This window comes from Adiantum capillus-veneris, chromosome 2 (assembly GCF_014529385.1).
Source record: "Adiantum capillus-veneris isolate H3 chromosome 2, ASM1452938v2, whole genome shotgun sequence".
In the NCBI taxonomy this organism is placed as follows: Eukaryota; Viridiplantae; Streptophyta; class Polypodiopsida; order Polypodiales; family Pteridaceae; genus Adiantum; species Adiantum capillus-veneris.
The window spans coordinates 82,394,875-82,466,963 of record NC_140932.1 but is presented as its reverse complement, the minus strand read 5'-3'; the positions used below and the strand labels follow the sequence as shown (position 1 = coordinate 82,466,963).

Here is a 72,089-nt window from a genome sequence, read left to right as displayed (position 1 = left end):
AAATAGACCAACCTTCTCCTTTTTTTCTAGGGATAGATGTTTGACATTAGTTAGTGTATATATACATATGTGTGTGTGTGTGTGTGTGTGTGTGAAAATTTATAGATTTTTTAGGGTGGCACAAGGTTTAACTCTCAAAAATCAAAAGAATCAAACTGATAAAAGGCCCGTCAATTGGGAATCTCTCTCCCCATTTGAGATGCCAATGTTAGGGTTGGTTTTTTGTTAGACATTTGACCCATTTTAAGGCATTTTTCATGTTTTGTGTGAGAAAAAATGTTAGCTACTCTTTTAAAAGTACATGATAATATTAAGAGAATAACAATTTCTTGGAAATTTGAAAGGCAAGGGTGTCTTTGCTTAGTAGGAGTCCCCATGAGCTCAATCATAAAATCTCTCTCTCTCTCTCTCTCTCTCTCTCTCTCTCTCTCTCTCTCTCTCTCTCATGGCCAATGACATGTAAAACAACCTATCATTTGCATGCATGTCCCCAAAGCGATACAAAATGAAGTCGACGCACAAACAGTCAAACCTTCTCCTTTTTTTTTAGGGATAGATGTTTGACATTAGTTAGTGTGTGTATGTGTGTGTGTGTGTGTGTGTGTGTGTGTCCATCATAATATAGAAATTTTATAGATTTTTTAGGGTGGCACATGGTTTAACTCTCAAAAATAAAAAGGATTCAATAACTCTAACTTGATAAAAGTCCCGCCAATTGGGAAATATCTCTCCCCATTTGAGATGCCAATGTTAGGGTTGTTTTTTTTCAAACATTTTACCCATTTCAAGACATTTTTCTTGTTTTATATGGAAAAAATATTAGCTACTCTTTTGAAAATACATGATAATATGAAGAAAATAACAATGTCTTAAGGACAAGGGTGTCCCTAGTGAGTAGGAGGCCCCATGAGCTCAATCGTAAAATCTCTCTCTCTCTCTCTCTCTCTCTCTCTCTCTCTCTCTCTCTCTATAATGTAGATAAAAATCCCTACCTTTGAATGGATGCCCTCAAAGTGAGACCGACCTAAATTGATGCGCGGACATGCGAACCTTCTCCTTTTCCTCAACCGCTCTTAAAAATAAAAACTTACACAAATTTATAAAAGGTATCAATATTGGTATTGAAAAAAGCCCCTTGATAAAACAAAGCCAAATATATCATTAAAAATCAAATTTTTATTAAATAACAAAATCTCCACCAAAATTATGTTTACTTGCCTAGGTGGAGTGAAACTAAATTTATACATTTATTCTAAGTATACTTGAAAGTCTTTTGGTCTTTACATTGTACATTTTGAAAGGCTTTTCATTTCCCTATGCATGTCAAATCTGACCCTTCACTTTTGCATTTTACATTAGATGTTTGGTCTAAACTTTTGTGAAGTGAACCATGCATGACAGGTGGATGTCTTCTTCTTGCTTGAAATTTTTAAGCTGCATAAGTATAGTATAGATATGTCAATGCAAGTCCATAGAATGACAATGGAAACAATATATTTCCTACTTTGAGGCTCTCTTAAAAGGTTCATGTTATCACATAAGCTTGTTGCACAAGCCATGGCTATCGACCACTATAGAAGAAAAGTAGCATGCACCTTGAGTACATGACCAATTATATATATAGTGCCTACAAATGCACACATGCACAACTATGCACAATGGTCTCATCATGAAAGATGCACAATAGGGGCACCACCTAACTTGGGATGTGGCTATGATGTAGACACAGACGGCCAAGATGATAGAAATGACACACCGTCTAGCTAAGACAATGAGAAAATACTTTAGGATACATGGAGTAGGAGTACACTTAACACAGTGATATGTGCGGCACATGTGAGAAGTGAGATGTGCTAGGAGGACCCAGGAGTAGAACGGAGTCTTTTTCCATTTCCTTGGAGTGCTCATAGTGCCTTCAAGCTCTTGCCTACTACCTTAGTGCATGTTTTTTGTGTGCATGCATATGGCATGTGTGGTCATGAATCTCACTATGTTCCATGCTTCCTCTTTGGCGTCTCATGTCATGCATCATGTCATTGCAGTGGTGTGTTATTTGGCGATGTCTCTCTCTCAAAGTGGTAGTGTGATGATGATGTTGTGTATTTGATAATCTCATGATGGTGATTGTGTCCTTGAGAGTGACCTCTAACCCTCCTTAAGTAGGTGGAGAGAAAGAATCTTCCACTACTTTTAATGCCAGACAAAGAGGGCCCTAGCACATGGCTCAACCCCCCTAGGAAGACCATTGCCCTGACGTTATTTAGGGATTATAATGCAAGCTAGATTCTCTCTAGTTGGTGGGTGGCCATTGCTAGAGAGAGAAGGAGAATATATGTAATGAATTTGGGTTTTCTAAACTTACAGGAAAAAGATAAGGGTGATGATAGGTAAAGTAAAAAAGAGAAATTTACAAGTGGTCGTGCCATCAAAGACAATGCCAATGCCTCTGCAAGAGGGTTGTAATGTGCCTGTTGATGCTCAATTTGGTGATGTGAAGTTTGTCCGAGTATGCCTCTAGCATTGCCATGTTGTCTGTAGCAATCGCGTGCTTTAGTTGTTATCATCATAGTCCCCGTCGTTCTTATTGAGACCCTCATTGGGGAGTGTGTATGCATGCAAGTGTGTGCAAGTATACAAATGAGGTATGGCTGAAAATATGTTTTTCCTTACTCATGGGTTGACCCGCCAACATTGCCAAAGAGGGAGAGGAAAATAGATGTTAAAGTTTCATTATACAAGCATTTAACCACCAACAACGAGATCATAGTTGAAATTTGATGCATTTGCACGAGTAGAATTTTGACAATTTTCTTCAAGTTAGCTTTTGATACAACCAAGATTTTGAATTTTATTTGGTTACAAATACAATGGTTTATTTGTCGGGAATTGTGCCCAATAGGGAAGGAAAATAGATGTTAAAGTTTCACTAAACAGGCATTTAACCACCACCAATTGAACCGGCATCGTAAGTCCAAGAAAAATCTGATCAAGAGTTAAATATGGGAAAAATTACCAAAATATCCCTCTAATTTGTGGAAATTGTTGGGGTTAAGGCCTATGTGCCTTGACCGGTCGCCCAGATCATGGGCGCCTGCCCACTGTTACCCTATACTTATAGTGAGTATACTGTATAGGGGGAGCTGCCACTTCACTGGCTCCCCGCCCATATCTGTGTGTCGTGTGTCTCCTTCTCTCTCTCTCTCACTCTTCGTCTGTGGTGCTCCCCGATCCCCTTCAATTGGTATCAGAGCGTAGGTGCGGAGGGAGCGCGTGTGTGCACAGTCACGACGACAGCGGAGAGCCAGTTTCATTCCCGAAATCGCGTCCACGCGCGCGCGCTTTCAAGAGTGCAAACAGGGTTTCGACTTCGGCATCGGCAAATTCAGCTTTTCGAGAGCGTTTCCATCAGGTGCTCTACCGTTTCACCCCCCTTTCGAAGCCATTCGAGCCATCAGAAACCTCATTCGAGCTACGGTTGAGGAGCAGCATTTTCAGCCCTCTTTTGGCAGTTTATGCTGCGTTTTTGGGTCGAAACAAAGGTTTTTGACATAGCTTTCACACCCGGACTGAGATACATGTGATCCAGGAGTCTACCTTGGGGTTTTGGCACGCTCCGGACGCACTCGTCATATCAGAATTTTAAAATTTTGAACGCTGAATTTTCTGCAGCAGCAGTTGTTTATTGTGTGTCGAGGATTCCACACATGGTTTGCTCTCAGATGTGAGAGTGATATTTGCTGCAAGTTTCCTCACAGGTGGGAGGATACAATGTATGCCTTATGTGGCTTGATGCTCAGGGAGACTAATGTGATTGCATTTTGAGCTCAGAAATGTATGCCTCGAGCATGTTTTTTGGCAGTCACAGGTAGAGAAGATATTTGTGTACTAGATTTGCAAGTGTTTGCAATGATGTATGCAAAGTGTGGAGATTGGTGCATGCATTTGGAGTGCGGTTTGATGCGCTTTGGTTGCTCTTTGACAGTTTAGTGGTTGAGTTTACTCCCACTTTGACAGGTGATTTTCAGTCATCATTTGGTTGGAGTTTGGAGTCACTTGTGTGCCGTATTTCGCATTGCGCATAGCGACAGATCTTGCAAGGTTTTGCGAAATGTTGCTATAGTTATCTGGCAGACATTTGGTCATCGATTGAAAGGTATTTTGGCAGCAATCATCACTCACATGTATGTCATTTGAGGTGCCCTTGAGTGGTACTCCGGCAAGAGCGGGTATGCTCATATGTATGACTTTGTGAGGTGATTCCGGTCGAGTTTATTCCCGGATTGGCCATCGTGGCATATATTATTGTCTCTTTGAGGTTTACTGTTGAGATTTTGCTCCAGTTACAAAGGAGACTCTGCCAAAATTTTGTCAGATATTTATGCGGATTCGAGTCATATTGGCTTGTGATTTTGTGCAAGGTTTTGCACGGTTATTGGTGCAACTTTGCATCAGATTTAACAGCCATATTTGTAGACTTTTGTTGATGCGATTCGAGCCAGTTTAGAGCTGACTTGTATTGACATTGTGGGAGCTCTATTTTGGAGTGTGTCTCACAGGTTTTACATTGTGTTTCTGGCCATATTGGTATACAGTTTTCAGGTGTTGTTGGTGAGGTGATTTTGCTTTCTAGTTTGCTACATTGTGCTCATGGCAGAGACAGGTGATCGATCAAATTGTGACCTCTCACAGATGCGCATGTTTGATGGGTCAGACTTTGCGGCATGGAGAGAGTGTATGCTTGATGCATTGACACAGCGAGGGGGGCATCGACATCGACCATTGAGTGGTGATGTAGGTTGACCTTCAAACATGTCTGACGATCAGTGGCAGGAGCTAGAGGAGATGGCACTATCTACGCTCTCTTTGCACCTTGCGGAATCTGTATATGCTCTTGTTATGTATGAGACTACTTCGAGAGCACTTTGGCACAGATTACATGATATGTATGATAGATCTGAGTCATCACGGACTCGTGTGAGACATGTACATTCACGAGCACGCCGACAGGTGACATGTTGGTATTGTGGTCATTCTGGACACGTTAGACGGCGTTGTTTTCGTCGTATGCGACATCGTAGGAGACATGGCAGTCTCAGAGATGTATGTAGTGATGCCATGGACTCAGTTGCTTTGACAGTTGAGGCACATGTAGTGTCGGAGTATACTAGTGATGGGGATGTCACTTTTACCTCGAGCTATGCACGAGATGCTATACATGTGGATAGTGCACTCCCTTCGCAGTGGTTGCTAGACGCAGATGCTATGTTTCATGTCACGTCGCATCGTGAATGGTTTTGTAGCTATTCTAGCGGGATGCTTGGCAGTGTACGTTTGACCGATGGATCGGTGCATGCGATAGCAGGTGCAGGAGATGTGAGACTGTCATTACCGAGTCGTGCATCTTACTTGTTACGACATGTGCGTTATGTGCCAGATCTGAGACGGGATTTGATCTCAGTCAGACAGTTACGAGATAGTGGATGTCAGATTTCGCTACGAGAGCGAGATTTTGTGATGCATTTGGGTTCGCTAGTCATTACGAGAGGTGCCATGAGTGGTACAAGTTACCCATTGCATGTGGATCACGGGAGAGACGGTGTTGTCTCTGTGATCATGCAGCCAGGTAGAGAGCGAGAGAGCAGGCGAGTCTCTTTTGCTTGTGGGTTGCAGGATGCTTTGCATGGAGTGCAGAGCACTGACCTTGTTGTGCAGGTTGCGTCTACGGATGCACAGGTAGAGCGGGACAGCTCTAGTGAGTCACAGCAGGATGAGTCATCAGAGGTGATGACAGAGATGACTCACATGGATACTGAGATGTCGGCTATTGTGGAGTCATTTCTTGATATGCTTATGCCAGAGCTTGATGCAGATTCAGGACATATGGATACACTTGGTACACATGTGATATGTGGTGGGCACGAGGAGTCAGTCCAGAGCTCGGAGTCAGAGTGCCATGGTCTCTATGATAGGGGACAGTATTGCCATGAGTTGAGTTCTGAGTTGGAGGTGGCAGAGGTTGCCAGGGTTACATCAACGTTCGGTGTCCTCATGTACGAGATGTTGATCTCGAGGCCCGACATAGCAGCTGCAGTGGGAGCATTTGCAGCAGGGTTGATTAGTTGTTCGATGACTGATCTCGGCATAGAGCATAGGGGAGGTTTGCAGGTATTGGACCGATACTTGCAGGAGTGCATGAGCTCTTGTAGACTATTTGCAGAGCTTGGAGCTAGCTCTATGTGGCTTCCGCAGCAGCGGGATGTTTGTTTATCAGTAGAGCCGGATGCACCAGCTCATCGAGAGTCAGTGGGCATAAGTTGAGAGAATATCTCACCTTCTATTAGTTGTGCACTAGTAGATCTTCCTTAAAGGCACATTGGCCTTTAAGTGGGAGGTTGTTGGGGTTAAGGCCTATGTGCCTTGACCAGTCGCCCAGATCATGGGCGTCCGCCCACTGTTACCCTATACTTATAGTGAGTATACTGTATAGGGGGAGCTGCCACTTCACTGGCTCCCCACCCATATCTGTGTGTCGTGTGTCTCCTTCTCTCTCTCTCTCTCTCACTCTCCGTCTGTGGTGCTCCCCGATCCCCTTCAGAAATTTCCAAAATACCCCTCAAATTTAAAAAATTCCTAGAATACCCCCAATATTTTGTCATAAATTTCCCAAATGGCCTTCAAATTTTTCAAAATTCCCAAAATACCCCTGGTTGTGAGATTAATTTTTTCCAAAAATAAAAAAAATTGTAGCTTTTCATAAGCACACTGATTGTCTATCAATACAAGATGTTAAAACTAGAATTTGAGTTGGTTATGTAGGCTTCAAAGATGAATTGCTTCATTATTTTAGACATAGTTGTCTTTTTTTGCAAGGTAATTTGTGACAAATTACATGCTAAGCACTGATCTCGATTGTAAAAAAGAAATAAATATTAGAAAAGCTTGAGCAATCCAACCAAAATAGATACAAGGGTATTTTGGGAATTTCCACAAATTAGAGGGGTATTTTGGTAATTTTTCCTTAAATATGTGATTTCTCAAGTACCAAACCATCCTTACATTTGTAGTGGACCAGTGATTTAGTAGAGGTAAATTGACGTAATTAATTTGAAGGTTTTTACACTAAATTTCCTTAAATTTTGTACTTTCCTAATTTATACGTGGGATTACACAAATTCTAATCTTTTTTCGAGCACTGTCGTGCATCCGCAGCGACCTTCAGTCTCCATCGCCGGCCCAATTTAAGCAGTATCTCCCTCAGGCGCCATGCTTCTTCTCCTCCAGCTATCATCGGCGATATCAAAGGTAGCTCGGTGCTGGCTATATTCTCCTGGTGCCCATTCCCCGCTGCCTCTTCCATCGTCGGCATCGTCATGGCCCAGCTCGAATCATCTGCTTCTTGGGTGCTACGGTTGCGCAGATCGATTGCTCTTCCAGACCCTTGTCGTGTCTGATCTGTACTTGATTGAACGACAGAGCTCGCAGACGTTCGTCTCTGGCAATCTGCTTTAATTTCCAAATACTGTGCCTCTGTCATTTCGATGGCCTTTAAAACTCTCAAAGTTGCTTCCCTTTCCTCGTCGAGAACAGTATTTGGATCATCTGCTGAAGTAGACATCTCTCTCAAAAGTGAGTTTCTATCTAGCACTTTCTTGCAGCACCTGGCAGTGCAGACTGCTGCGAATAGGCAAAGAGATGACGTTATGGCTGCAGTGACGACACGGAATTGCGATTTGTATTTGGATCTGCCAGAAAGTAGATAGACAACCCTCAGATGCTCATTCTCGACGAAAAGATCGCCGGAGCCAAGATCCCATGTGGAGAAAGGTCTCTCTCTGTCTAGCTCACTCAACACGGATTGTAATGCTGGCAGGAAGGAGCTGCAAAAGCCTATCGCCACATTGAAGATCAATGGGAGGAATGAAACTCTGATCACTTGGATCCAATAGAATATACCATTGCAGCTTGGGGCATGCTCGAGGTATTTGTGGCAAAATTTTCTCAGGAGAAACTTGGTGATGGTGTGGAGTACACTAGGCAAGCCAAGGAACACTGAGATGACTATGGCTGTGAATAAAACAAGGATGAGTTTGAAGTCTGTTGGGGTCCCTCGGTCCATGGTAAAAGCTATATTGTGCTCTGTCAAAAAGCTCCTGAGAGCAGCTCTAGCGCGGATTTGTAAGAGATTGAGAAAGAAGGATTGACCGGATATCGACAGCTTCGGGACAATTCTGATGCAGGGGCTTATGCCTCCTGCTCCTATATTCATGTTGTGGGGAGCCTCATTGAAGTCTCTGGTGTTGTGACCCTTTGAAGACATCCAGTTGCTTTTTGGGCTAATTGTGTACCAGGCATGCCTCCCGTGCATGTTTATTTTTTGGTAAACTTGAACAGATGCTTTGCACTGAACTTTTTGTAGAGAAGAATCAGAGAGTATGCAAGCAACATTAAGAAACTCTCCCGGAGAAGGTTTAGCTTTCACTGGCTGGTCTGTATCTGCATCTTTTCAAGCGTTTGATAATCTGACAATGAGTCGCAGAAACCCTAGGTGCTGAATATAGACAAAACGCCGACCCTGCTCATTCTCAACGTATGCTGTGCAGTTGACGGTAGAAAGATCACCTTCTACACAGATTCCCTCATAGCAGAGTACTATATTCTCTGGTGCCACATCAGCGACAGAGTGCTTAAGCACCGCCTCCTTAGAGCAATCTTTGATCGGCTTCCTCTCCCAGTAGCCACTTGTCATGTTCAGTGCATGAAGAAGCCTCTCAGCGGTGTGCAGAAGAGAGTCGTCGGCATTTGTTGCAGTAACATTATTTGGAGGCAGATTTAGGTTGATGAGAAGTGTGAAATCAGCGAGAAAACCAGCTATTTGTGTCGATGGCGGCCTGAAGAGGATGCAGCTGAATCCTGGTGTAAGGCCATAAGAGGCATCAAGAAGAGACCTGTAGCTAAGTATGGCAGCCGGAGGACACAGAGGGAGATTGTCGTGGATGTTGATGGCAATTGACAGATACGAGTCAGCATCTATGGTGGTTGCTGCTGCAGGGATGCGCTGCTGGGATATCTTTGCACTTTCAAGCAGGGAGGATGGAAGGGCATTGACAAGCAGGGTGGGGTTGAGGGGGAGCCAAACAGTGTGATACGCAAAGCGTTCTTCTTTGTCTTCATTGACATCAGCAGGCTGCGGTGACACCGGCTCACCAACAGGCAATAAATTACTAGCTTCGACATGAGCACTCGCTGCGTGGGTTAGGATAAGGGGAACCATGTATCCTTCATTGCAGCTGCTGTCTGTCCTAGCTATAGCACTAGCTATAGTACAGCGGAAGAAGATTGTCCACATTGATGCTTTGATCTTGCCAGTTCCCTTGACTGATTCACTCATCCAATGATGTGATATGGCGAGCCTCTGAAGCAAATCTGTGAGGTCAATTGGCCAGGTCACATTCTTGATCCTTGATGCCACCCAGGATTGGTCGACGCTATTTCCGCTGCTTGATGCGAGTTTGTCCATCTCCTCTGCCCCCAGAGGCCCTGCTTTGAAATATCTCAGCAAGGCCGAGTCATGCCAGTCAGCATTTGCAAGCATCCACCATGCCTGCTGATCTTGGCCTTGGCTGAGCTTGGCAACTGCCTTCAGGTCTGCTGCCTCGGGGGTGAGTGTCCCTTTTTCGATGTTGTATCCATCGACCATGAGGTCTCCGCCAACCAGTCTGAAGACACCATTTTGGGCTAATATGAAGAGGATGAGACGCACTGGTAGTGCACTCAGTGTCCTGTGTGTGTTTGTGAGATTTTCAATAAAACAAGGGATAAAATCACGAGGCCTGCCCATTAGAGCTAGTAATGCTAGGATTAAGAGCCAGTAATGCTAGGCTCTATATTTATACTTTTATATTATACTATATATATCTATCTATATGTATTCTGTAATAGCAGCAAGAGTGCCCTTTACACGTGTCAAGAGCTACGAGCTGAAGGCCAAAGTCTAAAACGAGCCTCTGTGCACGATAAAGACGGAGAGAGAAAGAGAGAGAGAGAGGCCACCGAAGGCGGCCGGCCGTACTAGTATATATTATGGAGCTTAAAATTGAATCGCCCTTCCGGAGCTTGAAATTGTCAAGGAAGGAGAGATCAGCCTCCACGTGTCATTCATTTGGTCACTTAAAAGGAAACCTTACAAAAGAAACCTTACAAAACATCTAATCTAAAATGTGAAGTGAAGGGTGAAATTGTTGTAAATAACAGCTTTCTAAAACAATAAAAAAGTGATAAAATTTTTAGGTTGAATTTAACTAGAAATTTCAGTGTTCTGGAAAGGATTGCCTCAGGTTAGCCTTGAACCGATTGAAAACAAGACTAGCTAATTGCAAACCATGCTAAAGGGAAGAAAAACGAGTGAAATATGTGAGAAAATAGTTCAAAATTCCTTCAAATTTCAAAATTTTTGCTAGTATTTACGGTTTCCTTCATTGCGAGGAGGAAACTCAGCCGCCAGTGTTCAGGAAAGGTGTGCCTCAGCTTAGCCTTGAGCCGGTTGAAAATCGAGATTAGTCGGTTACAAGCAATAGTAAAGGAGAAAATTTCTATAAAATATACGAGAAAATAGTTGAAAATCTTGCAAATTTTGACATTTCTACTAGTAGTTCCGGTTTGTATCCTTACATGCAAGAGACTCGACCATTTAGAAAAAGACTTTTTCGAACATTGTCGGTCACTTGATAAAAGAGACTTTCTCGAACAATGACTTGAATTAAGCTATAGAATGCAAGAAAAGTCAAGTCATGTGAGACTGTGAAATGAAAGGTGAAATATAAAGAACTCATTAATATGCGTGCGTGTGTGTGTGTGTGTGTAGAATTATCTAGAATTAAGCAAGGTCAAGCTTCAATTTGGCATTTTAAACAAGAGAATGCACGAACAGTCCATACATGTCAAGGATGTGAAAGGAAAGGTGAAATAAAAGATCCATTTTAAAACCCAAATAACATCTATCTATCTATATCTATACTTCTATATCTATACTATACATAATGCAGCTTAAAAATTTCAAGCAAGAAGAAGGCATCCACATGTCATGCATTGGTTCACTTCACAAACGTTTAGACCAAACATCTAATGTAAAATGCAAAAGTGAAAGGTAAGATTTGACATACAGATGCAGATGCAGAGGAAAATGAAAAGCCTTTCAAAATGTAAAATGAAAGACCAAAGACTTTCAACTATACATAGAATAAATGTATAAATTTAGTTTCACTCCACCTAAGCAAGTAAAGATAATTTTGGTGGAGATTTTGTTATTTAATAAAAATTTGATTTTTAATGATATATTTGGCTTTGTTTTATCAAGGGGCTTTTTTCAAAACCAAATACCTTTTATAAATTTGTGTAAATTTTTAACTTTAAAAGCGGTTGAGAAAAAGGAGAAGGTTCACATGTCCATGCATCAATTTAAGTCGGTCTCGCTTTGAGGATATGCATTCAAAGGAAGGGGTTGTTATCTACATTATTGATAGAGAGAGAGAGAGAGAGAGAGAGAGAGAGAGAGAGAGAGAGAGAGACATAATGCATCTTAAAAATTTCAAGCAAGAAGAAGGCATCCATGTGTCATGCATTGGTTCACTTCACAAAAGTCTAGACCAAACATCTAATGGGGACTCCTACTCACCAAAGACACCCTTGCCATTCTCTTAATACTAGCTCGCGCGCCCCGCCTACCGGTGGGCCTCGCTCGCTCTTACCACCTCACTCTGTAAACAAAACAAATAAAAATAAAAAATAATTAAATTGAAATAATATTTAATCAAAACATTTTGTATCAGTTTGGTCTCATAGGTCATTTTGGCCTTTTAAAGACGTTAATAGCATTTCATTTCTTTCTCTCTCTCTCTTGTACTTTTATGAATGAGTTTTCGCCATAACATTAATTTAACAAAACAGCTCATTTCATTCACAATTTTGAAACAATTTGGTCACATAGGTTTTCATTAACCTAATTTATCTAAGTTTGGGTCAATTATAATCTCTCTCTCTCTCTCTCTCTCTCTCTCTCTCTCTCTCTTTGATTGCATTTCATTCCATTTCACAATTTTGAAACAATTTGGTCGCATAGGTGACTTTGGCCTTTTAAAGACATTATTACAACATTACATTTCATTTCATTAACCTAATTTACCTAAGTTTGGGTCAATTGTAATCTCTCTCTCTCTCTCTCTCATTGCATTTCATTCTATTTCACAATTTTGAAACAATTTGGTCGCATAAGTGACTTTGGCCTTTTAAAGACGTTATTATAACATTATAACATTTCATTTCATTCTATAATTTTGGTCATTTTTGTCATTTTTGTAAGAGTTTGGTCGCATAGGTCCATTTCATTTATTTGTCTCTATCTTGAATTTACCTAGCATTAATTTAACAAATCATTTCATTTCATAGGTGACTTTGGCCTTTTAAAGACGTTATTATAACATTACATTTCATTTCATTTCATTCTGTCATTTTTGTAAGAGTTTGGTCTCATAGGTCCATTTCATTTATTTCTCTCTATTTACCTAGCATTAATTTAACAAATCGTTTCATTTCATTAACCTCAACCTAATTTACCTCATAACATTAACCTATTTTAACTCAAAACATTCACAATCATTTTGGTCTTTTAAATTCATTTCATTTCATAACCTAGTTATATTTTATTTCACTTCATTTCATTAACCAAAGCATCTCTCTCTCTCTCTCTCTCTCTCTCTCTCTCTCTCTCTCTCTCTCTTTCTTTGAGTGAAAAAAAATGATAATAAATCAAAAATTAACCAAAAATAAATAAAACTAGACCAAAATATTTACCTGTTGAGCGACCTCGTTGAGCTTCACGCCTCGCCTCCGCTTGCACACTCTGTTGTCTCTACAATAAAAAAGAGAGCGTTAACCTTGCCTATCTCTACAATTTAAAAAAAAGCATAAGAGAGCAGGGGTGGGCACACTCAATTGAATACAACAATGCAGAGAACACACTGCGGCCAATGGAGGTAATGGTAGTCTAAAATTTTAGGTGAGTGGTGTGGGCATTGAACGCCCAATGGATCTCGAAAACCCTAATGAAAGTGTCATTTCTATATGTTCTTCTTTTCTGTATGGTTTAACTTGCAGACTTGAGCATTCTATGCTTCGTACAGCTGCGTCATCTTGGACGCATTGTTGTACCCTAGCATTGGCAACGGAAGGTGAGGGGTTGTGTCTCGAAAACATGGGTTTAATGCAGATAAGGCATGCGATGAATGTTGAAAGCATTAGCGGGCAAGAAACTTAGTTGCAAGAAAGCTTTAGATACTAAAGATGTGTAAACCAACTATACAGAAAGTTACATTCCTAAATTTTTGGAGATCAGAGAATGCATGGAGCTCATCGCATATTTACTGTGCAATTTAGTGTTTTGATCATGTGCTAATGCAAGCAACAGAGGGCATGCTAGAGCACTCTGTAAACCCTAAATGTGAAACCCTAAACTTTAAACCCCATTGCAGTTGGCCGAACTGTGCTACATAGTGTAGAGCATCAGCAAGTTAAACAGTTACAAAGACACAATTGGGCTTTTCTTACCAGCCTTTCTGTCTTGGAGTTGTTGGCAGAAAGTTGAATGCACCCTATATTTTTAAAGTTTGAATGATTTGTTTTGATGCTACTCAGGATGCGTTCAACTCCTATTGTATGCTCATCAAGCGGCATGCTCTCTCTCTCTCTCTCTCTCTCTCTCTCTCTCTCTCTCTCTCTCTCTCTCTCTCTCTCTCTCTCTCTCTGTACGCCTCGTCTCCACAAGGGATGTCTATTTTTCCTTTTTTTTGTTGTAAATACATAAATCGCAACTCCGCTATTTTATTCCATCCATTAGGCATAATTTTCTTAGATTCCGTTTTTTCAACCTCTATCCATGCCAATCAAAAACTCAAATGCTAAAGTCCGAAACGAGCCTCTATGCACGATAGAGAGAGAGAGAGAGAGAGAGAGAGAGAGAGAGAGGCCGCTGAAGGCGGCCGGCTGCACTAGTATATATTATGGAGCTTAAAATTGAATCGCCCTTCCGGAGCTTGAAATTGTCAAGGAAGGAGAGATCAGCCTCCACGTGTCATTCATTTGGTCACTTAAAAGGAAACCTTACAAAGGAAACCTTACAAAACATCTAATCTAAAATGTGAAGTGAAGGGTGAAATTGTTGTAAATAACAGCTTTCTAAAACAATAAAAAAGTTATAAAATTTTTAGGTTGAATTTAACTAGAAATTTCAGTGTTCGGGAAAGGATTGCCTCAGGTTAGCCTTGAACCGATTGAAAATAAGACTAGCTAGTTGCAAACCATGCTAAAGGAAAGAAAAACTAGTGAAATATGTGAGAAAATAGTTCAAAAATCCTTCACATTTCATAATTTTTGCTAGTATTTACGGTTTCCTTCATTGCGAGGAGGAAACTCAGCCGCCAGTGTTCAAGAAAGTTGTGCCTCAGCTTAGCCTTGAGCCGGTTGAATATCGAGATTAGTCGGTTACAAGCAATAGTAAACGGGAAAAAATCGATAAAATATACGAGAAAATAGTTGAAAATCTTGCAAATTTTAACATTTCTACTAGTAGTTCCGGTTTGTATCCTTACATGCAAGAGACTTGACCATTTAGAAAAAAGACTTTTTCGAACATTGTCGGTCACTTGATAAAAGAGACTTTCTCGAACAATGACTTGAATTAAGCTATAGAATGCAAGAAATTCAAGTCATGTGAGATTGTGAAATGAAAGGTGAAATATAAAGAACTCATTAATATGCGCTTGTGTGTGTGTGTGTCTTGGAATTAACTAGAATTAAGCAAGGTCAAGCTTCAATTTGGCATTCTAAAACAAGAGAATGCAAGAACAGTCCATACATGTTAAGGATGTGAAAGGAAGGGTGAAATAAAAGATCCATTTTAAAACCGAAATAACATCTATCTATCTATATCTATACTATACATAATGCGGCTTAAAAATTTCAAGCAAGAAGAAAGCATCCACTTGTCATGCATTGGTTCACTTCACAAAAGTCTAAACCAAACATCTAATGTAAAATGCAAAAGTGAAGGGTGAGATTTGAAATCCAGAGCGAAATGAAAAGCCTTTCAAAATGTATAATGTAAAGACCAAAGACTTTCAACTATACAAAGAATAAATGTATAAATTTAGTTTCACTCACACATGCAAGTAAAGATAATTTTGGTGGAGATTTTGTTATTTAATAAAAATTTGATTTTTAATGATATATTTGGCTTTGTTTTATCAAGAGATTTTTTTAAAGACCAATATTGATACCTTTTATAAATTTGTGTAAGTTTTTATCTTTAAAAGCGGTTGAGAAAAAGGAGAAGGTTCACATGTCCGTGCATCAATTTAAGTCGGTCTCGCTTTGAAGACATGCATTCAAAGGAAGGGGTTGTTATCTACATTATTGATATATATATATATATATATATATATATATATATATATATATATATATATAGAGAGAGAGAGAGAGAGAGAGAGAGAGACATAATGCAGCTTATAAATTTCAAGCAAGAAGAAGGCATACACGTGTCATGCATTGGTTCACTTCACAAAAGTCTAGACCAAACATCTAATGTAAAATGCCAAAGTGAAGGGTGAGATTTGACATGCAGATGCAAGATGCAAGATGCAGAGGAAAATGAAAATCCTTTCAAAATGTAAAATGTAAAGACCAAAGACTTTCAACTATACATAGAATAAATGTATAAATTTAGTTTCACTTACACATGCAAGTAAAGATAATTTTGGTGGAGATTTTGTTATTTAATAAAAATTTGATTTTTAATTATATATTTGGCTTTGTTTTATCAAGGGGTTTTTTTCAACACCAATATTGATACCTTTTATAAATTTGTGTAAGTTTTTATCTTTAAAAGCGGTTGAGAAAAAGAAGAAGGTTCACATCTCCGTACATCAATTTAAGTCGGTTTCGCTTTGAGAATATGCATTCAAAGGAAGGGGTTGTTATCTACATTATTGAGAGAGAGAGAGAGAGAGACATAATGCATCTTAAAAATTTCAAGCAAGAAGAAGGCATCCAAGTATCATGCATTGGTTCACTTCACAAAAGTCTAGACCAACCATCTAATGGGGACTCCTACTCACCAAAGACACCCTTGCCATTCTCTTAATATTATCATGTGCTTTTAAAAGAGTAGCTACCATGTTTTCCCACACAAAACAAGAAAAATGCCTTAAAATGGGTCAAATGTCTAACAAAAAACCAACCCTAACATTGGCATCTCAAATGGGGAGAGAGATTCCCAATTGACGGACCTTTTATAAGTTGAGAGTTATTTGATCCTTTTTATTTTTGAGATTTAAATCATGTGTCACCCTAAAAATCTATAAATTTTCACACACACACACACACACACACACACATATACACTAACTAATGTCAAACATCTATCCCTAGAAAAAAAAAGGAGAAGGTTGGTTTGTTTGTGAGTCGACTTCATTCTGTATTGCTTTGGGGACATGCATGCAAATGATGGGGTTGTTACACATGTCATTGGTCATGAGAGAGAGAGAGAGAGAGAGAGAGAGAGAGAGAGAGAGAGAGATTGTTCCATCAAGCTCATGGGGACTCCTACTCACCAAGGGCACCCTTGCCAATTTCTAAGCAGTTTAAAAATTTCAAGCAAGAAGAAAGCATCCATATGTCATGCATTGGTTCACTTCACAAAAGTCTAACCAAACATCTAATGTAAAATGCAAAAGTGAAGGGTGAGATTTGATACGCACACGGAAATGAAAAGCCTTTCAAAATGTATAATATAAAGACCAAAGACTTTCAACTATACATAGAATAAATGTATAAATTTAGTTTCACTCAACACATGCAAGTAAAGATAATTTTGGTGGAGATTTTGTTATGTAATAAAAATTTGATTTTTAATGATATATTTGGCTTTGTTTTATCAAGGGGTTTTTTTCAAGACCAATATTGATACCTTTTATAAATTTGTGTAAGTTTTTCATCTTTAAAAGCAGTTGAAAAAAAGGAGAAGATTCACATGTCCGTGCATCAATTTAGGTCGGTCTCGCTTTGACGACATGCATTCAAAGGAAGGGGTTGTTATCTATATTATTGATAGAGAGAGAGAGAGAGAGAGAGAGAGAGAGAGAGATAATGCAGCTTAAAAATTTCAAGCAAGAAGAAGGCATCCACTTGGCATGCATTGGTTCACTTCACAAAAGTCTAAACCAAACATCTAATGTAAAATGCAAAAGTGAAGGGTGAGATTTGACATGCAGAGGGAAATGAAAAGCCTTTCAAAATGTAAAATGTAAAGATCAAAGACTTTCAACTATACATAGAATAAATGTATAAATTTAGTTTCACTCCAACTAAGCAAGTAAATATAATTTTGGTGAAGATTTTGTTATTTAATAAAAATTTGATTTTTAATGATATATTTGGCTTTGTTTTATCAAGGGGCTTTTTTCAAGACCACTAGTGATACCTTTTATAAATTTGTGTAAGTTTTATAAAAGCGATTGAAAAAAAAGAGAAGGTTCGCATGTCCACGCATCAATTTAGGTCGGCCCTCGCTTTGAGTGCATCCGTTCAAAGGAAGGGGCTGTTATCTACATTATTGATAGAGAGAGAGAGAGAGAGAGAGAGAGAGAGAGAGAGAGAGAGAGAGAGAAATTTTATGATTGAGCTCATGGGAACTCCTACTCACTAGGGACACCCTTGCCCTTCAAATTTACAAGATATTGTTATTTTCTTAATATTATCATGTATTTTCAAAAGAGTAGCTAATATTTTTTCCATATAAAATAAAAAAAATGTCTTGAAATTGGTAAAATGTTTGAAAAAAAAACAACCCTAACATTGGCATCTCAAATGAGGAGAGATATTTCCCAATTGGCGGGCCTTTTATCAAGTCACAGTTATTAAATCCTTTTTATTTTTGAAAGTTAAACCATGTGCCACCCTAAAAAATCTATAAATTTTCTATATTATGATGGACACACACACACACATATATATATACACACTAACTAATGTAGACTTCATTTTGTATCACTTTGGAGACATGCATGCAAATGATGGGGTTGTTTTACATATCATTGGCCATGAGAGAGAGAGAGAGAGAGATTTTATGATTGAGCTGATGGAAACTCCTACTCACCAAAGACACCCTTGCCTTTCAAATTTCCAAGAAATTGTTATTCTTTAATATTATCATGTACTTTTAAAAGAGTAGCTAACATTTTTTCCCACACAAAACAAGAAAAATGCCTTAAAATGGGTCAAGTGTCTAACAAAAAACCAACCCTAACATTGGCATCTCAAATGGGGAGAGAGATTCCCAATTGATGGGCCTTTTATCAGTTGATAGTTATTTGATCCTTTTTATTTTTGAGAGTTAAACAATGTGCCAACCTAAAAATCTATAAATTTTCACACACACACACACACACACATGTATATATATATATATATATATATATATATATATATATATATATATATATATATATACACACACTAACTAATGTCAAACATCTATCCCTAGAAAAAAAAAGGAGAAGGTTGGTTTGTTTGTGAGTCGACTTCGTTCTGTATTGCTTTGGGGACATGCATGCAAATGATGGGGTTGTTACACATGTCATTGGTCATGAGAGAGAGAGAGAGAGAGAGAGAGAGAGAGAGAGAGAGAGAGATTTTTCCATCAAGCTCATGGGGACTCCTACTCACCAAGGGCACCCTTGCCAATTTCTAAGAAATTATTATTTTCTTGGAATTATAGTGTATTTTTTAGAGAGTGGCTAACATTTTCTCCCACAGAAAACAAAAAATTACCTTAAAATGGGTAAAATGTACGAAAAAAATCAGCCCTAACACTAGCATCCCAAATGAGAAGAGAGATTGCCCAACTGACAGGCCTTTTATCCTATTCTAATATATTTTATCCCCTTCTATTTTTAGGAGTTAAACTATGTGCCACCCTTTAAAATTCATAAATTCTCTCAATTACGACGAGCCTAAGTATATATATATATATATATAAGAGAGAGAGAGAGAGAGAGAGAGAGAGAGAGAGAGAGAGCCTCACTACCCGATGCCAACTTCTAAAGTTCTGAATTATTGTGTGTGTGTGTGTGTGTGTGTGTGTGTGAGAGAGAGAGAGAGAGAGAGAGAGAGAGAGCTCTACAAAAATTGACGCGAGAAGGATCGTGTGTGGGTGTATTTTCATCCTTCGAGCCAGCAGGAGTGTTTACGATAGAGAGAGAGAGAGAGAGAGAGAGAGAGAGAGAGAGAGAGAATAAGAGGTTGATTCCAAGACGAGGGGTGGAGGAAAGCGTTGAAGGCAAGAAAAATCAAAGCGGAAGACAAGCGAAGCCAAGGTGGGGTGTGCCAATCCGAAGAATCCAAAGCTGGGGTGTACCAAACCCACGTCGGTGTGCACAAATCCGAAGTGGAACAAGCAAATCCGAGGTAGCAAAGGCGGAACGAGGAGAAAAATCTTGATGATATTTGAAGGTTTTTACCTTGAATTTCTCTAGGATTTGTGCTAAGCTTAGGTTTTTTTCTCGCCTTCCAGGTATAATTTATGGATAAGTTTCAAAATTGATTGGTAGGATTACACTAAACCTAAGTTTACTTTGAGCATTCGTATACAATACAATGCTTTTTTCACAAAAGTTTAAAAACCACATATAGGAAAATTTGCGATAAATCAGACAAGCAAAATCAATGTGAAAGACAAGTGTTTTTGCAAGGGAACCCAAGGCGGCATGCACGAATCCGACGTGATGAGAAAATTTGAGATGGCAAAAATGGGGAGCGAACCCAAGGCAGCATGCACGAATCTGAAGTGGCACGAGCAAAACTGAGGTGGCAAAGGCAAGAGACAGACAAAATTTACACTAAATTTCCTTAGGTTTTATGTTAAACTTGGTTTTTTTTCTTGCCTTCAAGTTAGAATGTTTTTGCTAAATCTATATTAGCTTCAAAAGAATACAATCCCGTCACGTTAATATAAATTCTCTTACTCACAATTGTGAGTATAGCCAAAAAAAAAAAAGAGAATTTATGGCTAAATCTCAAAATTTATAGGTAAACCTAAGTTTACTTTGAGCATTTGCACACAATCCAATGTTTTTTCAAAAAAGTTTGAAAACTTATTGAAAATTAAAGGCAATATTGCTATGTTTCATCAATGATTTTTCCCTAAAATTTGTAGGTTTTCTCATCTTCAAAACTAGAATTTAGAGGTGGATTTCAATTTTTCATATGTGAGAATACACAAAACTTGTGTTTTTCTTTCAAGCAATCTGATAGCCACTCATATACACAATGCTTCTGCTGAGACACTTGGTAAACATGCATATGAAAAATTTTAGGCGCAATCTACTTCTACTATATGAGCATTAAAAGCTTTGTATTTGAAAACAAATCCGAGGTTTAACATTGAACACAAGCAAAACTGAGGCACAAGGTGAGTGAACCCAAGGCGGTGTGCTCGGGGGTTCACTATGTGTAAAACTACCATATCACGTGCGTTCAAGACATGTTTGTAAAACCCCTTATCTGTGAATTTTGTTAAGAATATAATGTACCCTTTTCTTTTAAAATATGTTAGTTTTTTTCAAATTTGAAAAAATAATTCCCTTATATATATATATATATATATATTTCTGTAAGTTTTAAGAACTTTAAATACCCTTCTGTTGAATTCACGTGATAGGTTACATTTTTATTGGGTGACCTCCCTGGGGCGGTGTGACTGAATCCAAAGCAGCACGAGGAATCCGAGGTGGGAGGGCAGATTTAGATGTGAATCTCAAAATTTATATGTGGAATTCTGGTAAAATCAGGATTTCTTCTCACCTTCAATTAGCATTTAGAGGTAAATCTCAGAATTTGTACCCACTCTCTTTCTTTCTTTGCCTTCGTCTCCAACTCCTAGCCCCCCTCCGAGCCATTTTCTTATGTCACATAGTAGGGGCCTCCAATGTGCCTTAGATATAGTTGATAAAATTTGTAGGTGGGGGCTACACTAAATCTAGGTTTTTCTCGAGCACTCGGGTACACAATATTTTTATGCTATTATTCAAAAGTCCATCATCTATACTGTTTATAATGGAGTTGGAAAACCAGAGGAAGGAGAGGCATCGCCTTTTGGTTGATTTGCATGGCGTGTTTGATCAACGTCAAAATTGAGCTACTAAGTCCCTGCTGGTCATCCTCTTTGCCATAGATACATTAAAGAACTTTCCAAAATTGCATAAAGTAGTTTAGATTCTATGCAACTCCATCATTTTGCAATAGTCAAAATCGAACGTCAAACAACCTGTGTGGGTATGTGTGTGTGTGTGTGTGTGTGTGTGTGTGTGTGTGTGTGAGAGAGAGAGAGAGAGAGAGAGAGAGAGAGAGAGAGCCCCACAGATTGTGCAAATCAAACCTTTTCCAACAACGTGAAAATGATCATGAGATATTTATCTACATGTTATGGTGGTGATGTAGCAATTGAAGTGAAAAGTCAAAATGGGTCTTTTCTTGCAATGGTGAATCAAGAAGACCTTAATTGGGGATCCAAGAATGCAGTGTCCTAGCATTGGATACATCTGGGCTTCTTCGATGGATAGCATTGTTGTTTTATCTTCTGGGAGCCACTACCTCTGACTACTTGAGCTACACATATTTGGAAAAGATGAGATGCTTTGCATCCATCCCAAGGCGTGTGTGTGTGTGTGTGTGTGTGTGTGTGTGTGTGTGTGTCTGAGAGAGAGAGAGAGAGAGAGAGAGAGAGAGAGAGAGAGAGAACATAATTTTTAACAACATAGGAACAATCAAAAGGGACATTGAAAATTTAGCAAGAAAGTCTTGAACTCAAGACTTGGTATGAGAGAGAGAGAGAGAGAGAGAGAGTATGCTTATGGAGTCATTTTGAGGTATACAAAATATATTGAACTTATATATATATATATATATATATATATATATATATAGAGAGAGAGAGAGAGAGAGAGAGAGAGAGAGAGAGAGAGAGAGAGAGTCTTTCCTTGGCAACCTGGTAGCCCTCCAAAAGTGACTCCGGCCACCAACAAGTCTTTAACTCAAAAGAATCAAGAAAGGGGGAAAAGAAAGTGAAAAAAGAGATAGGGAAGAAAGATAGAGAGAAGGTATACCTAACCTATATATGACTTTGTGTGTGTGTGTGTGTGTGTGTGTGTGTGTGTGTGTGTGTGTGTGTGTGAGAGAGAGAGAGATCCAATTTCCATGCTTTTTTTGGCCGCAGCAATGCGCGGGTCACATACTAGTTTAAGGTAAGTCTCAATCGTCACTTAAAACATTGAAAGTATGCCTAACTATACTCTCCTCTAGGCTTCTTTTAAGGTGATTATGCAAAATAATAATGTGTGTGCGTGTGTAGGTGGTGTGTGGCTGTGTGCCATGTGTATGGATGATATATCTTTACACCCCAACCAATAGATCATTTTAATTTTTCACCACATGGGGGGAAGGGAACCGACAGTGGCAGTGAACACAGGCACCTCTCTCTCTCTCTCTCTCTCTCTCTCTCTCTCTCTCTCTCTCTCTCTCTCTCGTGCGTGTCATGTGTGTCCCAGTGTCATCAGGCTATAGAGCTCACTGGCAAGAGCAATTAGCTTGCGACACATGGTAGGTGGGGATGGGGGTGGCGGACAGAATCCCTTCCCTTTTTATATATCCTATAGATATAGATAAGGGCTGAAGGTTTTTACACTAAATTTCTCTCCATGATGTAGGTTTTCTCACATTCAAATTTAAAACTTAGAGATAAATCTCAAACTTTCTAGGTGGGATTATATTAAACCACGTTTTTTTTTCAAGCCCTGTATCGACTCAAAAAAATGCATCTAAAGTTCTCTTTCCCCCTTTATTTGCCTACTTCTCTATTGATGATGGATCTGTAGAACAATGCATCAATTCCTCCTCCTAGTTAAACTTGAGTTGTCTCTGTGTTTTATTGGCTGCAACAGCAATGAAGCCACCTCTACCTCTCTCTCTCTCTCTCTCTCTCTCTCTCTCTCTCTCTCTCTCTCTCTCATGCCGATTTAAAGTTTTCCATTTCCTTCTTTTTACTCATCAATCGTTTTCTTTGTCGCTTCCCTTGCCAATCTCCGTCCCACTATAGTCTGCTCTCTTCAACCCAAGTATATATTCTCTGTACAAAATTAGGCACCTTCCTTCTTCACTTGTTCAAACCCTCAAATCTTGTCGTGTTCTTGCCTCCAAAACTCTCTCACAACATACATACATTGCATTTCGCATGCAACCCCCCCCCCCCCCCCCCCCCTCTCTCTCTCTCTCTCTCTCTCTCTCTTCTCTCTCTCTCTCTCTCTCAAGATTGGTATGGAGCACAAAGTTCTTCTTCTACTCTCTCATATATGAGACTTGCCATCAGTGTTCGGGAAAAATGTCTCACCTTAATATCGTGTCGTTTTCAATTTCAAAAATGATGGTTGAGGGCGAGGGGAAGAGGTGAAATTCCACTCTGAAATACAGAAAAATAGTGCAAAAACCCGAAAAAATAACATAATTTTCTATAATTTTTCTCTTTGGGAATTCAAGGAAAGGAATTTTGTATGGAAAAATGATTTTTTTGAACTTTGCTTGCGATACAGGGAGTGTGCACTGCGTAAAAAATGCATTTAATAGGAATCGCCAACTCTGATGCGGTCCAAATCTTGGCCTCCCATTGGGGCATGCAACACAACGGGTTTCTACGCACATGTGCGTGCACGTGCGCACACACACACACAAAGTGAGAGAGAGAGAGAGAGAGAGAGAGAGAGAGAGACGCTAAGAGTTTATTTAGCTGGTTAAAGGGTGTTTCAGATCTCGAGTGTGTATCAGCTTCTGGAATGGCCATAGCATGCAGAGAGACTCAAGCCAACACCCCCCCTTATCTCTCTCTCTCTCTCTCTCTCTCTCTCTCTCTCTCTCTCTCTCAGTCCCCTCCATACGTTACCGGTGATTATGAAGTCTTCTGAGACACACAATGTGTGCATGCATGTGATGTCTTGAGTAATAGAAACCTACATAGGCTGATTTGGGTAATCTTTTGAAACTTTTGTCAAACAAATTTTCTTGCAGAATGGGATGACCCTCTTTGCAACTTCAACTGCACGAAATTGAAAACAATTGGCCGTCTCAACCACCCATTGTCTCCTTCAGCCATCTACAAAAGCTTCTTTGAATGTGCCGCTGCATGTTTCAAGTCTTGCATATTTATGCTTCTCTACGGCCCATTGTGCAACTCCTATCGGCCCATTGTCAATTATCCAACGACATGGCATCATGAAAGCTCAGCAAGTTCTTGCCGCTGTTCAACACCCCTGGTGGCATCGTTGAGAGAGAGAGAGAGAGAGAGAGAGAGGGAGAGAGAGAGATTCTCTTGTTGCACTGCTAGACATGGTGCAATGAAGAACCCACAGTACTAAGATCAGGGATGTGACTCTCTCTCTCTCTCTCTCTCTCTCTCTCTCTCTCTCTCTCTCTCTGCAATGAAGAACCCACAGTACTAAGATCAAGGATGTGACACTCTCTCTCTCTCTCTCTCTCAAAACTCTCTCTCTCTCTCTCAAAAATTCCAATTATAGCTTACCCCTTTGAGAAAGGTTGGTTCTAGCCTTGGCACTCACTTGTGAGTCATACCCATGTAAACCAAAATTTCAATAGTCATTCGACATTCAAACTCCACAACTAACTATCCTATCCTGAGATATAAAAAAATCTGAACGCTTGATAAGAGGTAAGTCCACTTATACCTTCTGTGCGGTGCCTCGGAACGCTCTTCACACGCTCAGACGGAATGCTTGTGTGCGGTGTGTCGGAAAGCTCCGCACACGCTCAGACGGACTGCTTGTGTGCGGTGTGTCGGAAAGCTCTGCAGGTGCTACATAGAGAGAGAGAGAGAGAGAGGGTCATGTGCGACATCCACAAAGTATTCTTGTCAGTCCAAAGGAGGCCAACTCTTCAAACAGAAAGGGGTGACACACCCAGAGAAAGGGGTGATTCCATAAGCCTTGGTATGCAGGTATGTTCGGACGGTCTTGCGGTCACTGGATGGGGATGGCAGTATGTTACAGTCTCAGGAGCTTGTCTCATGCTCTGGTTCGGATGTCCATATGCCTGAAGGGCCCCTTTCATAAGTATGCACAGTGATGAAAAGAGGCTAGAGAGACGGAATGTGGGGGCTATATGTACTTTGAGTGGAATAACTTCTGCAAGAGAAATTAGCCAGTGCTCTGTTATAATTAGAGCTTGTCACCTTGAGAGAGAGAGAGAGAGAGAGAGAGTCCTGATATTTTGCAGAATTGCTGCATGCGCACCATGATCATGCAGCTCAGCAGAGGTGATCATGTAGCACAACAAGGATGAAATCTGGCATGAGCTTGGACGTGGTTCAGTACTGTTGCCACATGACAAAGCTGGCATGAGCTTGGTGGTTCAGCGCTGCCCGCACATGACAGCTTCTTGCAGTAGATATATTGCGATTCGAGGATCAGCGTGCATGCACGCTTCTGTTGCGGTTGCTACATCTACAGAGAGAGAAGCTTGTAGCTTGTGAGAATATTCTGCAGTGGTACTGCATCGCTGGGATTAGCTGCATTGAAGCAGAACTCGACAGTTACATAGCCTCAGCAAGCTTCGACGTTTAGTACAATACACTGCACAAATCCTCGTCCTGACTCTGCATGATGGTGCAACTGCCATCAGTAAGCTCGCTAAAAGAGACGGATCGCTACTGCATGACTCACGACTACCTTAAAAAACATGCAAATGAAATTATGGAGTATACGCACCGACCCTGAGCCATGCTCGAAAAACGTTCAAAAAAATGCAGGTACTCAGAAGGTGTGAGGATGTCGACGCGGAGGACCTCTGCGTATATGCACCTGGGGAAATGTTGCGGCTTCCTTTGAGTGTTGTTTATGTCGCTATGGAGAGCTCTTCGAAGGTGGAAAATGCCTCAACTGTTCACCTCTCAAGAAGTCTCTCTCTCTCTCGTACCCACGACTTGAAGGGAGTCGCATCATACAATTCTCAGTTTTCTCTCTCCCTCTCTCTCTCTCTCTCTCTCAACTGTTCACCTCTCAAGAAGTCTCTCTCTCTCGTACCCACGACTTGAAGGGAGTCGCATCATACAATTCTCAGTTCTCTCTCTCTCTCTCTCTCTCTCTCTCTCACCCTCAAGACTAAGTAACACCCATATTTAAGAGGACTAAGTAACACCCATATTTAAGAGGGGGAGGCGATGGGATCAAAGGCGGAGAACCTTACGTGTGAAAGTCGAGAAGATCGCAATCCCAAAAATCAAATCAAAAACTAAATCTGAACACGCACTAAACCTGAACAGCATGGGAAATGCATTTTATTTTATAATATAATGTTGTAAAAAGGGTTGTGAGTACATAATGCGTGCGCCGGTGAGGTGGTTAGCCTTTGAGACCCTAAACTCGAACGGCCAGGTCTTCGGTTCAAATCGCCCCGTCGTGCCTCGTTTTTGCCACTGACCATGTTTAATGCGCCTCGCTTTTTTGACGACGCGCTTCATTTTTCTCGGCCAGGTGTAGTGCGTCTCGAGATTTCGCCCCATAGCCCCGATCAACGATCCCATTACTCCACTCCGCATTTAATATGGGTGTCACTTAGTCCCAAGGCACACCCTCAGGACTCACCACTTAAAGCAAGCCTCGTGCGAACTAAAGAAGGTAGGGAGTTTCAGTCCTCTCACCAAATGATTGGACGTTAAGTCTCTCTCTCCCACACCCGATGCACAATGTCTTTTAGCCGGCATTACCTAAGCGCTCTCTCTCTCTCTCTCTTTCTCCTTCTTTTCTCAAAGGGAAAATTACCAAAATACCCCTCAAATTTCAAAAATTCCCAAAACACCCCCAATATTTTGTCTCAAATTCCCAAAATCCCCTTCAATTTTTCCAAAATTCCCAAAGTACCCTTGGTAGTGAGATTAAATTTCTTGAAAGTGAGATTAAATTTCTTGAAAGACTAAAAAATTTGTAGCTTTTCATAAGAAGATTGATTGTCTATCAGTACAAGATGCTAAAACTAGAATTTGGGTAGATAGATAGATGGTATTTTTAACTTTTAAAAAATAGAGAAAGCATCCCATGATTGAGGGGCATCCCATGCCCTCACGACAGAGAGAGAGAGAGAGAGAGAGAGAGAGAGCGTGCTTCGTAGTTTTCTTTCATCAGACGCATGATCAAAGCAACGAGAAACATAGCTTGTGCAAATGAACACTCACAAAGCAACCAAGGGAAGTAGCACTACTAAGAGCACGAGTATGAAAACCGCAAGGAGTATAATGCACACACAGAAGTGGAACGCAAGCTGTTAAACACAAGCGCCATACACAAGAAGATTTAAAAATTTTCTCATGTAGGAAAATGGAGTCTTTTCCAAATTTTTTCATACAATGAATAACATCATGAGCTTCTCCTCCAGAGGCACCGCATACCTAACTAGGTATGATTGGGAGCAAGGGACCACCGGCCCCCCCACCGGGCCGGCGGTCCCCTGCCCCCAATCGTACCTAGCTAGGTATGCGGTGCCTCCCTCATAGAAGCTCATGATAGTGAGGTAAGTCACAATGTGGGAATTATTGTGAGAATTTGTGTAAAACTTCTTGTGATAGCGGTGAGGTTGACACAGGAATCAAGTCGATGTAGTCCGGCAAATGAGTACCTACCTGCTCTCAACATAGTAACAGAAGGGCTTTGTGAACATCAGAGAGACAGAGAGATTGGCTTGGTCAACAGATTTGACATGCCTTTCTTTCACAATTCTGGTCGAGTATTTGGGATCTAGGTATCAGCATACACATTTCATACTTCATGTGGATGCTAGCCATGAGGGACTACCTGTTCAAATGTGGCCATGACCCGACTTGTCAATGATGTACATTACGGACTGTTGGAATGCTCGTGACATTGCTATTGTGTATGCACGCCTACTCATTTTGTTTGGCAATGCGTTTGCATGCTTTTATGTTGTGCTAGTTTGCAGGATGGCTTGTTTGTGACTTGGGGTGATATCACTTGCCTGAGGGATTTTCTAGGGTCGCACTTGTTGTATGAGAGGGCAACAACAGATCCCCTTTGTCATAATAATCAATATCTAATTCTCCTAAATGATTTTCTCATGTTAAACTGATCATTTAATATGGGGAAGTGCCAGGGGAGAAAAAGCTAGAATATTGGTTAAGCTAGCAGACCGGCCACAGTAGGGATCCAAAGGAGGGAAAATAGGGATCCAAAGGGGGGGCCATATGCAAAAGAGCAATATGCAACAATGGGCTTAAAAGACCCTAAGGTTTAAAAGACCCTAAGGTTCAGCCCATTAAGACTTCCAAAATACTAAGGTTCCGAGATGAAAGAGAAGTTCACACACACACACACACACACACACACACACACACAAGATCCCTATACACAAGGGGAATGAGGGACACAAGTCCCAGATGCCCATAAGGTGTACTCAATTCCTATTGAATGGCCTTGGAGGTGGACCAATGAGAATTAAGCTAGAGTAAATCTAGTTTAATTAATTTTAAAATAGTTAATAAAAGAACCAATAAGAATTAAGCTCTCTAGAAGACCATTGGACAGTCTCCCAAGGGGTCCAATGAGCATTCAGCAGCCCAATGGCTTGCATGATTCCTATTGGCCAGGAGGCAAAGGGTCCAACGAGAGTTTTGGAATTAAATAATTACTAAAAGCTTTCACAAAAGGGGAAAGGGGGACACATCTCAGAAGGCTATCACTTATGCAGCTTAATTTCCATTGGCTAAGCCTGGGGAGCCTCCAATAGGGCTGTAGCATGAGCATTTAGCAAGGGGGTCGACCAAGAGAGGGGGGGGGGACTGATTTTTGCAAGGCATTATCACACACACACACCCACACAATCTCATGTGTGAAGCAAAGAAGACTCTCTCTCCTTCTCAAGCTTTAATGGAAAGCTTACCACCTACTCCAAGCTTGTGAGAAGGGAGGCCTACACCAACAACTCTTGGCTTTGTGATGCAAATCCAACCAAGAGCCAAGCTTCAATGCATGCTCATCTCCTCTGCCATGCTAATTACTAAGCTAAACTATGCTAACATGAGTGATTATGTGAGGAGATGTACATCTTTCTCGTAAGAATACACTTTCTTCCTCTCAATCTACTCTCATACCCCATTAGCTCTCACCATCTTTGAAGGTGTGTGAGGTCTTGGGTCTAAGACCGTGAGGGAATTGATGTTGTGTTTGATAAGTGTTTTGCTTAGTGCATGAAGTTTCCATCTCCATTGCACTAGCTAGTATTGAAGGAACACAAAGAATTGTATTGTAAAATGTCTCTCTTGATGGGAGAAACCATAATACAAAGCCTTTTGGAGGGGGGACCGGCTCCATGCAAATCCGGTCCTCAAAAGTTGTCAATTGCTTAATTTCTCTCTCTTTTGAAGTATTGTTTATGCTATCTAACTAGGTGTTATGACTTTTGTTGCTCTCTCCACCCAAGCACTCTTGTTATTCTCATTAGGAATCTATTCTAATGAAATGCTCATTATGTTCATGCTATTTTCCGCTACACACAAGTTACTAGGCCATTAAATGTTACACCCTTCCTCAAATCTGACACATTGGTTGAGGTATGGTTGACACTTCTGCACACTTTTTGCGCTTCTAGGATACATCAATTGGCTCTTCTAGAGTATAGCAGGAGAGATCCACAGAGTTTTTTTGAGGCAGTGAGTCATTTTACATTCTTCGTACATGCCACTGTGATGTACAGATAGTTTGTGCACAATGGCTTCTTTCACAACAGTATACTTTCTTCGAACGATAGGCTGACGAGAGAGAGAGAGAGAGAGAGAGAGAGAGAGAGAGAGAGAGAGAGAGAGAGGAAATGAAATGATATATTAGCGTCTTCAAAAAGGCCAAAATGACCTATGAGACCAAACCGTTACAAATTGGTGAATCTGATACCAAGTCTGGGTACAAAAGTTTATCCTCATATGCACTCTAGATGTCGAGGTAGTATGGCTCGAATCCTCTGCTATAACTTGTCGATGTTGAGAAGCTCCTCTTCTCAATCGTGGGCGTCTCCATCTCCCTAGCTTCGATGCTCAATCGATGAGAGTCTTGCGACTGTGGGTCTAAGCTGAGCTTTGCACTCACGTCTATCCCTCTGATTGTACAGTGTTTGGTGTGAAGAAATCAGTAATCTGTCTCTGGGATTGTCTCTCTCCATATCTCCTCAGTAGATTGTCTCTATACATGTGTTACTAAGTAGATATAGTCCAAGACATCTCTGGTACTGATATCTCATGACTCTAGAGAAAGGTCCGAAGTCTTCTGAATAGATAGTGGAAGTGACCCCGTATCTCGTAGTACAATGTACGCTGACATATATAATGCATCTCTGTCTTTGCCTCTATATGGCATAGGAGGCATATCCTATTGGCTGCTGGTATTCCTCTGAGTCTACCAATCTCAATCTCAAGCTGGTGAGAGGATGTCTGTATCTAACCAACGGCACACCGTAATTGTCACGAGGACATGGCAACTGCTAACCTTAGTTGTTGGTTTCTTTCCAATGATTTTTGTTTAATTTTTGAGACCCTCGTTTTGAAGTTGCAAATGGTCGGACATTGTATGGCCAATGTGAACGGTAGTTTCACCCACAGACGGGAAGTTGGTCACCACTAACTCGTAAAGTAAAAGGATGTCTAGGCTCAGTTTAAGATCATGTAGGTCCCCCCGCCGCACTTAGCAAGTTGGTGGATCCTAGGAAGCGAACTCAATAAAGGTACAATGTCAAGGTGGGGTCACCAAAGGAAAGTACCCGAGAACTCGGCTCATTGCATTTTTGGATGCGGTCCCAGTGGGCATTGATGGTCAGATGACAAATGGAAGCCCAACAGAACAATTTCCTAAAATTTAGGGAACTGCTATTTTGGGCCATGAAATCTGTTCGCGTCATTAGCTTCAAAATGACAAGCGGAACGTTTTATTACTCTGCTACAAAGTCAAGTGGGCCCAATGCGGGAAAATTGCATGTATGAGTGCCAAGTGGCAACTTTTAGCCAATTTACCAAGTCTGGGAGAACAGAACTCGTAACTGACTTTTTGGAGCAGTTTGGGAGGCTGATAACTCTGATTTTCAACCATTTCTCTCCATTTTTGAGCTTCCCATATCTTTAGCTAGGTCCAAGGAGCTCATTTTCAGCATTGGAAGGCATCGGATGCGTGTTTACAAGACTGTTTTGTTGTGTTTTTAGCAATACGTAGGTTTTGGCAGCCATGGAAATCTTTCCCTTTTGCATCTATTTGTTCACAGATGCATTACAGGTCAAGTGCAGAAGAGGGGGACGCTCGATCTATGCTGGGGGGATGCCAGTGGAATTGGGTTTCAGCAGGGGAATTGGTTTCGCGCAAGTTTCGGGGCTGTTATGTTGCCGAAATTTGGCAAAACTAGGTGGTATCTAGCGGGATATAGGTAAAGGATTCCCAGAACTCTACTTTGTAATTTACCCTCTCAAAGAATAAAGAAATACCAAAAGGGGCGCCAATTTTGGGGCCTACAGGTTGTTGGCGTCTGCACGGAGCATTCTACCTTCTGAGCCGTCTGTGTGCTTAAGTGTTAATTCCCGCCGCAAGTTCCCTTTGCAAAGTTCTATGTGTGTGTGTGTGTCTAAAGTAAAGAATTTTGGGTGAAAGCCAACGCCTACCGCCCTACGGGCCAGTTTCAAGGTTCCATTGCCGGGACATCAATCACTTTTTCTTCAAGAAGTGAGCCTCGGTTGTTTTAAGTGAAGACAAAGAGTACAGGAACGCGGGATTACACTATGACCGACAAAGGGAAGGGCATTATGGAAGAGGGTTCCTCTTCACTAGACAAACAGGAAATTCCGCAAGTTCGCCCTGCCAAAAAGTGGTCAAATTAGGGGTGATTTTCTTCTGCGTTTTTAAGGTTTGCAAGTATGAAACAAGATGAGATAGTGAGAGGTCTCACGGTGGTAGATTGGCCCTAGATCTACTGCGAGAGTGATATGGGTCTGCCAGGTCGCGGGTTTTCTGAGGCGATTGCTTGAATTCTTTGACGCATTGGTAAATCATCTTGAAATTTGAGCTTACTTGGTCGTGGGTAGTATGCTAGAGTGTTGTGGAATTATGATCGTTTGCAGAGGCAAGAGCCTCTTGCATAAGTAAAAAGTTAAGGGACAGGTTGCAAGTTGCTATGTGGTGAAGTTCAAGAACTATCTACCTATGGATGGAAAGTGGATGGAAGAGCATGAACTGTCAGAGTCACCAAATGTATTGCAACTTTACCTTGAGGTCCTTGGGTTATAGCCTACTTATGCCCCAACCCAACGTGTGCACAGGAGGGACAATGATAGAGCTAGCACATCATATGTACATATGAATTCAATGTAATAGATGGAAATGACAAAAGTGTGAAGGTCTCATTAAGTCATTTGTTTCTATGTGTTACGACCTTTCTTGCGGATACATGCGATGATAAAAGAGTGCTAACAACACAAGATTATTAGTGGCATGTATTTATGGTATGCAATCGAGGACGTTTGCGATTTCAAGAGGGGGGTATGTCACGAGGACGCGGAAACTGCTAACCTTAGTTGTTGGTTTCTTTCCGATGATATTTGTTTAATTTTCGAGACCCTCTTTTTGAAGTTGCAAATGGTCGGACATTGTATGGCCAATGTGAACGGTAGTTTCACCCGTAGAGACGGGAAGTTGGTCGCCACTAACTCATAAAGTAAAAGGATGTCTAGGCTCAGTTCAAGATCATGTAGGTCCCCCTGACGCACTTAGCAAGTTGGTGGATACTACGAAGTGAACTCAATAAAGGTACAATGTCAAGGTGGGGTCACCAAAGGAAAGTACCCGACAACTCAGCTACATTGCATTTTTGGATGCAGTTCTAGTGGGCATTGATGGTCAGATGACCAATGGGAGCCCAACGAAAGCATCTCCTAAAATTTAGGGAACTGCTATTTTGGGTCATGAAATTTGTTCGCGTCATTAGCTTCAGAATGACAAGGGGAACATTTTATTACTCTGTTGCAAAGTCAACTGATGCACCAGTTAAGAGTTTTTTATGCAGGAAGCCCAATGCGGGGAAATTGTATGTATGAGTGCTAAGTGGCACTTTTTGGCCAATTTACCAAGTCTGGGAGAATAGAACTCGAAATTGACTTTTTGGAGCAATTTTGCAGGCTGATAACTCTGATTTTCAGCCATTTCTCTCCATTTTTTGAGCTTCCATAACTTTACCTAGGTCCAACGAGCTCATTTTCAGCATTGGAAGGCATCAGATGCATGTTTACATGGCTATTTTGCTGGGTTTTTAGCGATACGCAGGTTTTGGGAGCCATGAAAATCTTCCCCTTTTGCATCTATTTGTTCACAGATGCATTACAGGTCAAGCGCAGAAGAGGGGGACGCTCGATTTATGCTGGGGGGATGCTTCATTGAGAACCTGCACAGGTTAAGAGCTATGGAGTGCTTTCTTTCCCTCTCATGTACAGTGTGGTGCTAGGAGCGATGCCCTCCATACTACACATTGCTCTCTCTCTCCCCTACGTGCAATGATGTGATGCCCCACAAGAGGGCTCTTCATTTGACTGATGTACAGCTGTGTCGTTTCATGCTTTTGTGTTGAGGCAACAGCCTCCTTGAGTAGGAACACGGGTAGCTAATTGCTACTCCAAAGCAGGCACCGGTGAGGGTCATAACCTCACCGTACAGGTGAGTTTTCAGCATTGTGTATGCGCTGTAAATTGACTGTTTTTCAGCCATACGGACGCCAGAACCATTGGGAATAGTACCCCACTGGCAAAGGACAGTTAGGGGACTGTTTGGGACTGAAAACAGGGCAAAGACCAGTAAATACAGCGTGTTGAATTTACTAATTTTGGGCAGAAATCAGAGGGTATATGCCAGTGGAAGTGAGTTTCAGTAGGGGAATTGGTTTTACGCAAGTTTCAGGGCTGTTATGCTGCCGAAATTTGTCCAAAATAGGTGTATCTAGCGGGATACAAGTAAAGGATTCCCAGGACTCTACTTTGTAATTTACCCTCTCAAAGAATAAAGAAATACCGAAAGGGACGTCAATTTTGGGGCCTACAGGTTCTCGACGTCTGCACGGAGCATTCTAGCTTCCGAGCCGTGTGTGTGCTTAAGTGTTAATTCATGTCGCAAGTTCCCTTTGCAAAGTGCTTTGTGTGTGTCTAAAGTAAAGATTTTCGGCGCCTACCGCCCTACGGGCCGGTTTCAAGGTTCCATTGCCGGGACATCAATCACTTTTTCCTTGAGAAGTGAGCCTCGGTTGTTTTGGGTATAGACACAGAGTACAGGAACGCGGGATTACACTATGATCGACAAAGCGAAGGGCATTATGGAAGGAGTATGGAAGAGGGATATATTTCACTGGACAGTCAGGAAATTCCGCAAGTTCGTCCTGCCAAAAAGTGATCAAATTAAGGCTTATTTTTTGCTACGTTTTTAGGGTTTGCAAGTATGAACCAAGATGAGATAGGGAGAGGTCTCGCGGTGGTAGATAGGCCACTAGATCTCCTGCGGGAGTGATATAGGTCTGCCAGGTGGCACGCTGCTCGTTGATTCCCTGAGGCGATTGCTTGGATTCTTTGACGCATTGGTAAATCATCTTGAAATTTGAGCTTGCTTGGTCGTGGGTAGTACGCTAGAGTGTTGTGGAATTATGCTCGTTTGCAGAGGCAAGAGCCTCTTGCACAAGTAAAAAGTTAAGGGACAGGTTGCAAGATGCTATGTGGTGAAGTTCAAGAACTATCCACCTATGGATGGAAAGTGGATGGAAGAGCATGAACTGTCAGAGTCACCAAATGTATTGCAACTTTACCTTGAGGTCCTTGGGTTACAACCTACTTATGCCCCAACCCAACGTGTGCAAAGGAGGGATAATGATAGAGCTAGCAAATCATATGTACATATGAATTCAGTGTAATAGGTGGAAATGACAAAAGTATGAAGGTCTCATTAAGTCATTTGTATCTATGTGTTACGACCTTTCTTGCGGATACATGCGATGATAAAAGAGTGCTAACAACACAAGATCATCAGTGGCATGTATTTATGGTATGCAATCAAGTACGTTTGCGATTTCAAGAGGGGGGTATGTCACGAGGACATGGCATCTGCTAACCTTAGTTGTTGGTTTCTTTCCAATGATTTTTGTTTAATTTTCGAGACCCTCTTTTTCAAGTTGCAAATGGTCGGATATTGTATGGCCAATGTGAACGGTAGTTTCACCCGTAGAGACGGGAAGTTGGTCGCCACTAACTCGTAAAGTAAAAGGATGTCTAGGCTCAGTTCAAGATCATGTAGGTCCCCCTGGCGCACTTAGCAAGTTGGTGGATACTACGAAGTGAACTCAATAAAGGTACAATGTCAAGGTGGGGTCACCAAAGGAAAGTACCCGACAACTCGGCTACATTGCATTTTTGGATGCGGTCCAGTGGGCATTAATGGTCAGATGACCAATGGGAGCCCAACGGAAGCATCTCCTAAAATTTAGGGAATTGCTATTTTGGGCCATGAAATCTATTCGTGTCATTAGCTTCACAATGACAAGGGGAACATTTTATTACTCTGCTGCAAAGTCAATTGATGCACCAAGAGATTTTTAAGCAGGAAGCCCAATGCGGGAAAATTGCATGTATGAGTGCCAAGTAGCACTTTTTGGCCAATTTACCGAGTCTCGGTGAACAGAACTCGTAACTGACTTTTTGGAGCAGTTTTGAGGACTGATAACTCTGACTTTCATTTATTTCTCTCCATTTTTTAGCTTCCCATGACTTTACCTAGGTCCAAGGAGATCATTTTCAGCATTGGAAGGCATCAGATGCGTGTTTACAAGGCTATTTTGCTGCGTTTTTAGCGATACGCAAGTTTTGGCAGCCATGGAAATCTTTCCCTTTTGCATCTATTTGTTCATAGATGCATTACAGCTCAAGTGCAAAAGAGGGGGACGCTCGATTTATGCTGGGGGGGATGCTTCATTGAGAACCTGTCACACAGGTCAAGAGCTATGGAGTGCTTTCTTTTCCTATCATGTACAGTGTGGTGCTAGGAGTGATGCCCTGCGCACTACACACTGCTCACTCTCTCCCCTACGTGCAATTATGTGATATCCCACAAGAGGGCTCTTCATTTGACTGATGTACAGTTGTGCGGTTTCATGCTTTTGTGTTGAGGCAAGAGCCTCCTTGAGCAGGAACAGGGGTAGCTAATTGCTACTCCAAAGCAGGCAGCAGTGAGGATCATAACCTCACCGTACATGTGCGTTTTCAGCGTTGTGTATGTGCTGTAAATTGATTGTTTTTCAGCCATACGGACGCCATAACCATTGGGAATAGTGCCCCACTGGCAGAGGACAGCTAGGGGATTGTTTGGGGCTGAAAACAGGGAAAAATCAGTAAATACAACGTGTTGGAATTAGAGGGTATATGCTAGTGGAAGTGAGTTCCAGTAGGGGAATTGGTTTTGCGCAAGTTTCGGGACTGTTATGCTGCCGAAATTTGGCCAAAACAGGTGGTATCTAGCGGGATACAGGTAAAGGATTCCCAAGTCTCTACTTTGTAATTTACCCTCTCAAAGAATAAGAAATACCGAAAGGGGCGCCAATTTTGGGACCTACAGGTTGTCGGCGTCTGCATGGAGCATTCTAGCTTTCGAGCCGTGTGTGTGCTTAAATGTTAATTCCCGTCGCAAGTTCCCTTTGCAAAGTGCTCTGTATGTGTGTCTAAAGTAAATAATTTCAGGTGAAAGCCAACGCCTACCGCCCTACGGGCTGGTTTCAGTAACCCATGAGATAGATGTGTATCTATATAGCTGGGCCAAATCATAAACCCATATTCTGTGAGTTGGAGAAGATGCTCTTTATAGAAATCCATCTTCGTGCCTAACTCCTATGTCGGCTCTATCTATATCCTCCTGGTGTCCAACTGGGTTTGGCGAATGAGTCTAGTAATCTCCATCTGTGTACGAGACAACGATGGTCCATCAAGGGAATACTGAAAAGGAGATAACATGTCCATGTTGAAGCCATGTATCTCGAACCATAAGGACATTTGTGCTAATGTATAGAGGACTCAAGGGCCAATCTGGCATATTTGTCTCTGGTAGTATCCCATAAGCTATGCAGAAGGAAACTGATATGTAAGCGCCTCTATCTCCACAGGGCGGGCTGCTAACTTCGCTTTAATGACTTCGTTTAGCACGAAGGCCTCAGCCCTAATCTCTCCACCCATCCCGACTCACCAAGGGTCCCCAAACATGAACCCCATAGAGCATAGCTAAAGCTACCAAGGTATCAAAAATCTAGAGCTTTGTTCGGGGTTCCTAGAATTGAACCTGCGAACACATCCTCTCAAATCCTCCGAAGACTGCATGTGCTCTACTCATGAGTCTCTACTGCTCTCTTCAAAGAAAACCTTGGCCCGACGAAGACTACCCCAAGATAAGTCTGCATTTGTATAGTCCACAGTCTCCTGGCCATAAGTGAATGTAGGTATTGATCTCCTGATCCACAGCGGTGTGGTGTTAAACACCATGACCTTGGTTTTACCAAGGTTCATAGACAATCCACTATCATCTGCAAAGCTATGTAGTGCATCCATATGTTGTTGCATATTGTACGGTGAATCAAAGATCAATACAATATCATCAACATATAACAACAATGAAATCCATGTCCTTGTCAATTGATCGCCTACGTCACCCTCTCTGTCAACGTAAACAGAAACCTCATCTATATACATACCAAATAGGGTAGGAGACAATGGACAGCCTTGTTTCACTCCAATAGTGGAGTGAACTAAATCAGATATCCCCTCTAAAGTGCGTACATGTCCCACCACTGATCTACATAGAGCCAAGATCCCCCAAATCAACTCATTGGGTGCTCCCATCTTGCACATCAATTTGGCTCTAGGCACCATGTCAAATGCTTTGTAGAAATCCATAAAGCTACAAGAAATCTGTCTCTTATGTGCCATACCCTCCTCAATGATGGCTCCGAGTGTCAAAATATGGTCAAGTGTGGAGAAGCCTCTATAAGAACTAGGGAACTAGACCTTAGGATCCTCCTCCCAACCTCCCATTATATAGGCGGGATCCTATCCTCTTGCCCTAGACGGATCCCCTGTCCACATTGTCTAGCCCGGCCGCTTGGCCGTAGTCCGTGACCACCCTAGTCCTTAGGTTTGGGCCATGCCCCTTAGGTTTGTGACCCCCTGGCCTTATCCCTACGGGACCCTTGTCCTGACATTACTCTCCCCTTAAGAAAGAGTTTTTGTCCTCGAAAACAAAAGTGGGAAACTTCTTCTTAAGAGCACTAATTTTTTCCCAAGTGGCTCCTTCCTCGTGTCGAATTTTCACTTGATTATAGCTTATCCACGTTCATGATGACGCGTACGCAGATCATGATAGTCAAAATCCACTCAGGTTCATGCGGTGGGGTAGGAGGTTCAACGAAATCGCCCAAAATCTGTTGGTCAATGACATTGTCGTCCCCATGTAATTGCTTACGTAAACGGCTTACATGAAATACCTGGGTAACGATAGTTTGTAGGCATGATCACCAACTCGCTTGAGTATTTTGAAAGGCCCACAATATCGTGGAGATAATTTAGGTGTTGGCCTAGTCTTTAGACTTTCTGAATGCTATGGCACACGCAAAAATACTTCGTCCCCTTCCTCAAAGGTAACTTGCCGACATTTCTCATCAGTGTACTTCTTATCCCGATCCTGTGCTTGTCGGACATTCTGACGAGCGAGTTTCAGCATATCCATATGGTCTTGGAGAAATTTCTTAACCTGCTTGAGTTTTTCGATTGCCAAGCCCACCGTAACGGGTGATTTAGGATGAAAACCATAAATGAGTATGAAAGGACTAAATCCAGTCGTGACATGTTTAGCATTGTTGTAAGCAAACTCAAGAAGAGGTAGATACTCTTCCCATTCTGTTTGTTTCTTGCTAACGTATGCGCGTAGCATATCCTCTAGCAATTGGTTAATTCGTTCACTCTGACCATCCGTTTTTTGATGATCGGCTATACTGAGGTTGAGTTGTGTACCCAATTATTTAAACACAGCCCTCCAAAAATAACTATTAAACTTAGGATCGCGATCACTTACAATGTTACTTAGCAAGCCATATAACTTATACAGATTGTCCACAAATAACTTAGTTAATTCTAGAGTCTTAATCGTCGACTTGGTTGGAATAAACTTGCATAGTTTAGTCAACCGATCTACGACCGGGAATCTCCAAAGGATGTAAGAGTCCTCCTGCCTTCAGGCGCTCTACTTTGTTAACTTGACATTTTTGACAATGCAGACATAATCTTAAACAAAGCCATGTAAACCTGGCCAGTAAAACTGTCGTCATACGAGAGCATAAGTCTTTTTAATACCCGGGTGCCCTGCACTTGGACTATCATGACATTCATAAAGAATTTGGCGTTGAATGTCCGTGTCCGTCGGTACACAAACTCTCCCCTTGTGGAGTAGGTACCCATGGTCGATGGAAAAATTCTTCCATCGCTGAAGTTGATCACTCGACAAAGGAGAACTGTGTGGAGGTTAACGACACACTACCATCATTGAAGTGAGAAGGATCCCTCATTTGCACATGGCTCCACACTTTGATATACGCATCATCATGATCATATTTGCCCTTCAAAGAGTCCAAAAATTCATTGCGAAGTTCCGTGAACAAAAGGGAATTGATCGCAGGCATACGACTAAGAGCATGACCCACCACATTGAATCGTCCTTTACGATACCAGAGCTTTTCGTCATACTCCTAAAGGATCTCAATCCACCTGACTTTTAGACCCTTCAAGTCGGTTTGTTGTGTAAACCATTTAATGCTTTCATGGTCAAACACAATCTCAAACTGAGCTCCATACAAATAATGTCTCCATGTCTTCAAGGCAGACACTATTGCATAGAGTTTGCGTTCATAAGCAAAATAATAGTGATGTGCTCAATCAAGCTTTTTGCTTTCAAATGCAATTGGCCTCCCTTCTTGTAGAAGAACTGCTCCAATAGCACGGTTACTGGCATCAATTTCCAAAACAAATGGTTTCAAAGGATCTACAATAGTGAGAATAGGAGTTGTAGCTAATGCATCCTTGAGTGTATCAAAACTATGCTGTTGAGCGGGCCCCCACCGGAAGGTCTTGCTTTTGCCTTTCAGTTGGTTCGTCATGGGAACATCAATATTAGCATAGTTTTTAACAAAGCTTCGATAAAAACCTGCAAATCCCAAGAAAATCTGTAACTCTTCTAGAAAAAGACCACCTCTGAATGGCATCCACTTTGGATGGAACCATATGCAGCCCAGTAGCTGAGACAACATGCCCAAGGTAGTGAATTTTCTCCTTGAGAAAATCACATTTAGATGCTTTGGCGTATAATTGATTTGTTCGTAACAATTTAAATACCTATCTCAGATGTTGTAAGTGTTCTTCCTTAGAAGCACTGTATACAAGAATGCCATCGAGAAAACCGATAACAAATTTGTCCAAGTACTGTCTCAAGACACTATCCATGAGTGTCATGAATGTTGCGGACGCATTGGTTAACCCAAAGGACATAACCAAAAGCTCGTAATGTCCAAACCTTATTCGGAATGCAGTTTTGGGTATATCAGCAAGTCGAATACGTACTTGGTGATAACCCGATCGCAAGTCTATCTTCGTAAAAATACAAGCATAAGTGAGCTTGTCGAACAACTCATCCACGTGTGGCAATTGGTAATTATTCTTAACAATAACCGCATTCAATCCATGGTAGTCTACGCACATGCGCATACTACTATCCTTTTTCTTCACTAATAGGATAGGAGAAGCCCATGGTGAAGAACTGGGTTGAATAAACCCTCTGCTAAGATAGTCAGCAAGCTGACGTTCCACCTCAGCAGCTTCAAAATAACTCATTCTGTAGGATGGTTTACTGATTGGTTTACTGCCTGCAACCACGTCGATGCCATGTTGCACAGATCGTGTCGACAGTAATCCTGATGGCAAATCACTAGAAAAAACATCGTGAAATTTCTTTAATAATTTTTTTAATTCACGAGCAACCTTTGCTTGTTAAGAAGTAGTCATTGGTAGAAGAGATAAGAGAGAAGCATGCGGCGTTTAGGAATATTCAACAGATTCAACATTGAAAAGAAAATGACACAATGAGTAACACAAGAAAACTTCATCTATTTTATTATCAGAAACAAACTTCATAAGCTCTGTTGTACATATCAATGGTGAGGAAGGTACATCTTTCTCTCCTAGCAACAACACATGTGCACCATGGGACTCAAGCATTAGGTTGTTGTGCTCATAGCTACGCTTCAGTGATGGTACTACGCTATGCAATCACTCCCTACCAAGTACCACATCTGTCCTCTCCATATTCATCACTTTGAAATCCAAGGATGTGGAATAGCCTTGTATTTTCGATGGTATAGCTCTGACTTGAGTATCCCATATTTCGGCATCGTAACCATTCATCATTGCTACCTTGTAGCGATAGGAACTCGGAGTTTGGAGCAATTTTTCACTAATCCATAGTTAATGAAATTGTGAGTAGCACCGTTATCTACCAAGATGCGCACCTTGTGCCCTTGAAGAGATCCGTACATACGCACTAACTCATGTGGACCGAAGGCCTGTTGCCACATGGAAGCTGTGATACAACATTCATGCACCACCTCGGTGTGTGTTACTTCCATCGTAGAGAATCGTAAGGAAGACTCAAGAGGCAGCAGTTGCATCATGTGCATAACTTTCTCCTTGCCCTGAGCAACAGATATCCCCTTGGGACAATCCTTCTTGCCATGGCCGCTTCCCAAGCATTGAAAGCATTACTTCTCTTTTTTAGCCTTCTCAAATTCCTCAAGAGAGAGAGGACCACGAGACCCCTTGGGTTTTTTAGCTGCTTCAAAATTGGTTACTATAAATTTTCTTTTATTGTGCCCATATTGTGTGCGTGTACTACCATGTGTATTAGTAGGCACGTGATTATTATGTGATTTCTTTTCATCTGGATCATCATGAATGTGTGCTTTCACTATGGTCTCCTCAAGTGTTTTAGGGTCCTGAGTCTTGCCGTGCTTCTTAAGCTCGAGCGTCAGACCACACATAAACCGACGTACTTGCTGAAAGGTGTCTAGCCCTTTCAACTTGAGAATAACATCCCGATAGTGAGATATATATTCAAGCAATGATGGGTGTTGACGCAAGCCATCCAATTTCGATCTGCCTCATTCGTAGGCAAAAATTCTTTTCGAAACATAGCCTCAAAGGCTACCCAACTCTGTGGTATAATATTCTTCTCCTTGAGAAACATTCACCATTTGTAGACCTTGCCTTCCAAAGTCAGACTTGTCTGTAGTGCTTTGACTACATCCGGAGTACGCCGTAAGGCGTGAATTCCATCCCACTTGCTGAGAAAGATATTCAGTGCATCCTTATTGCGATCTCGATCCTCTCCCTTAAAAGTTGATGGCTTGGTGTTTTTCAACAACTCGTCCACCTCCTTTGCAGTGAGAGAGTACAGAGAATCCGGAGATGGACCTTGTCCATGACCAGAAGGGCCTTGCGCCTGATCGGCAACGTGCTCATCCATGTGTATGTCAACAGGGCCCTTGGCCTGCTGCTGCATAAATTTTATCACTAAAGTGGATAATTTAATGACATTTTCATTTAGGGATGCAAAATTTGTTTCCATTACTGAGATGCGTGTTTGAAGTACTCGAAATTCCTGGATATCGAGCAATTCATAAGCGTCATCTCCTCCCGTAGCGTCGCGGACACCCTCCGTGAGAGTATGCGGCCGCGAGCCATCATGGGAAGGATCAGGCATATTATGCTCAAAATTAGAGGTCATATTGACATCTGAATCCATGGCAACATCGTGCAGTGTAAGAAAGAGAAAGAAGAATACCTTGATTCGAAAAACAATCTCGTAGCCGTAGTATGCACCGTAAACGGTGAGAATTAGCCGTGCTAATTACTTTGTTCGTCAAAGCTTGGTCAGCCCGTAAGTCCACCCGTTCACTTACACCGCTTGAGCACGTCACAGTCGATTCGATTTTCCGAAGAAACAAGTGGTGTTGGATACTTGTTTGAAAACCTTAAAGCCATCATAAATTAACCTTGACACATTGCTGCAATTTTTGCAATTTTGGAGAATTTGCAAGAAATCGACGGCCTGTCGAAGAGTTTCTCGATCCTTGTCGGCGAGGTTATGTTGCACTTGGCCGACTACAAAGTTAATGTTCGATCCGGAGGTATTGCCGTACATTAGTTTCGTGCAAAACTATGCAACTTCAATTACTAATGGATGGTCCAAATATACACCAAGAAGCAAGGCTTGCCCAGCTTTGTATGTCGAGAGTGCTTGTTTGGCTTGTATGGGGTGTATGCCGGGATGGGCATGCACCCAACTTTAGACAATTTGCCCAAGGCTGTTAGCCTTAGGGCACTGCATGTGAAAAGAAAAGCAAATCGGGCGATGGCATGTACTGCAGAGCCGTCGAGAGAGAGAAAGACAACCCTCCTCGCATGCGTTGCTCGGGATTGCCCATCGTAGTGACGGATTGTGTGCAACCTAGCCTCGCACACTGTTCAAGCCCGCAATCAACCACTTTCGTGCAAGTGATGATGCGGCCTTCCCTCCTCACAAGCGGGATTGCCCACACAGTGGTCGCAACGAGTTTCTCCGTGTAGAGCGGCTTTACGCCTCACCTTCACCCCTCATGCAACATGCAAAGCTAAAAATGGTTGGCTCTGATACCAGTATAAGAACTAGGGAACTAGACCTTAGGATCCTCCTCCCAACCTCCCATTATATAAGCGAGCTCCTTGCCTCTTGCCCTAGACGGATCCCTGTCCACACTGTCTAGCCCGGCCGCCTAGCCGTAGTCCGTGACCGCCCTAGTCCTTAGATTTGGCCCGTGCCCCTTAGGTCCGTGACCCGTGACCTTGCCCCTACGGGACCCTTGTCGTAACAACCTCTCTTGAAACCGGCATGTCTCGCTGCCCATATGCCTTCACTCTTTGCCCATCTACTCAACTACTGCTCAAGGATAGATGGATACAACCGTACCAATGTGTGTCCAATCATAGTACGGTAGTTTCCAGGCTCCATAGGATCACCTACCTTGAAGATAGGCACAATAGTAAAGAGTCTCCAAGTCTCAGGTAGATCCTCACACATGACACGATTGAACAGAACTGCAACGACCTCTGCAAGCATATCTCTAGCATGTATAAAGTGCTCTGCCACTAACCATCATGATATGCTCTCCTGGTCCTCATCTTGTCAATGGCCATCTTTACCATCTCAGTGGTAAAGAAGGTACTCATAGATGGGCATGGCTCAAGAGGATCTGGAAGGCGTGTCTATCCAAGGACCGTATATGAGAGAAATGAGATGGGGAGAGAGAGAGAGAGAGAACGTAATAGGCCCCGTCATCTGGCTGCAAAGTGGCCCTAAAGAATGGGTGCATACTGGCAACACTAATATTTATAAGAGTTCAAAACTCGGGCAATGTACAAGTTGGGGATTAATTACATATCCAATTCCAGATATCTTACAATATTCAGGATCCATAAAATTCTTCGACTTGTAAAACCTCCTCGTATTCAACCTGTGCATAAACAATTTTGTTTTAAAAACCAAAAGCTCTCATTCAATGCTAAGCCATTGCATCAATCATTCTGATTACAGCACTCACCCACATGAGTAACCACCTGTATGGGTTGTGTCAACTTCACTAGATTCTCATTAGATAGCTTAACCTGATGTGGCTCAGAAGGCATATCTTCTCTCAAAATTGGCTTACAGATCAACATGCTGCCTCTTATTGCCTTCAGCCTCATCATCCGAATCTCGTACCACCGTTTTTCTACCCCTCTTCTCCATGGGTCTTCTAAATCTGATAGAAGGAGCTTCCTCTTCCTCATCCTCATCTTGCACATTGACATCACCTTGTGAGCCATTCTGCTCTTCTTCCGACTCCTGCTCCTCTCGCGAGCCTTCTCTCTCGGAGTCTTCAGCCGCTGCATCCGGTTCGGCAGCTTCCTCTCTCATGTTCTCATTGGCAGCTGGCTGCTTACACTTCTTCCCATTGTCAAGGATCTTGAAGTCTCGAGCCGTGCTGCGTTTGGCATGCCTCAGAAAGTTCACTTTTGTAAGCCTGCTAAGCTGTATCAGGTAGCGCTCGTAATCTTCCACATGAAAGACAAGGTTTGGTATTGTTCGGACTTCCCGTTTTATCTTGTTCACAGCTCCTTTTGTCTGGCAGTTTTCTTGTTGATCCTGAAAATGGAAGAGACAAAGCAAGTAATGGCTCTTTCTGGGTGATGTAATCTAGCTTTATTATAGCCCCTTATCCATTAGAGAACAATTTTGAGAGCATTCAAAATATGATTTGTACCCTTTGCATGACAGCCATGAAATTGTAGAGAGGAGCTGTAAGCTTCTTGCATGTTACTTCTGCAAGCATCTGGAATTTGTCACTAGGGACGGTTTGCTTATATCCTTTGGGAGCTATGCAGAGTTTTGTCGTTGCCGCTAAGCATTTGTAAAGCCTTACAGATACTCTTAGGAATTGCTCAGCCACAGCCCCTGCAATAATCAAGAAAAGCAGATGAAGCAGTTAGGAGAACCACGCGCCATAATGTTAAGCACTTCAACAAGAAAGTGCTTACCAGTTAAATTCATTTGTACAAAATTTGAAAGCACAAGGACCAGAATTTCCAGTCTTTTGTGCAGGGCTACTTCTGACTCCATTCGTGAAACTTCAAAGTGAGGTTGGGTGAGCAAGTCAGTTGAGAGATCTGACTTCGCTGATGGTGGCAGTTTGAGCTTGCTGATGAGCCAATCAGCATTAGTCAAGATTGATTCTACATGCTGCAATAATGATCCAGCAATACAGTTTTTTGTCGATGCATTTATGACATGATATGTTCCTGAAATTTCAATTGGTTCTTGCTCATCAGTCCCAATAACTTTCAAGAGTTCTTGACTCAATGCGTGAGCTAAAACTAAATCATCTGGAGGAGGCAGCAGGCAAACTGCTATTTTCATCAAAGCTTTCACAGCCCCATTGAATGTCAGTTTCAGCGTCTTACAGTTTGCTTCTGCCCACAATCCAAATGCTTTCATCTGAAGCGAATGTAATCTACTTCCAAGACCTAAGGTTATTCCTGAGAGAACCTGAAAGCATTTGAAAGATGTCTCCATCATATATACAAAAAAATAAGAACCTTTCCTAGTCTCTCTCTCTCTCTCTCTCTCTCTCTCTCTCTCTCTCTCTCTCTCTCTCTAGGGAGATCCACCCCAGATTGCGGAGGACTACTGTCACAAACGGGAGCGCATAGAAATATAAAATACATTCAGATAAATAGGATTTATCACTTATTACTGAAGCCAAAGGATATAGAGAGAAATAGATAGAGAGAGAGAGAGAGAGAGAGAGAGAGAGAGAGAGAGAGAGAGAGAGAGAGATCGACACAATACTGGGCACCAGAAGATGGGCTGGTCCCCCCCGTAATAGTATCTTTATTACTGAGGAGAAGTCTATACGAGCACTTGAACCGATCGTATTACCACGTTCGTTCTAGAATAAGACTTGATGGTTCCCGGAAGCCTCGGCTTCCTATTCCTAGGGCAAAACCCTATTCCAAGGAACTTCCGTTCCTTATTCTAAATCCTCGAGAATCGAGGTTCTCGCCTTTGGATATCACCTTCCAAACTCAAGGCATGGCATCCCTGCAACTCTTTTTGACTCTATTTCCAAAGTCCTCTTCTCGCAGAACAACTGTGCTTTCCCGGACATGAAGTCCTTCCCTTGGGAATTTCAACTTCCGGATCACATCTTGAGAGTGTACCACTCTCGGATCCGTGGATCTACTTCCCAAACTCGGGTACAAAACCCTTGAGCTGATCCGGCTCTAGTTTCTCAGAGCGCTTTTATCTTGCAGAGGCTCATGCCTTCCTCTGCTCCTACTCCCTCACTAAGAAGAAGTACACCTGCAAACAAATACTTAGAGATCATAACATGAAAATCGTTACTTTCAAAGTCTCGACGCTCGAAACGCAACTCGGTTCTCGAAAAGCAATTCCCCGGAAGAGATCTCTACATAGAAAATCCTCTCTTCCAATCCTACACACAAAAGAGGTGTGTTCTCGCGTTCCTTCTCGTAAATCAGCCTCTCTACGATGTTTATGGGCTGAAAACAGAGAAAAACAACAGCTTGTCGCGATGGAAACACGCTCCGTACGCACTTCTTCGTGAGGGAACTCGCGCACTAGGTCCTGGCGACATCGGGTACACTTGGGGCAGCCAGGGGCATCACCGGCAAACGTCTTCTTTGCGGCTGCAACAGCATCTCCTCATTGCGAAAATTGATCTCTTCCTTTTAGTGAGGGCATATGATGCTTTATAGCTCCTGGCCACGGGCACGAATAGCTAAGCGCAAGCTGCTCGCGTAGAGATCGCGGCCGTTTTTTTTCCCTCTTTTTTTTTTTGCGCTATTCTGTTAGAAAAAGAGAGAGAAAACGTTGGCTGATCTGTTGCCTTATTTATCAGATGGCTGCCCACTTATTAAGTGGGCGGCCGGCGTATTTTAAAATAGTCTGAATCTGCCCAAAAACTCAATAAAACCTTATAAGTTAAAAACAATGCTTTCACAGCACTTCCCAAGCGTCCCTGGATGCAATCGCACGCACAGTTGCAATGCAGAATAGACTTCTTCGCAGGAAAGCATCTACTTTCCCGACAAGCAATCCCGCTTTCTTAGAAAGCATCTGTTTTTCCTCAAAGTTTCCTCCAAACCCATCTTCATTCAAGTGCTTGCTTTTCCTTGTGCACAATTCTAACACAGTTTGGAATTTCGTCCTGACTATGGATATTCCCTTTCCGATGCACCCGTCACCCACTTGTGACGCATCAAGAATACTCATCACCTAGTCCTTTCTTACCAAACGTACAGTACAATCTCCTTCACAATGCTCTATGTCACCCATCCTATGACGCATCAGAAATGTCCGTTCCCGGATGATTCGGATACCTCTTTACGATGCTCCCTGTCACCCATCCGATGTGACACATCAGAAGTACCCATTCCTAGTGGCTTTACAAATATTCCCTTTCACAGTGCTCCTGTCATTACTTTGAATGACGCACTAGAAATACTCTGTACTCGGATGTCTCCAGTGAGAAAAACCCTCACTTAAAATTCCAATAATTCATTTAGAATCATTTTTCTTGGTGTTCCAAGCGAGAAAACCCTCTTACTTATAAATCCAATAATTCATTTAGAATTATTTTCCTATCAGATAAAGCCAATTTAGCAATATCCCTCTCACTTATGAACAGTTGTCCTCAACTGTAAAGATTCAACTGAACTGCTGGGGAGAAATCGGAAAGATTCCAAATCTTGCTCAATGGTGAGTTGAGCTAGTCCTTTCTCAAAAGAGAACTTAAAAATTAAATTAAACAAAAATTCAAAAATTTAATAATTCAATACTTACCTTACCAATTCATGTCCTTCCTCTAGTACCTTGAGGATATCCTTCACCAATTATCAAACTTACGAGCCATGTAAGAACTTGTCATTTGCGTCTTTCCAACAGATCGGAAATTTTCTCATCCGAGATTCTGTTCACTCGATTCTGTCTTCTTAAAATTCGAGAAGAATAATCTTCCGAGAAATCAATCTAGGTATCTGTCCTTGCGCATTATCCTATGTTGTTAGTCTAGAGGGTATTGAACCTCTTGTGTCCTCCCACATAGGGAATGCCCAAGTCATAGAGCATTAATCTCGATGTCTTTCTTTCACAAATAGAGTCTGCAGTCACCTTGAAGAAGGTTCTTGTTCTGGGCCATCGCTCAACGTAGGCGGACGGTTCCAATCCGAAGATTCCTCATGCATGGCGGCATTTCCTTCCAATCTTTTTCTCCTGCGAGTTATTACCACCAGTAGTGTTTTCCCAACGACCATTAGCGTCTCTTCCTTGCAAAATTGTTAAAAATGATTCACCTTGCAAGCATCAATGACGACTTGCAAAATCTCACGCAAATAGGATTCTAGCCATAGCATTTTCTGAACGTACGTTCAAACCCGGTTCACAATAGAGTAAACTTACTTTGGATCTCAGGGTTGTTCCCCCATATGTGGTTGAGGTAATTCTTACCATTTTGAAACGGTTGGCGAATTATACTCTTACGAACATAATTGTTCGAATTTATTCTAGCAACATGTAAATGCTACTTGATCTGCTCATGGAAAAACCTATACTGCAACCAAAAGTTGCTACTGTAATGATAAAAGCACAGAGCGTACTCAATGATCAACGACCATCAGAAAACCTCTTCTCCATAGAGAGACTCAAATTCCTTCTAACAAACACATCTCAAAATAGAGATTCTCGTGTCTGAATATCCTTGCGCGCAAAAAGGCGCTCAAGAGAGTATAACAAACTCCCGTCCACTTCCTGAAAAGGAAGTTTGTTTATCTGATTCCGTTCAGCAGAAAAAAAATTCGACTGGTAGATGACTCACCTTGGCATGGGTTTGCATCTTCGTGTGTTATCCATGTACCCAAAGGTGTACATAATTCTTAAGTTGTGTTAGAGTTTTAGTGAACCTGGGAAATTACCTTCCCTTCATAAGATCCTTAGAGCGAAGACGCTCACCTGACGATCCCTTGGCTCAATCTTAGAGTAAAACCTGATCATCAAATAAACTAGGATTTCAATCCTTGGAGTCCTCAAGCACAGGCCGTAGTCGTCAGTTGTTCCTTCCCTCGTAAAGAGAGTTTTCATTCACTTGTGCGAAAAGCACTACCATAGCTTCCATTAATTGGTTTAGGCCTCAAGCTTAGCGAAAACTTTTACTCTGCTTGAAATCTCATAATGGTTCCTTCCTTTCTGTCGTCCTACCCGCAATAGCAAGTAATTTGTTGGAAGACTACCCGATACCAGATCAATAGTTGACCTTCCGACTAATTGAGCAAACCAATTCATCTCAGAAAACAATGTTTCAATTTGATCCTGCTCTCAGAAACACTCAAGACTGAGTAGTCCCGGTTAGACATAACCATACCTCGTGCAAAAGAGCAAACAAGCACAATGCACTTTATGATTTCCTCAAAAGATGTAACTTTGATCAAAAACCTGCCCTCTCACTTAAAGTTCGAGGGTCTTTTGTTCAAAATCCCAGGAGTTAGATTGAATTCCCTTACTCCAAACTTTCTCCGGATAGCAATGTATCCTTCGAGGGGAGGTAACAAAAATTCATTGTTTTTGTGTTCGATGGTTCTCGTCCCACTGCGGGGATTAGATTCTATGTACACTAAGGTGTACGCTTTCAACTTGTATTGCTGACTCCACCATCTGCTGCAAAGTATCGTGCAGATGCATCTACAAAATTCGGACAAAAGTCCTTCGTTGAATTTCTTCATATTTCCTTCTTCAAAGAGGATCAAGGGTGGAGCTACCTTGGCAAGAGTAAACCACTACTCGCTTTGACTCGCTCGTGTTCCTATCGGACAAACCGATCCCAATCTTCTTGGATGCCTTCCTCAAAGCGTAGAGGAAAGAAAAATTATTGGAAAATTCAGCCTTGAATTGAATCTAAGTCTTGTTGTAAGTTCCTTGCAGAGCTTTGGTATACCACCAAGTACTTGCAATCCCCTTAAGGTGTTTGGTCACATGCCTCACCTTCGACGCTTCTAAGAAATTGCCGTTTGCAAAGGCAACTTCAAACTGTCGAATGAAAGCGGTAGCTTTCGGAACATCTTCCCATCCGTCAAAAGTATGAAACTTGACCGGAGTGTTCTGAGGTCTAAAGACCTTCATATCCTTCCCGAAAAGACGAGTTTTCTAGGCTATGGTTTTAAATTGATATTCATGGATATTTTCTAGGTTCTAAAGTATCTTACTATCTTGAGCATTCCGCTCCTCGGATTCTCTAGGTTCTTGAGCATCATGCTCTTGTCGCCTTCTTAGAGAATCCCAAGTCTTGTGTCGACTTCTTGCAGAGTGAAAAATTTTACCAACTCTGCGAGCTTTTTCCTACAAGACTTAGTGTTTCACCTACTTACTTCTCTCTTGGCTTCTCATGGCTTCTTCTCGTATCTTCCCAGAGTCGTCCTCCTTTACAGAGAAAGAGAGGAGACCATGCTCTGATACCATTGTCACAAACGGGAGCGTATAGCAATATAAAATACATTCGGATAAATAGGATTTTTTCACTTATTACTGAAGCCAGAGGGTATAGAGAGAAATAGATAGAGACAGAGAGAGATAGAGAGTGAGAGGATCGACACAGTACTGGGGACCAAAAGATGGGCTGGTCCCCCCCCCCCCCCCCCCCCCCCCCCCCCGAATAGTATCTTTATTACTGAGGAGAAGTCTATACAAGCACTTGAACCGAGCGTATTACCACGTTCGTTCTAGAATAAGACTTGATGGTTCCCGGAAGCCTCGGCTTCCTATTCCTAGGGCAAAACCCTATTCTAAGGAACTTCCGTTCCTTATTCCAAATCCTCGAGAATCGAGGTTCTCGCCTTTGGATATCACCTTCCAGACACAAGGCATGGCTTTCCTGTAGCTCTTTTCTGACTCCATTTCCAGAGTCCTCTTCTCGCAGAACAACTCTCCTTTCCCGGACATGAAGTCCTTCCCTTGGGAATTTCAACTTCCGGATCACATCTTGAGAGTGTACCACTCTCGGATCCGTGGATCTACTTCCCAAACTCGGGTACGAAACCCTTGAGCTGATCCGGCTCTAGTTTCTCAGAGCGCTTTTATCTTGCAGAGGCTCATGCCTTCCTCTGCTCCTACTCCCTCACTAAGAGGAAGTACACCTGCAAACAAATACTTAGAGATCATAACATGAAAATCATTACTTTCAAAGTCTCGACGCTCGAAACGCAACTCGGTTCTCGAAAAGCAATTCCCCGGAAGAGATCTCTACATAAAAAATCCTCTCTTCCAATCCTACACACAAAAGAGGTGTGTTCTCGCGTTCCTTCTCGTAAATCAGCCTCTCTACGATGTTTATGGGCTGAAAACAGAGAAAAACAACAGCTTGTCGCGATGGAAACACGCTCCGTACGCACTTCTTCGTGAGGGAACTCGCGCACTACGTCCTAGCGACATCGGGTACACTTGGGGCAGCCATGGGCATCACCGGCAAACGTCTTCTTTGCGGCTGAAATCTGCAGCAGCATCTCCTCCTTGCGAAAACTGATCTCTTCCTTTGAGTGAGGGCATGTGATGCTTTTATAACTCCTAGCCACGGGCACAAATAGCTAAGTGTAGGCTACTCATGTAGAGATCGCGGCCGTTTTTTTTTTCCCCTTCTTTTTCCTTTTTTTTTGCGTTGTTCTGCCAAAAAAAGAAAGAGAAAACGTTGGCTGATCTGGCATATTTTAAAATAGTCTGAATCTGCCCAAAAACTCAATAAAACCTTATAAGTTAAAAACAATGCTTTCACAGCACTTCCCAGGCGTCCCTGGATGCAATCACATGCACAGTTGCAATGCAGACATAGACTTCCTCGTGGGAAAGCATCTGCTTTCCCCACAAGCAATCCCGCTTTCTTAGAAAGCATCTCTTTTTCCTCAAAGTTTCCTCCGAACCCATCTTCATTCAAGTGCTTGCTTTTCCTAGTGCACAATTCTAACACAGTTTGGAATTTCCTCCTGACTATGGATATTCCCTTTCCAATGCACCCACTGTCACCCACCTTGTGACGCATCAAGAATACCCATCACCTAGTCCTTTCCTACCGAACTTACAGTACAATCTCCTTCACGATGTTCTATGTCACCTATCCTATGACGCATCAAAGATGTCCGTTCCCGGATGGTCAGATACCTCTTCCCGATGCTCCCTGTCACCCATCCGATGTGACGCATCAGAAGTACCCGTTCCTAGTGGCCTTACAGATATTCACTTTCACACTACTCCCGTCGTTACTCTGAATGATGCACTAGAAATACTTTGTACTCGGATGTCTCCAGTGAGAAAAACCCTCACTTAAAATTCCAATAATTCATTTAGAATCATTTTTCTTGGTGTTCCAAGCGAGAAAACCCTCTTACTTATAAATCCAATAATTCATTTAGAATTATTTTCCTGTCAGATAGCCAATTTAGCAACAACTACAGAGCATTGAAGGAAGCTGTATCAAAGGTTTCGAATCACTTTGGCACGACATGCACGACGCCCAGTCAGACTACTGATCATGGAGGAGATTGATGAGATCCGCCAACGACCGATGCTAGATCTCGTGTGATTTAACTCTTTCTGAGGATACACCCACATTGTGTTGTATTAGCTCCCCATTTGCTTCACACATCCCCCCCTCCCCCCCCCCCCCCCCCCCCCTGCCCCCTCTCATATCCTACACAATCCCAGCTAGCTGCTTAGTTCACATCTAGCAGCTTAGGATTCCATAGTATTTTTTATTTTGTTACTCAAACTATGTATCAAATTACCACATTGTAACTTTCTGGTCTCATAGGTAACTTTGGCTTGTTGAAGACGTTAATATGACATTTCATTTCGTTTCATTTCTCTCTGTAACACCTGCCCTTGCGTAATGTTGTGTTGCGTTGATCTCTTCATAACACCTGCCCTTATGTAACGCTGTGTTGCGCCTTAGCCTTATAGTCACCTTAGCATTAATTTGCTGACATGGATTAGTGCGGCAATGTGCGCTTTGTCAGGTGTTTCAAATTAACAGCGTGCTTACTGTCAGTGGCCTGCAAGCACATATTCGTGCCTTGTGCCCTACACAATTCGTTGTTGCAACCCTATGCAACCAACCCCTGTGTTTGCCGTGGTTGATAGCATGTCCCATTGCCGATGGTAGGAGTGGATTGAACGAAGCACCCAAAGGAGACATTGCAATTGCATGGGGTTGAGGCAAGTTAAGCCCAGACAATCAGCCCGTTAGCCCCGGCACAGAGAGGGCGGGTGCTACGACTCAAGGAGAGGGGTACAGGCACTTTATGCGAAGCCTCACGCGAGATGCTTGAAGATGATGATATTTAACCCCGCCTAAATCCAAAGCGACATATAGGCCGAGGATTCGAGAGAGCACACTATCGCAAGGTTCTGCGAGAGCAAAGGAACTTTTGAGAGTCAAAGATGACTTAATGTATGAGAAGGTACATGTGATGATCAAGGCGGAGCTGAGCCTTTTGAGGGGTGACAGAGACTTACAAAAAAGCTATGTATGGAGATGAGAAAAGAGTTGGACAAAGGGGTGCTTGGTAAGCGTGACGACATGTACACATCATTGAAGGCCGAAATGCAGACTATAGGAGGGCAGAGTGAATGTAATGGAATGCGTGATACAAAAAAGATTAGAGGATGCACTAGCTGCTTTTGAATCCTAGAAATTAAAAATGGAAGAACGCATGAATGAAAAGGATGCATTGATCGAAGCACTTAAGGGAGAACTTGCAGCTTGTAAAAATAACCCCGCAAAGGAGGGGGAAATTCAACCCTCAATGATGAAGGAGCTTGAAAGCATTAAGGAGCAGGTGAAAACTCTACGTGAAGAGGAAGAGCAGAAGGCACGAACAACCTCTTCATGGACGGAGCACCTATTCAAAACACGAGAAGGTTTATAAAGTTGAAAGTGGATCGAGAACGCAAAGAAAGGAAAAGATGAGATGCATGAAGCCACACCTACATCCACTATCATCAATATGACAATCGAGGAGGAGCAAAAGAGGAAAACTAGAGTCCTTCATGTGCGTGTTACAGGTCTCAAACACACTGGGAAAGTAGAAGAAGAAGTGAAAGAACTCTTGAAGCGCATGGGCATTTCTGAACCCACACACACAGGGGCTTGGAGAGTGGAAAATAAGGGAAGTGGTGAAAAAAGGGAGTTCCAAGGAAAGAGCACTCACTATACGTTTCCCTACATTGGAAGCTAGGAAGGAATTCCTGAAGAAGAGACCAACACTCACAAACTAGGATATTTTTGGGTGATGACCTCACCCTAACACACGTAGCACACATGCAAAAGCTCATGCCAGAGATCAAGGCAACAAGGGAGAAAAAGAAAATTGCTTTCTACAAGGGAGGGAGAGTAGTGGTTTTGGAAAGACGCACCGCATGACGGTGCAAGACCTATGGACCAACCTTAAAATGGCACCATGGAATTGTAATGGATCAATGAAGCTAGATGTACATTGTAGGCGCATTTGAGGATAGCTTCAAGGGAAGAGACATTATTTTTTACTCGCAGACACATAGCACATTACCTAGTGTGAGGGGATACCATTGGGAGACTACTTGTGGATAGGTTGTGAGATCAACGCATAGAGGATGTGGGCCAAGAGGTGTGGCAGTCCTATTCAGGAAGGAGCTTCAACCCCTCATTCGTATTGTTCCGAAAGATGAGCAGGCCAGATTTATGTGGGTCAGAGTGACAACGGAGACAGGGAGGCCACCCTACATTGCAATATGCTAGTTTGCCCCCAGCACGTCTCATTATGCATTGCCCAAGGGGCAGTCTGTAAGGTGCAGCGGAAGTGAATGTTGAACTTTGCTCAAGATGAGTGCTCCGAACTATGCTCAAGGTTCCTTTTACTTAAGGAAGGGAGAGCCTTTCGATCCTTTAGTGAGATAGTGCAATGGACACAAACAAAGTGGTGAACACTGTGAATGAAGGTGTTGAGACTAAGAGATAGAGAGAGAAGAGAATACGACACCAGAATGTTGTTGAACCCTCCTCCGAAGGCCCCACTCTCTATGGTGAGAGCGGTCTACTTATGATTGCACAAATTTCTACAATGCTTGGACTTGCCGACGATGTCGACGACGATGAGGATGACGACGAGACGGGCTGAAATCTGAAATCGCTAAGGGCTGAAATCTGCAAATCTTTATCTGCTGAATTCTGACTCTATGTCGGTGACAACGGCAATGACGACGATGCGACGACGACGTGTTGAAAACGCAGATGCTGAAATCTGCGTTTTCCGGGCTGAATCTATAAACCTTGCGGAATCTAACCGTGCGGCGAGGATCTACTGTGGGATGGTCAGATCTACGAGGTTCGAGGGTTCTAATGCGGGTACTAACTGCTGAAAACTGAAAACGTTGGTGTTCCTTGATGTTCCGTCGCGATGAATCTGCAAAACGCTGAAGTGTGATGCTGATGCAAAAACGCTAGGGGTTGAGTTCTGCTGCTGGGGAAAATCCACTAACGCTAGGGCCGATCTGCTGTCGTGAAGTGGTTCTGTTGTGTCTGCTAATGCCGAAGCTCCTCTGCTATGCAAAATTGCCAAGGCTGATCTGTCCTTGCAAAAACGCTAGCTTGATGTTGAGTTGCAAAAAACGCTAGGTCATGCAGTCGAGGGTCCTGCTGAGAAGGTGTCTGCCAGAAAGTGCTAGCGCTAGGTTTGCTTATATACAAACTTAGCAAAATTGCCCTACCTACTTTCCAACAAAAGTCACTTAATAAATAAGTGAAAAATGTCAAAAATAGGGAAAATAGGTTTAATGCACTGGAAATTTCTCCTGATGGATTCTGATGGGAATGTTGATGATCATGTTGTGTGCACCCAGAGGATATGCATTTAATCTAAGTGTCTGGACATGCACAGTCCGCGAACAAACTCACAAAAGTGTCAGATCACTTCCTATTCTAGACTGACTTGATTGAACTGAACCCTGGCCATGTTGTAGCTTGTCCACGGACACATAAGGTTGGATGTGTCACATGACATCCCCTCCTTTTCAAAGTGAGGTACTGGTACCGAACTATATGGCGTCGAGGGAGATCGCCAACAACATCCGGAATTCTCGAAAGGACTCGTCGCCGGCCCATTGTGAGGTGTGGGTCGTGTGATACTTAAACTTCATAAAGGTCTGCAATGCTTGTTTATTTGGGCCGCGCCGAAAGCGACACAAAGTCTTCTGAGTCTCCTTCAATGCTTCAACTTTGTCTATGGACGTAGGTCCATCTTCTTCAAGAATCTCCAAGGCTAAAAATTCCTGAAGCCACTTCCAACACAAAAACATGAACATACCTATTCCATGTCAAGTGACTGGAAAAAAGCTTGTCTTCCTAAAAGACTTTTGCATGCAATGTAGATGAACAAACAGACGGAGTGCCAACCCGTTCACCACACACACGCAAACAATGAGATGAATCTTGTCGTGCTGATCTATATCAATCAACTGTGGCAACACACAATGGAAATGCCCATGCTTGGTGCTACTTTCTTGTGCTCTTTCTACAACTGTGTCATGCCAAGGAAGAGACATGGAATGTGAATTCCTTGAATACAAACATTTTATCTTTTCATGAGTAATCCGCATATATCCTTGCTCATTCATGAGTGAATCGTGCTCAGTGTACAATATGTCATGCCTAGGAAAAGGGATCACATAAAGACGCTGACTAAAATACAGGAAACAATCACGAATGGAACACTCGAACAATGCGTGCTGACTAATCATTCGAACACAAAGTACTTCCTGTAAGGGTTCTTTGGACCTAGGCTCGAGAGCCAAGATCGGATCTTCGTGTTTGATCGAATCTTCCTATGGGGGTTCTGTGGACCTCGACTCGAGAGCCAAGATCGGTTCTTCGTGATTGATCGAATCTGCAGCGAAGTTAGCTTCGCTAGAAAAAGCATCAACTAAACCATCATCCTTGTGAGCAATCACGTCTTGATTATACAAATCATCATCCTTGTGAGAAATCACATCGTGATCATCATGCAAATCATCATGCTTGTCATTGTCATTCAAATCATCATGCGTATCATTATCATTCAATTCATCATGCAAATCATGTGTGTCATGCTTTGGAGAAGAAGAGACTGAGAGAATCTCCTTTTCCCGAATCTCTTGCATCTGTGCCTGCACTTGAGAAAAGAGTCGCAACATCTCTTTCATGTGTCGGTCGTTCATTGCTTTTCTTGCTTTGGTCTCTCGATCAAATTCTGCTTTTCTTTCTTTGTCTTCAAAGCGCGCTTGCTCGTGCTCACTCTCTATGGCTGCCATTCTGTCTTTGTGTTCTTCCTTTCTTTCTGCTTTTCGTGCTTCGCGTTCTAACTTCATGTCCATCACCATCTTGTCGAAAGCCTCCATAGGAGTTAGTGCAATCCTTTGCATAGATGGAAAAAGGGGAGGGTCAGAAAAACCTCCTGATGGAGGAAATTCTTCTTTGCCTCTCTCATGCTCATCACCTCCAAGCGAAGTATCCATTCCGCTTCGAGTGATGACCATCCACTGAAGTCGTGGGTTCTTAAGTTCACAAGGAACTTGGGTTCTTGGGGGTCTTGGTTCTTGCGGTTCTTGCGGGTCTTGAGGTTCTTGAGGTTCTTCTTTCGCTTGCAATCTGTGATAGAGAAGGATCTTCTCTTCACCCAAGTTCTGCTCTTTTCTGCGGGTGCACCCCTTGGCGGCCTTGCACTCACACCAAGGTTTCTTTTTCCCACCTCACGTCAATTGGCTGGCCGCTAAGTGCACGGTCCGCTCTCAATGAGTGAAAAGAGGCACAAGGGGAGGCTCGACAAGCCTTTCTTTCTTGGGTTCTTGTCACTCTTCAAAAACACGATTAGGAAACGACACGCCCAAGTGAGCTTGGGTTCGTGCGACCTCAACAAGCAAAAAAAATTATGTGGTTCTTTCTTTGAGTGATACAGAACACTGCCAAAGCTCTGATACCAATGTAAGGTGGAGCGGAAGTGAATGTTGAACTTTGCTCAAGATGAGTGCTCCGAACTGTGCTCAAGGTTCCTTTTACTTAGGGAAGGGAGAGCCTTCCGATCCTTTAGTGAGATAGTGCAATGGACACAAACAAAGTGGTGAACACTGTGAATGAAGGTACTGAGACTGAGAGATAGAGAGAGAAGAGAATACAACACCAGAATGTTGTCAAACCCTCCTCCCAAGGCCCCACTCTATATGGTGAGAGCGGTCTACTTATGATTGCACAAATCTCTACAATGCTTGGACTTGCCGACGATGTCGACGACGATGAGACGGGCTGAAATCTGCAAATCTTTATCTGCTGAATTTTGACTCTATGTCGGTGACAACAGCAATGACGACAATGCGACGACGACGCGCTGAAAACGCAGATGCTGAAATCTGCGTTTTTCGGGCTGAATCTATAAACCTTGTGGAATCTGACCGTGCGGCGAGGATCTGCTACGGGATGGTGAGATCTACGAGGTTCAAGGGTTCTATTGCGGGTACTAACTCCTGAAAGTTGAAAACGCTGGTGTTCCTTGATGTTCTGTCGCGGTGAATCTGCGAAACGCTGAAGTGTGATACTGATGCAAAAATGCTAGGGGCTGAGTTCTGCTGTTGGGGAAAATCCACTAACACTAGGGCTGATTTGCTGTCGTGAAGTGGTTCTACTGTGTCTGCTAATGCCAAAGCTCCTCTGCTATGCAAAATCGCCAAGGCTTATCTGTCCTTGCAAAAACGCTAGCTTGATGCTGAGTTGCAAAAAACGCTAAGTCATGCAGTCAGGGGTCCTGCTAAGAAGGTGCCTGTTGAGCAGTGCTCCTGCTACCTCTTCTACCAAAGAGTGCTAGCGCTAGGTTTGCTTATATACAAACTTAGCAAAATTGCCCTACCTACTTTCCAACAAAAGTCACTTAATAAATAAGTGAAAAATGTCAAAAATAGGGAAAATAGGTTTAATGCACGGGAAATTCCCCTGATGGATTCTGATGGGAATGCTAATGATCATGTTGTGTGCAACCAGAGGATATGCATCTAATCTAAGTGTCTGGATATGCACGGTCTGCGAACACACTCACAAAAGTGCCAGATCACTTCCTATTCTAGACTGACTTGACTGAACTGAACCCCGGGCATGCTGTAGCTTGTCCACGGACACCTAGGGTTGGATATGTCACGTGACAGTCACTGGTTCTGGCTACATAGATGGTATATACAGACGCTTATGCACAGAGGATCCGAGATCATGTTCTGACACTCACAACCATTATTGAGGAGGAGAGATCACATGGGAGACTGCTCTATTGTTGCTTTGTGGATTTCCGCAAAGCCTTCGATACAATGCCCAGAGCTCAATTGATGAACAGACTGCAGGAGATGGGGGTACTCACAGAGTTGATTTGGGGAATCATGGCTCTATCCAGGTCACTAGTGGGCATGTACGCACTCTAGAGGGGATTTCTAATTTGGTTCACTCCACTATTGGGGTGAAACAAGGCTGTCCGCTATCTCCTACACTATTTGGCATGTATGTGGATAAGGTTTCTGACTACATTGAGAGGGATGGTGACAGAGGAGCACAATTGGCAAGGACATGGATCCCACTATTGTTATATGCTGATGATATTGTGTTGATTTCTGACACCCCGGAGAGGATACAGCATCACTTACATGCTTTGTACACATTTGCTCATGATAGTGGATTGTCTGTTAACCTCGGGAAAACCAAGGTTATGGTGTTTAGCACCACACCACAGTGGGTCAAGAGGTCAACAGTGAGCACCCACATTTACATATGGCCAGGAAATGGTAGAGTATACAGATGCATACACCTTTCTTGGGATAGTCTTCAGTGGACCGGTGTTTTCATTGAGGAGAGCAGCAAAGACTAGACTGACGAGAGCTTATGCAACCTTGGGAGGATTTGAGAGGATGTGTTTGCAGGTTCAGTTTCAAGAACTTTGAACAAAGCTTTGGCTTTTTGACACTCTAGTGGCTTCAAATATGCTTTACGGAGTTCAGATTTGGGGACCCTCAATGGACCACCATGGCAGATCTAGTAGCACTGATGGATGGAGCTGTATAGAGAGGCCTATAGTCTCTATGATCTCTCGGATGATTTGGTGATGATTTGGTCTAAGGCCTCAGTACCACATGAGATTATTCGAGCCGAGCTAGCTGCCCCCCCTCTCATGGTCGAGGCACTTACTAAATCAGTATCCTTCATGCATAGTTTATGGGACCTCCCCACAGACAGATATGCTCGGCTAGCGCTTGAGTCTTCCTAAGAGCTAGCGCTACACAGCCATACAACATGCTAGTATGGGCAAATGACATCATGGTTTCAGTCACATGGTTCAGCATGGATAGACTGCCTCCGTTCCACTACTTCTTGGATGCACCCTCCCTGTCTCTCACACGGACAGAGATCACTAGACTCATACGTCAGGATCTGATTCTAGATACTAGGAGCACATGGATACAGCCGACACATGAGTTGGGCACGAAGATGGCTTTCTATAGAGCGTCTTCTCCAACTAACAGAGGATGGATATATGATCAGACCGGCCTATATGGACACTCATTTATCCCATGGGATACGATGTGCTTTTGGTCAGATGCGCACATCATCGCATCAATTAGAAATTGAGAATGGCAGATTTAGGAGAGTACAAGCAGAGGCCAGAATTTGCAAGTTGTGTCATATAGAGCCAAAGACAGAGTCTGTCTCTGTGTCTGCACAACACTATGCTGCTACTGAGCACTCTATTGTTGTTGTCTCAGCACACGGTCCTGTGATTGTGCACAGTTCTACAGGGTCTGCTGTGACTGAGAGGGTTGTCTCCTCCTCCGAGCAATTTGTCTCTGATGTCACCCTCTAGGGCAATCCCTCACCAGGTGCCCCATCCAATGCCCCATCCAATGGCAACTAAGGCACTAGTTTGGTCTGCCTTTAACCACAATCTTTTGCGAGTACAACACCCCTTTCCACTCAACAGTGATGGCATTTGGAAAGACTATGGAAGGGGTGGTAACCACCTTTATAGATGGCATCCGGCAACCAAAACTGTGCAGGCAGCTCTAGGAAAGATATTTTTATTGGATACTTCGGAACCTGACATCTGTCTTCAAAAGCACCAAGTGTGAAATCCTCGTGCCACGGGTGCAAAAACACCAATTTGTCTCCGAAGCCGAGAGGAGTGCTGATGAAGACTCGAGAGGCAAGTTCTTTTGAAGAGACAATAGCAATGAAAGTAGCTATGTCTACCAAGATAATGTCCTCCACTTTGTCCTCATTCAAACCAATAAGAGTGCACAAGAGCCACTCTCGGATGTTGACTCGAGCATAAGAGCAACCCACTAAGCGGCTGACGGCCCCTCTTTAAAAGAGGATGTTAATCCGGTCACCAATTTTATGCTGAAGATCTTTAGGAATTACCATTGAAGGTGCCATAACACTCGAGAGGGATCTGGTGCAAAAATACCTAAGGCCAAAACCTTAACCTTCCCTACTTCGCTTCTCAACCCACTATGAAAGAAGGTGGGACAAGTCAGGGAAAATCGGAGAGAGCAGGGAGGTGGCGGGCGGGGCGGGGTAGGGGAGTGACTGGGCAAGGCTAGGGAGTGGCAGCCAGGGCAGGGGAGAGGCGGCGGCGGGGGGGGGGGCTTCACGGGGCTGGGAAGGGTGACGCGGGGCCTGGAAAGGCGTGGGAGACAAAGCGAAGGCAGCACACAGGAGGGTTAGGGCAGCGTGATGGCGAGGGCGATGGCGTAGTAGGGTTGCGCGAGGTGGGGCAACTCCACAAGGTGGGACAGAGTTACGAGGGCAGAGGAGGCGACGAAGAGGGTTAGGGTTAGGGTTTCGACGCAAGCACTAGGGTTTTGACGCTAGCAGATTAGGGCTCGTGTCATCTCTCTCTCTCTCTCTCTCTCTCTCTCTCTCTCTCTCTCTCTCTCTCTCTCTCTCTCTCTCTCTCTCTCTCTCTCTCTCTCTCTCTCTCTCTCTCTCTCTCTCTCTGTGTGTGTGTGTGTGTGTGTGTGTGTGTGTGTGTGTGTGTGTGTGTGTGTGGAGAAGCACCCCGCATGACAACGCGAGGCCTGTGGGACCACACTCAGAGTTGCTACATAGAATTGTAATGGATCTTTGAGCCTTTGATGTAGGGGCCTTTGAGGATAGTTTCACAGGGAGAGACATCATTTTCTACTCTGAGATGCATCAAGCCCCGGGGCGGTCCAAGCCCCATGTGAGCGGATATAGATGGGAGACAACTTGCAGACAAGAGACTCGATCAGAGCGCAAAGGACAAGGTTCCAGAGGAGTGGCTTATTTAGGAAATGGCTATAGTCTCTGATACATATAGCTCGGAGGGATGAGCATGCGAGGTACATGTGGGTGAGACTGAAGGCAGAGACAGACAGATATCTCTACATCGCTATTTGCTATTTTCCTCCTAGTATGTCAGTATATGCATCACCTAGAGGACAGTCCCCCTTCTCTATTTTAGATGATGATACATGGGAGTTTTCCAGAGACAGCGACATTATTATCTTGGGGGATTTCAATGCTAGGACTGCCCACCACCAGACAATATTCTATGATACCTCAGAGGAGTTGATGCGGCAGCTTGACATTACAGAAATGGGCATGTCTAGATTATCACAGGATGAGGAGCACACTGAGTATGGCAGATACTTGATTGATATGGGGATTGCACATGGATTGGCCTTTTTTGAATGGCCTACAGAGATTCCCTGCAGCTTGTGGTTTTACATGCTTTCCAGATCGGCATGGCGCTAGTACAGTGGATTATGTTATGGCTCCGCAAGGACTCGTTCCTTCCTTTCAGGATTTCGTGGTGAGAACTAGACCGGTTTGGGTAGCAGTCCATCATACTATCTTGTCTTTCACTCTATCGTTCTAGTTCAGCACAGCTCCATTGGGAGAGGCCTCCACACATACTCGGTATACCTTCACAAGGGAGACGGATCACGTGTACACTGATGAGATATACAAGCAACTATGCACTCAAGAGCCAAGACAACCACTAGATGAGCTCACCCAGATTCTGGCAAAGACGCTGCATGTAGCGTCAGAGGCAGAACAGTTGGTATATTATGAGTGTAGAGAGACGAGGATCAGATTACAGAGAGAGGTGCTCGTGGGTACTACTACACATAGACAGTCACGTATTATCTTCCACCGCCTAGTGCGACGAAAGAAGAGGGCTTACCTATCTCAATTAGAGCGTGATCTGTATCACCTTTTTATGAGTCAGGACTCTAGTGAGGCATGGAGGCTTTTCAATGAGCACTCTCCACCGCCAGCCATCACTTCCACAGAGACATGGGGGGAATATGCTACATCTCTCTATATAGCATCAGGGCAGCCACCTTTGCCTGACCCTCCAGAGGCATGCCCAGAAACATGTACTTTCTTTACTGCTGAGAGGGCAAGGAAAGCCATGGACAAGATGAAGAAAGGAAGAGCACAGGATCATCATGGTCTGGTATCAGAGCACTTTATCCATGCCAGAGATATGCTTGCAGAGCCTCTTGCTATGATGTTTAATAGAGCCATGTATGAGGGTTTCCCTGAGACTTGGAGTATGTCCACTATTGTGCCTATCTTCAAGTCAAGAGATCCTATGCTTCCGGGGAATTACCGAACCATCATGGTTGGTCACACTCTGGCTAGGCTATATGCATCAATTCTTGAGCATGAGTTAAGTGGATGGGCAGAGAGAGAGGGCATACGGGCAGTAGGACAGGCAAGGTTCGGGAGAGGTTTCTCCACTCTTGACCAGATTTTGACACTCAGAGCCATTATTGAGGAGGGTAGACACCATGGCAGGAGGATATATTGTAGCTTTGTGAATTTCCGCGAAGCCTTTGCACAAGGGTGGAGAGTTTATCTTCAACAATTTGTAGAGTATTGTGCAAACCATGGCCTCAAGCGTACGCTTACCAATACTGCATCACCCTTAGAGAATAGAGTAATGGAGCAGAAGAAGAATTGATGGTGGCAGCGCGAACTATGCTTGAGCATCAAGGTCTGCCTAAGTGTTTGTGGGCCGAGGCCGTTGCTATGGTTGTTTGTACCCTCAACCAATCTCCTATGACTTCACTCCCTCGATAGACTCCATTGAAAACTTAATTTGGTGGAAAGCCTGATGTCTCCCATTGGGAGCGCTGCCTATGTCCATCATTAAAAGAAGCAAAGGGAGAAGTTTGACTCCGAGTCCAACCGTATGATTTTTTTTCCGCTTGAATACTCTTTCCAAGGGCTCTCAAATTTATGATCCATACATGGTGAGCCGTGATGTAGCTTTCAATGAGCACATTCCTCCAAAGGGAGCTTCGGCTCCCAAGTCTTCCACTATATCCGCATATTTGCCTGTTCTTCGTGATCCTGATGGTGATTCCTCTCATAACGAACCCTATTTTCCAATTCCTATTCCTCAAACTCCAAAAAGCAATGTGCAGTCTCCAGATGGCAATGCAATGGATATTGGTTCTTATCACAGTACAAATCTCGACAGTTATAAAAAGTTGAGGCAAATGGAGCTTTATTGCAGGTGAACTATGGCCTGATATCCTCAGTGGCAAAGGAGAGAGAATCTCTTTCAATTGAGGAGACACTTTCACAATCAAAGTGGAAGGATGTTGTGTAGGCAACACTTGACTCCATCAAGAGGATGAAAGTTGGTTCCAAGACCACAGAAGTGGAAGGTCATTGGTGTCAAATGGGTCTCTAAGATCTGGTAAAAATCAGATAATTCATTAAACAAGCACAAGGCTCATTTAGTAGCCAAGGGCTTTTCTCAGTGGCCAGGAGGTGACCATGACGAGACCTTCAGACCGACTACACATATGACACCTATTCATTTGAAAAGGGATGCAAAAGGATAAAAGTAAAGGATCACCCCCAAAATAAGGGAGGGATCCCACCTACTCGGTGACCAGCTCACAATCCAGGATCACATCTACACGACATAGTGTATGCTAATAGATCCTACTTGTGGCATCCTCACGCTAACTCCAAAGGTTTTACTTATGGTAGTTTCACGTGCATCCCCTGCTAACCCCATCATCCTTCACCCAATCATTATGTGACTTGCTCATTTCATTCTAAGTACTTTATATAAGATCCAGATGTTCCATGTGAATTTCATTAGAAGGTCAGGACACACACAAATCTAAATGTGTTCCCACGAGCACACGCTTGAAGATTTTATGCCTAGAACACATAGGCAAAAAGAGTTATGAAATTGAGACTTTACTAACTTGCCATTCCCAAAATACATTCAAATAAAGATAAATTTGTAAGATAACTAAGATCTCTTGAAAGTTCAAACTCCCTTCATCAGAATCTATCATCTGATCCTTCATTCTCAAAAAATCTTGAATCCAGATGCGTTGAATTTAGGTTTCCTTGACCCTCTTTTGAATCTTACACTTTCCCCCACCCCTCAACATACGCCTTGCCAAAAGGCAGGACTATAGAACCAAAGACAGCTTGCATTCTGCAGAATGTGATGAGGTCCAGTTTTAGATTTTAATGCAAGGTTCAGTTTTAGATTTTAATGCAAGTAAATGTGCACCTCAAACTCCCGAAACTGTGACCGGCGTAGAAGCTGTTCAAGTAGTGGTTGTATTTTCTTCGACAACAGTTCTTGTGAAAACATTTGCTCGGATGTAGCCTCTGTTAAATTATTGCACCCCCCTTCATTCTCCTCCATTAGGTCTTTTTCCTGATGATTTGTAGATGCCTGACCAAAAACCTCAATGATACAATTTTTCCTTTGCGCCAGCCTCCAAATTTCATCTAAGCACTTTACTAACATCAAAACCAGACCTTCTCGACCTTCTTCAGTAGGCTTTTTCCCCCTCCCTTGTTTTACTCTTTCCTTTCTTTCCACTGACCACGAAAAGACACCTGAGGAAGTTGTCACAGCAGCACTAAGAGCCTCTAAAATCGGCTTTCCAAGTATCTTCCAATCACCGCCAAGTTCCTTTAGTTCCCAAGGATCTTCACACTGAGCAACACTAGCACTAGCAGCTCCTTTCACCCGTCGAAGACAGGTCCTTGTGGCCAAAAGTGCAATCCTGTATCTGTAGCCCATGATATCTTTCTGAACTGATTCTTGGTCATTTCTCTGAGAAGTGGGCACATGCGTATTTCTAGAAATTTCAAGTCCTTCGGAATTCTGAGCATACTGAAGCAGATAAAGAGAATTTGCAGCACTCAAGAAAGGCATTTTGGTCTCAAAATTTTGCATGAATCCTGACTGCAGTTTTACAGAAAGGCTGGCAGAAATGGATGATTCTAAAGGTCGCAGCCTATTGCCTGGGCTGCTAGCATGCTTCTGAACTGTCTCCTCTAAGGTGTAATACATAGAAATACAACATAGCAGGTCTTTCTCTGCCTCGCCCTTGCTTGAACCACTTGGGTGCTTCGCTAATTCAGAAACAATTGAATCTACCAGAATCTCATAGATTCCTAGATACATATGAGCCTTCTCAAGATTGATTCTCCCCTCCAAAGTCTCTGCCGAGAAATCCTGAGACTTATCCATGCTCAGATCTGTAAGCAAAAAATCAATTTATGCTTCCATATTGTTTTATCATGAAGGTGACCCACAGCTAGCAAGACATAGCTCTGTGACAAAACCTGAGAGTGAACCGTGTATAAATTTCTTTCTCACGTTCAGAAATGCATCCCTCAATGAGGAGGCAGCTGGCATTCTCCCAACCTAGCAACATGCACAATGTCAGATAGGTAGGAAAGCAAACCGTCCTGCAGTTCAATTGGAAGTCTTTAACCTAAGAATACCTCTAAATCTTGTGATAGAGAAAAGTCAAAAACAGGTTCAGAGAATGTATTGTGTCCCTCCTCTTCTTGTGGCTGGAGGGTGAGAAGGTTGTGGATGGAGAAAATTAGATGATCAAGTGGTTCCTCCACAAGGACACTGTTGCTCTGAATTCTCAAACAGCCTCCCAAATCCAGCAAAATGTTGCTATTCTGACATAAGAAGAAGCTTTACTATTTCATGCGCCGGCATGATGACTGAGCAGTTTATCTTGAAGCATGCAGATCTGTACACTAAAACAGTCAAACCTCAGCGAACTTGTAATATCTGCAAAAATGAGGCCAAAGAAGATTGAAAGCAATGTCTGCAGCGGTTGGATCCACCAGCACCAGCTTGATAAGACCTTTGTATAATAACTCTCGAATTTTGGCCTAATTAACCAATGAGTTCAGTAAACATGTAAAACTCTAAATAAAATGACCGGGAAGCTTTCACTGTGTCAGGTTTCCCATTATGAATTTAAGCAACATAAACTGCTTATGAGTAAGTCCAACCTGTTGTGAAAGGCACCTCCGAAGTAAACCCTTCAACTCATGTAACAAGCTCGGAGTTTTCCTAAAGTAACTGTGTTCCTGCTGGCTACAACTGGCTTCATTTGAAGAGTTCAGAAGTGAATCAAGATCATTCTGAGCTTTAGAAGCTCTTTCAGCTATCAGCAAATTGACTAGACCTTGCAACGCATTTATGCGTGCAGTTGCCTCCTTACCAAACATGGCCTTCCTTAGCACCAATACTGCATAGCCCTGTATGTCGCAAAAGAAGCTGTTATAATCCAGATGACGGGACTACAATGAGTTGATGAGAGGGAGAATCACCTGCAGATCGGAACTAAGTTGGAAAAGAGGACCTATGCTACCAAAAAGAGATGAAGCTGAAGTAGGATGAAGAAATGCATAGTAATCCAGACACTCCTTCAAACGAGATACATGTTCCAGCATTATGCGTGGATAATCTTGCACAAGTTGACCAACCATCCTGAAAGTATGCAACTGATAAACTTATGACTGTCAATGGAAGAGTACGAGAATTTGAGTGCTTTGCGAGGATTTACCTAATGATTGGTAGACTCTGTTCAGGCTTTAAACCAATTATTCTGCACTTACTTTGCTCAATTATCTGCACATCAAGGAGTGTTAGGAAGCTGCCTCAGTCTGGACGATGGATTACAATGACAACTACCTCATCACGTGCCAATTCATGAACTTCAAATGTAGTTCTTAGAATCTTTGCTCCCAGATCTTTGCAAGATGGCAACTGAGACGACTTAGCAGCATGGTCACAAAGGGAAGCCTCTGCTGCTGTCTCAATCATGGTAAATCCGAAGTTTACAAGACTGGGTATAACATGGTCCCATCCAAACGCAGTGTTCTGGACCTAAAAAGAAGTGGCTCAATGCATATTCCATCTCTAAAAAGCTAACATCTATGCAATTCATCTATCACGAGCTGTTATAGGAGTAGCCCAATCATGCTTGTGAAGGAATTTACAGTTTTCATAATTGCTTGCTCCAAAGTTGTGACATCCTCCAAGCACTGCTTCTTCAAACCTGAGGGTAAGGAGCTGGAATATCTGGCATGCAGACCATTTACTAGCTATAAGTCAGGTACAATAAGTAGACTGACAACAATGGCTCCTGGTGTTACGACGGATAATACATTCATATGATTGATAGTGAACCCTTCAGATATAAAGATGAAATGATATGTGCAAGCCAACTTAAGGCTAGATATGGTTAGAAAAATGAAGAGTTAATAAAGGAAGCTGAATACATATGCTTGCTAGCCCAAATTGGACATTTACTAAAACAGTTATCTACGATCTTACCTGCTCAGTTTCCAATCTTGATAGGCTTTAGTTGCAGCAGCCTTTAGCAGGTTCATTGCTATTTCTTCAAATCTCTGTATTCGAGCAAGCGAGAGAAAAACAGAGAAGATGAACGAAGTGAGTGGAAAGCAGCGGGATCGCACTAGATTGAGAATCTCTTGCCCCAATGCCGGATTCTGTTTCACTGCAAAATTAATGTGCAGCAATATCGTTCCTTCGACTTGCCTGCAAGATTCTGCAGAACTTTTCTTGCCTGGCCCCTTGCTTTTTGAAACTTCACTTGAAACGGAGAATGAATGACTGAAAAAAGCCAGAATTCCTAGAAGAATATTTCGCATGGACCCTTTTGATGCCAAAAGGAGGAGCTGATAGACAATGGCAGGATATTCGATTGGCTCCACATTCTGCATCTGTGTAAAAATGGCATTGAGAAACTCTAGGAGGTAAGATTCACTTAAAGGCATTTCTCGGAGCATGCTAGTTATCTTTAGAAGAGCAGGTTTGGACCACGGTGTCAAAGATAGCATGCGCTTCAGAGCCCGGTTTAGATACTCCGAGCCAGCAAGGTCTGAGGTCACATTCTCATCAGATCCAGGCACTTCAACATGCTGGGATGAAGCAGCAATGAGGGAGAGACAGCGGGGTAGAAGTAGCAAAGTTTGGGCATCATCTGCATCAGAACCAAAAGCAAAATTCGGTCTTTCCATTTGATGTAATATAGATTCGACGATGTGGGGTAGGGATTTTCTAGGGAGAGCATCAAGCTCTTGCAAGGCAAATTCCAGGCACTCCGTGAATTTCCTGTCTGCAGAAACCCTAACATCTTGCACAAGATTGAGGAGCTTGATGACAAGACGAAGGAGGAGAGCTGCAGAACGGGAAGAATCACTGCGGCGAGCAGAGGGTCCAAGCAGCACGAAAAGAGCTCGGGAATACTCTAGGAGAGCTTGGCCTGCAGCAGGTTTGCGGCTACGAGACTCCAAAGCTTGCAGAAGGAGATGATCTGGTTTAGACAGGACCATGTCGATCAATCTCTGGTTAAGTCCAGTGCCTTGTGAGTAGGCCATGGCCTTGCTCTCCTCCACGATCTCATCGTCGAACGCCATGTCTGCAGCAGGCTAAGCCGCTCAGCTTGGTTACATGTCTATCTCCCGCCAAATTCAAATATTCTCTTTTATAAATGAAGGATAGACCTACTAAGGCCTCGTTCAGACTGCTTTTCCACCCAGGAGCAGAGCCAACTTTTCGATTGTCTGCTGCTCTGTTCACACACAAAAGCGAAAAAGAAAGAAGCTACACGGCGCTGTGGCTTTTGATTGGCTGGAGCAGTGCAGCACAAGCTACGGGCGGGGTGGGCAGCCGCGGAACATGAAACAGCTCCCTTGGGCATGAGTCGGCATTCCAACTCAACAGGGCTAGCCAAGTCGTGTGTGCAGACTGAACTGCCTCTAGTGAAGCGTGCATTTTCGTTGGTCCACCAACGCGAAAAGTCTCTTGTGTGCGGCGGTCTGAACTCAACCTAAGCGCATGGTCACGCGAGGCTTAGTTATCAATGAGCCTCGACAGGTTCTGACTATGGTAGGTACAGAGGCTCAAAGCGTCACGCAAAGCAACAAGTAGCGAGAGGGAGAGCAAGGTGCGGACAAGAGAGAGAAAAAGAGACCTGACCAGGAAGGGACCGGCGTAGTTTGAAAACTATGCCTTTTTAGGCATCGTAACATTACTAAGCCAGTGGAAAGTTCTCTACTGTCAAAGATGGCCTCGCGTGACCATAGCCTAAGGTGAGGAGCTCACAAGAACCTACCTACAGACAGATGTGGGAAGGAGAAGTACATACCAAATGGTCAGACCAATCCAACATGTTGATGGAAGACCTTTGTGAGTAGCTCAATCATTTTGCTTTGTATCGGGGTTACTATTGTAGCATCTAATGCTATGCAAACAAGGGTCAACCATTGTTAAATACCTAGCATGAGTAAATTGTATGTACTATTGACATTTAACTCGTCATTATCATATGATGAATCACTTTTGATGACTAGTAGAGGTGCACTAGTGAAGAGAGAGCGAGAGGTTGGACTCCACTTTCGTCGATCGATGACATGTGTAACTTAGGGGGAGTGTGGAATCAAGAGGTCACAAGTCCTTCTACTGTCTTGCTTTGTCATCAAAGTTGTGTGTGTGTGTGTGTGTGTGTCTCAATAACAATATAACATAAACACCAAAGAATCCTTTCAAATTACAAAAGACACTATAAATTATGTCAATGAAAAGGTGGTATAATTTCCATTCATAGTACAGAACGGACTTTATACACAAGTATAAGAGAGTTAAGAGCTTGAAGATATATAAATCCACCATCTTCAATCCAAGGAACTTTGAAAACCATAGTTGAGAAGGTAACCTTCATCCTGCTTTGCAAGCTCTCATGAGATAAGGTTGGAGACGAGTTTTATGAGGCAATTTACCCTCGAAGTGGGCCATATATACATGTTTCTTG

At 42.8% G+C, this 72,089-nt stretch overlaps 2 protein-coding genes across 3 annotated transcripts; both read right to left on the bottom strand.

The window, feature by feature from the left end:
• Positions 1-6,909: 6,909 nt before the first annotated feature.
• LOC147463083 (uncharacterized) lies at positions 6,910-10,091 on the bottom strand. Its single transcript, XM_086528011.1, has one exon. It carries the CDS (start codon positions 9,836-9,838, stop codon positions 8,504-8,506), a length of 1,335 nt encoding a protein of 444 aa, XP_086384137.1. The 5' UTR covers positions 9,839-10,091; the 3' UTR covers positions 6,910-8,503.
• Positions 10,092-44,642: 34,551 nt separating this feature from the next.
• LOC147463082 (fanconi anemia group I-like protein) lies at positions 44,643-70,997 on the bottom strand. 2 transcript variants are annotated; one of them, XM_086487185.1, is made up of 15 exons: positions 69,590-70,997; positions 69,253-69,334; positions 68,945-69,139; positions 68,817-68,881; positions 68,581-68,740; positions 68,260-68,508; positions 68,014-68,136; positions 67,729-67,917; positions 67,567-67,648; positions 66,497-67,479; positions 45,863-46,370; positions 45,589-45,779; positions 44,995-45,470; positions 44,887-44,902; positions 44,643-44,799 (listed from the first exon to the last, which is right to left on the bottom strand). In XM_086487185.1, the coding sequence occupies exons 1-15, from the start codon at positions 70,693-70,695 to the stop codon at positions 44,752-44,754; spliced, it is 4,473 nt and encodes a 1,490-aa protein (XP_086343311.1). In that variant the 5' UTR covers positions 70,696-70,997; the 3' UTR covers positions 44,643-44,751. The 2 variants fall into 2 exon arrangements, 1 of the variants encoding a protein (XP_086343311.1); XR_015184899.1 differs by having other exon boundaries at positions 44,662-44,799; positions 44,887-45,470; positions 68,945-69,133; positions 69,590-70,996.
• Positions 70,998-72,089: the final 1,092 nt, after the last annotated feature.

Coding starts and splice junctions, on each gene's coding strand:
- LOC147463082 (XM_086487185.1), bottom strand. CDS start 70,695: ATGGCGTTCGACGATGAGATCGTGGAGGAGAGCAAGGCCATGGCCTAC. Junction 68,509..68,580: donor AACTTAGTTCCGATCTGCAG/GTGATTCTCCCT, acceptor TGCGACATACAG/GGCTATGCAGTATTGGTGCT. Junction 46,371..66,496: donor CACAGTTTCGGGAGTTTGAG/GTGCACATTTAC, acceptor AAATGCTTTCAG/GTTCTCTCAGGAATAACCTT.
- LOC147463083 (XM_086528011.1), bottom strand. CDS start 9,838: ATGGGCAGGCCTCGTGATTTTATCCCTTGTTTTATTGAAAATCTCACA.